At 45.1% G+C, this 70921-nt stretch overlaps 4 protein-coding genes across 4 annotated transcripts in view; 2 read left to right on the top strand and 2 right to left on the bottom strand.

Annotated features, from left to right (window-relative positions):
* The window catches only part of LPXN (leupaxin), a 17134-nt gene extending 12309 nt beyond the window's left edge, over positions 1-4825 (bottom strand). Inside the window, exons 1-2 of the mRNA XM_066634604.1 lie at positions 4704-4825; positions 201-370 (exon numbers count right to left, since the gene is read on the bottom strand). Of these exons, the coding sequence (XP_066490701.1) occupies positions 201-370; positions 4704-4716 (183 nt within the window). The 5' untranslated portion in view covers positions 4717-4825. The remainder of the gene's footprint in view (positions 1-200; positions 371-4703) is intronic.
* An 11903-nt stretch (positions 4826-16728) lies between these two features.
* On the top strand, positions 16729-37225 carry ZFP91 (ZFP91 zinc finger protein, atypical E3 ubiquitin ligase). Its single transcript, XM_066611356.1, has 11 exons — positions 16729-17750; positions 18786-18811; positions 23946-24155; positions 24611-24647; positions 26188-26271; positions 26910-27038; positions 29283-29333; positions 30246-30324; positions 31331-31445; positions 32904-33003; positions 33168-37225. Exons 1-11 carry the CDS (start codon positions 17377-17379, stop codon positions 33673-33675), a joined length of 1713 nt encoding a protein of 570 aa, XP_066467453.1. The 5' UTR covers positions 16729-17376; the 3' UTR covers positions 33676-37225.
* An 8572-nt stretch (positions 37226-45797) lies between these two features.
* CNTF (ciliary neurotrophic factor) lies at positions 45798-50511 on the top strand. The gene is made up of 2 exons (XM_066610127.1): positions 45798-45911; positions 49682-50511. Exons 1-2 carry the CDS (start codon positions 45798-45800, stop codon positions 50177-50179), a joined length of 612 nt encoding a protein of 203 aa, XP_066466224.1. The 3' UTR covers positions 50180-50511.
* An 8395-nt stretch (positions 50512-58906) lies between these two features.
* LOC136659526 (macrophage-expressed gene 1 protein-like) lies at positions 58907-61680 on the bottom strand. The gene has a single exon (XM_066636706.1). It carries the CDS (start codon positions 61605-61607, stop codon positions 59439-59441), a length of 2169 nt encoding a protein of 722 aa, XP_066492803.1. The 5' UTR covers positions 61608-61680; the 3' UTR covers positions 58907-59438.
* Positions 61681-70921: the final 9241 nt, after the last annotated feature.

Below are 70921 nucleotides of genomic sequence, written 5' to 3'. Positions count from 1 at the left end.
TAACACAAATTTTACAATACTTTTATCCAAATTATTTCGTCATGAAAAATGCCAGCAGTTGTTATTAGACATCGGGGAGGACATGCCGAAGACCATCCTCTTTTGTGTAGGAAACAGACTTTCAAGTAATTCATCTGGAGAAGCCTCAGCTTTCCGCAGTCTGCAATGCGCTAAGGAGGTAAATAGCTTAAGGAGAATACCTTTGGAGCACTTGGGGTAACTACTTTCTTGTTCTGGGTGCTGCTGGTCTCTGCTGCTACTGCTGCTGGTTTTTCCTTGTCACGTTCCAGAAGAAAGCAAACCTTTTGGGGTTCTGGGTCACTCAGGCTCAAGCTTGCCGAGGTTTGTTCCAGTTCTGCCAACAAAGCGTCTGAACAAGACCATTATGTTTGGAATCCTTCCTTTGTTTTCTCCACATCCTTTGGTATCTCCTGTCTGACTAGGACTGTTTTAACAAAAGGCTCACATCGCATTTTATCACTCACTAGCAAACGACCAAGCACTGCAGTTGTCTCATCAGTGGGATGGGCCTTGAAACACATCTTCATAACTTTGGCTTCTTCCCATTGGCCATCTTAGAGTCTTCTGCCTCTAGCTTTGTAAGTCTATATATGAAACCCCCCCCCCCCCACACACACACATTAAAAAAAAAAGTGCTTCTAATTTCTTGGCACCTTTTTTCTCACAAAATTCACTGACCAGATTTTTAAAAAGTGAGAAACCACAATGAAAAGGCTATTCCTGCACACCTCCCCATGTAGAAAGAGGGTCGTATCCTGTCAACTCTCTTACCATAGCATGTGCCACTGTACTCAGTAAGAAACCACATAAGGTCAGCAAATGTGATTATGTGCTTGCAAATCTTGAACAGTACAGTAAGGGGATATGTCTAAATTGCTAAATGCAGCCTGTAATCCTCCGTTAGTCAGTCCTGTTTCCATGAAGCAATTAAAGTCTTCTCTCATCAGCTAATCACAGCTATCTTCAAAACTCTTTGCAGCTGTTTCCTGTGCTAAATGGTCAAATTATTTGCTGACTTTGGACCCTCTAATTCTGGATACAATTCATCTAGTACTAGTGCTAGTTACTAAGCAGCAACTGTTACCCTACAGATGCCTGATCATGTCTGATCTCCAAAGCTAAGCAGGGGCAGGCCTGGTTAATACTTGGATGGGAGACTGCCCAGGAATACCAAATGCTATAGGCTTCTACCATAGTCGTTCGAGACTGAAGGTTGCCAACCAGTGCTTGGTTGTTGGGGGGAAAATCAGCACTGGGCCCTCATTGCACACTTACCTACCCCTGACAATGCATTGGTCACTGCCACCCTCAGGGGTTTCAGCCAGGTCACCCCAGAAAATGAATTATCCAATTCTCTAGCCAAAAGAGTGAATTCTGGTTATGTCTGTAAAATTTTGGACAGGTGAAATCCACCCTACCTTTTGCAAGTAAGAGTCTATGGCTTTTTTTTCATTTCCTGATCATGTCTTCTATATGACTGAATCCAAAACAACTGTTCTCTATTACTGTTGGTATGGCCTCTTCATCTTTAGATATTTCTCAAGCCTTCTAGATCAGTGCTGCTTAGAACACAAGTGCCAGCCCCACCCTCTTTCACTAGAGACACCAGCCTTGCTGGCTGCAACTCTGTTAATTCTTTGGATCTCTCACAGCTTTCAGTACCATTGCCAATGGCATCTTTCTGGACCACCTTTATGAGCAAAGAATGGGGGAGGGGGGAAAGACACACACTTTGTAGCTTTGCTCTCTTCAGTGGGCAGGCTCCAGAAAGTGATGCAGGTGGGGGATATTCTCTCTCTCTCTCTGGGAAATATCCTATGGAGTGCCACAAAGTTCATTGCTCTCCCCTGTGCTTCCTAATATCTATACATTGATGGCATGGAAAGCAGTGGCGTCACTAGGGTTCGCGTCACCTGGTGCAGGAGGCCAGCGCATCACCCCTGCAGTGGGCGGGGCAAAACTATAGGTGGTGGGCGTGGTGATCTACCATCGCCCTGCCCCCACTGGCTTTTTTGGCTGTACCTTTTGATAGAATAAAGATATTTCAACGTTGTTTGTTTCATCACATTCTGCATGAAATTACACATTGATTGATATATAACATGATGGTATTATTCCTCCAAACTCTGATTTTAGTGATTTTGGTCACTAGTGGTGTCACCTCCCCCCAGGGTGTCAACTTACTAACACCTTATTGTAGCAGTTCTCAAACTTTTAGCACTGGGACCCACTTCTTAGAATGACAATCTGTCCAGGACCCATCATAAAGCAAATTAAAATAAATAATTATAAATAAATTAAAGTAAAATCAATAAATAAGGGAAAGCCAGCCCTGTTCCACCAAGTGAATTTTCTCTGTAGCTTGCCTGCAATAACACCCCCCCCCCCAAAAAAAAAAGAATCAGTAAGATTTTCACCCTTACCCAGTACCCAGTTCAATTTAAGTTCTTCTATTTCAAGCATATCACTATCAGGACCCACCTGGCTTTGCAAGTCTGAGAGCCCAATCCTATGCCTGTCTACTCAAAAGTAAGTCCCATTATAGTCAGTGGGGCTTACTCCCAGGAAAGTGTGGATAGGACTGCAGCCTAAAACAGAAAAAAAATTTCACCTTACCCTGTCAAGCCTGTTTTATTCTTTTTATGGGAGGGGGCTGCCTTCTGGAGCATTTGCTGAGCTCCAGTTGCATCAAATCAGGACCATTCTGGTGGCCTCACATTTCCCTTTGCCTGACCTGCCCAGGAGCCAAGGCACATTTGCTTACTCATGAGTAAACGTGACCATGTGGCTTAGTTTTGCTTTCCATAGGGCTCGATAAATTTGCCAGCTTGGAGGGAGGGACCTCCTTCTTGGGTGTTTTTTAGGGGCTACTTTCATTGGATCAGGACCATCCTGGTGTTGTTGGATTCCTCTCAGCCTGCCCTTTCAGATGGACTAAGGCATGTGCACCTACTTGCGAGTAAACAAGCAATACCCCTTGGTTTCTCTTTCCATTGGGCTCCATGTATTTTTTGTTTTCCGGGTTTTTTTGCCAATAACTTTTGATAGAAAGGAGATATTTCACTCCTGTTTTTTGCATTGCATTCTGCTCGAAATTCCGCATCCAATGGTATATAACATAATGGTATTACTCCTAACCACTATGATTTTAGTGCATCACCCTCCCAGTGCACGTCACCCCCTCTTGTGTGCCACCCGGTGTGGCCCGCACCCGCCGCACCTCCCTAGCGATGCCACTGATGGGAAATCACCCTATTGGGCAGTAGTGGCATGGGGCTTTCTTTGGTACTGGCAGGGAATGGGTGGCCATGTTCCCCCATAACCTTCAGTATAGCTCAAGTGAAGTTCTCTCTGGTGTCGCAGGTATTTGCTGCTACCATTCTGTCCTGACCAAGGACAAGAAGAGGTAAAGGGAACTCTCTAGGCTGGACTGGGTGCTGGCTGTTCCTTCCAACTTAAATCATCATTGATCAACATGGTTTAGTCCCCTGATAACTGGGCAAAGAGGTACATTTTCATGTGGTGCTCCTCTTATACTTAGCAAGGAGAGAATAACTATCCCTCTTCACCCCAGCACAGTCTCTTTTCTAGTGGCTGTTTGCTGGTGTTTCTTCTGCATCTTTTTAGATTGTGAGCCCTTTTGGGACATTCACTTACAGGTGTGCCCCACTTAACAACAGGGATACGTTCTCTAATCCCTGTTGTTAACACAATTAGGTAGTTAAACAAACATTCAACCCAATCTAGTGCCTCTGTTGTGTAAACAGACACTCCCTGCCAGACACTTGCTAGCTGTGCAGGCTTCTGGAGGCCAATTGCCTGTTCTTTGCATTAAGAGCCTCTTTGCTGTGTAAACAGACACTCTGCTGCAGGCTATGGGAGACCCAATTGCCTCATTAAGAGCTTCTTTGTTGTGCTTTGACCACCGTTGTATATGCGGTTTATCATTAAGCGGGAGGTCATTAAGTGACACATGCCTGTATTTGATTTTCTCTGATTTTTTTTCTTTCCACTGAATGAATTTTTTGTTAAAAGAGATATATTAACCCACTTCTGCCCAGTCCACAGGGGTATACATTTGATCCCTGTTGCATATATGCAATGTTGGGCAGAAATAGCTTAATATTAATAATATTATTAATAATATGTGTTTGTATCCAGTGTGCAGTCATTAGTTCTCACATCTACAGTCTTTGGAAGTTAGCTCCTCTTGCTCTTCATTACGTTGCCTGTATACTTGTAAAGCTTTCCTTTTTTCAAGCTCACGAGGCTAAACTTCTTCCATTTCTGCTCATAAGGTCAGTTCTTTCTTCTTCCAGTTGATTTGCCCATGCTTAAGTTCACCTTTCTTGAAATGAGGTCAGCCCATTACCCCCTAAGAAAACCTTTATGTTGTTTACAGCTGCACAAATGGCTGAATGTCAGCATTTGCTGCTTTTTCCTGTTATGCAGAAATCAGCACTTACTGCGTTCTTGCTCGTTGTGAAGTTGTCAAAGGTGCTCTCAAAGTTGTATCACCCACCCTCAAATGGCTGCTTGGCCTCTTCACCTGCTCACATCTTTCCTGGTCCCACTCCTCCCTGCAACCCCCAAGGCAAAGGACAAAAGAGAGTGACACGTCCCTGCATCACTGACTTTAAACAATTTCCTTGCTATTTTATTACAGTGAAAAGGTCACTTACCTAAATCATCCATTGCTTACTTGCATAGGGTCTTCACCACCACTGGCTTAAAGATTTCTGAAAGAAGCCGAAGGGGAATTTAACAAGATGGGGATTGAGTGAGACAGTGGTTTGTGCTGACTTTTTCAGTTCCTCTCTCTATCTGTACTTCCTCTCTTCAGTGGCTGAAGGTTTCTTTCCTCCTGCAAGTCACATTATAGGCGGCTAGAAAATTTAGTCCAAATGTTCAACAGGAAGAGATGACAGCCTGGATGCCTCATAAATGTGGTAATCTGATGTGACTGCCATGCCACCTTCTGTGTAGGGTGCAGCATACTCTGATATTTCAAGTGGTAGAATTATACTGATAGATGGTAAAACAATGTATGAATCTCTAGTCTGCAATGATGGGAAGAAATTAATCACTGAGGTTACCTCTTGATAGATGCTGAAAACAAGAAGGCAGCATTTATTTATCTTTATTTATATTCCATCTTTCTTTTATCATGGAACCCAGATTATTTGCATGGCATTTCCAGGGGATCATTCATCCAGGCACTGACTAGATATGCTTAACTTCAGCAAGGTGGTCACATCATGAATCCTGAGACCATGCTCTGGGACCAATATTCTTACAGTACAGTTCTATAAGTGTTTGCTCAGAAGTGTCCTACTATGTTAAGTGGTAACATAGAAACATTCCCCTCCCAAACCTCCAAATAGCCCTTCCACCACAGCATGTAGCACAGACTGTTTTGACGTGGCTGCTTGCTATGTCAGGGGAAAGGATAAGATTGAGCTGTGAGTGGCATACGATATGGTGAATGCCCTTGGATGCAACACAATGGCATCCCCACCATTATAGCCCCAGTTCTGCTGATGGACTTGCCATGGTAACACTAGGCCAATATACTATGGCAGTGCAACATATTATGCCAAGGGGGGGAGCTAAATGGGTAGGCTGCTGCAGTAGGGGTCCTGTATCACATGCATGCTCAGTGATTGGCCAATGCAGTTCTCCCTGTGATTGGTATGCCTGTTTATGGTGCTACTAAATTTCCCAAGTGATGGGTTTTGCATGGCTTCTGTTGTGACTGACTAGTTAGAGAGCAACTTTTTGGGGCTGCCAACATTGGTTCAAGACCTACTTTGACCTCTTCTTTTGCCACTGCCATGGCTTTTTCTGGCTGGCCATGCAAAAATTGAGTGGGCAGTTGGTGGTCAGCATCAAGCTATTACCCCATGGTTGGTGGGCTGTGATATGGTAATCTGTGGATGCTGGTGGATTTCATGACCACAGAGTCTGACTACTTTCCCATTCCATTCCAAGTTGTCATCATTCCCAGTTACCATATCTACCTTTAGTCTGGCACACTACAGAAGACTTACTGCAGTGTGTGTGGGGGAGGAAATGTACAGGTGTACATAGGGAACATTGTGAATGCTGTGTTGTTTTAGACAAGGAACAAAGTATGATCAAATGAAAAAGAATGCTGGTCTAGAGAGAGTACTCTTGACTTTTACCCAAGTGTTACACCATATAATCTAGAGCCAGCAGCAGAGACCACTGTACTAACCCTGTGGGAGCAGGCCATGTCACATCATGTTTTAGTTGCTCTGGCCAGTGCAAGGCCCAGGACTCACCACCAGCTGCTGCTGTCTCTGACAAGAGCTTCACATCTCTACAGACACTCATCTCAGTGGGAACTACTATTGCCATAAGTTCCTTATTTGAAGTGACCTTCATTTTTGTAAGGAAAAGTGTCTTATTTTGCAACATCAGATCTGTAGAACATCACTGATGTGCCTTGTTTCAACATGAGTTCTAGCAACAAGAGCAGATGCTGGCGGCGAGTCCTGGGCCTCATTCTGGACGCAATATATTGGGTGCAATAGATTGTTGTGTTAAAGATTGGATTGTGGTATGGTGCTATTTAGTTTGGGAAGCACTACATCTAGATTACGCCCCCCTCACACCTGCTATTTAATATGGAACATCTTACACATATCAGAGCCAATGACATGTTCACAGTTAACATGTAGTCTGGCTCACTGTCATAATAAGGGTCTCTACTTTGGAACAACTGGTGATAGAACTGAATAGAGGGAAAACATCCCTGGACTTGATCCTGTTCTGCCCCGGACGTGGGGCAAGATGAGACTGTTGTTCCGTCAGTCAGGAACAGTGGCCACAGTGCTGCTGCATTCACCATATATGTATGTAAAAAGTTGCTCCAAAAGTCCAGCACAGCCACATTTAATTTCAAAAGAGGAAACTTCTCAAACCTGAGATATGTTTGAAGGAAGTTGAAAAGGTGAGGCAAGAGGGTCAAATCTTTACAGGAGGTTTGAAACTTATTTTAAACCACAATAACAGGAGCTCAGCTGTAATATATACCACTGTATATACAGTATATGTACCTGCAGGAAGTTGCTCTCTCAAGTGCAAGAAAATGCCAGCATGAGACATAAGCAGCCAAGTGAGTTATAAAAGGCAAGAAGCCTTGAGGAAGAAAAGGAAGTCTGGCCCAACTGAGGGGGGGGGGGGAAGCCACAAAAGGAGCAGAAATTTTGACAAAATAATGTAACTTGACCGTCAGGCAAATGAATAAAAGAACGAGAGGGTTATCTCATTCTTTTATTTAGCAGCATAGCATAAGTTCTTCCAAGTCCACTGGTGGGAAGCATTATTAATGCTGAAATTGTTAAACAAATGGAAGGATATCAGCACAATCCTGGGCATGACCATTCTTAAGTAAGCCCCATTGAGTTCAAGTTACTTACTCCCAGGTAAATATGTATAGGATTGCAGGCTCTCTTCCTGAGGAAGAATCCACATGGCTTTTGCAGTGAGAAATTCTGCCTCACCAAATGTTTGGAGTTCTTCAAGAGTCTATCTACACACTTGGGAGACTAACAGCCCAATCCTGAGCTGCCTGGGCACGTGACTGCAGTGGTGCCAAAAATGGCTGCCGCCACATCCTGCATGCCCAAGGCAACAATGGGTGGACTTTTGTCCCCTTCCCTGGGTAAAGGGAGTAGCCCCATAATGGTCGGGGTTGACCCTTTTGGTCAGTGATGAGGTAAAAGCCTTCATGTCAGGCGGCAAGACCAACACAGAGGCTCAAGATCTGGTGGAGCATCGCTCAACCAGTCCCACCTCCCTCCCTCCCAGCTCCTTCCCCCGGCACGTCTCCCCCCGCCCTCTCCCCACCTCCATCCTCCCCATCACACCTCCTCCCCACCCTTCGCCCACCTTCCCCCTCTCTGGAACGCCTCTTCCCCACCTCCCCCCATGCCCCCACTTTCCTCTCCACTGCTCGGTGGTCCGTGCAACCACCAAGCAGCGGAGGTTGGATGCCTGCTCAGTGCTAGCCCAGTGTCGGCCAGCCCTGGGCTAGCAAGGGTACTTGCCCGGCATTAAGGCTCACAAACGTGCCTTATGGCATGTTTGCGACAGTGCATGCCAGCGGTAAGTTGGTGCAGAGCTCAGAATTGGGCTCTAAGTATATATATATATTTGTCCGATCACAGATCACTTATCTATCCACACCCTGGCTGATACTCTCCAGTTCAACAGGACTTACTTCTGAGTAGACATGCATAAGATTGTGGTCTGTTTTCATCATCATCACCATCATCATCATCTAGTATATTATATTTTGCCACTCCAGGTGACTTTAGAAGAACTGGGGTTAGTCTGGGATAGGATGAACCTTGGTAAATCTTGTGTACAATATTTTCAAAAATTTTCAGGATTGGAAGAGCAGCTGGGCACATATGACTGGTGGCAAGAGCAGTTGCAGGCCTGGCAATGGGGGCACATATCCTTGCTTTTACAGAAAACGCTGCCCCTCTGTGAGTGGTGGCGGCAATGGCAGCAGTACTTGAAGCACCTCTGTGCTTCCTTGTACTTGACTCCTTCTGGTCACCTTTCCCTCCCAATGCATGAGGAATTATGTCGCATCTGTCAAGGCATGGCATTTTCTGTAAAAGAAAAAATACATGTCACTACTTCTGCTACTTCTACTCACTACCCACCCAGATAAGCCCTCCCCTTTGGTAGCTCATGAAAAGAGACAGTGAAAATGGGAGGAGGCAAGTTCAGACCAACAGTAATCGGAACAGGTGATATTCACAAACTATCTGGCATTAAAAGAGAAATACAGAGAAGTGGCCCTGTTTGCAGGGTTGTGGAGGACAGATGAAAGAAGACATGGACTCAGCCAGTCATGGAACAGAAATCCCATGTGAAAGTAGGAATAAAAGATTGAGAAACAGATTGAGAAAAGATTGAGAATAATGTGATCATCATCTAAAATGAGAATAATAATCTCATCATCATGCCTTTATATCAAGCCATGGTGGTGCAGCTGCATTTATTCAGGATACTGTGGATAGTTCCATTTGCCCTATCTCAGAAAGGGTATCATAAAACTGGAAAAACTCAGAAAGGGGCAACCAAAATGATCAAAAGATTGGTGCAACTTCCTTACAAAAGAAAGGTTAAAGAGTTTGGGGCTTTTTTTTTTTTTTTTAAAGGTGGCTAAGAGCAAGGGAGGGGCAACCACATGAGTATTTATAAAAGTATGCATAGTGTGATGTCAGTGGCGAGAGAGAATGTTTCCCTCCATGACACTAAAACTAGATTTCAACCAATGAAATTGATTGGCAGCTGATTCAGGACAGAAAGGAAAGTCCTTAATTCATTTATGGAACTTACTGTCACTGAACTGAATAATTTTTAAAGGGGCTTAAAAATCATGGAGTTCAGATCTATCCATAGACATCTGTGATAATGGTAGGACCTCTGTCTGTGGAAGAAGAATGCTCCTGAATGCCAGCTGCTGGAGGGGGGGAGGGCAAGAGAGCAGGTCTGTTGTTGGCTTTATGCCCTGCTTGCGGGCTTCTTATGTATAAGGTTGCATTAGCAACTGACAGCCCTACTTGCCTGCATCCATAGGAGGAAGGTGACCTACTTCGTCCTACTCTCTTCTCAGATTAAGGTCTCTGGTAAATCTTGTGGTTGACAAGTTGTGTAATCTTCTGCTCTGAGCAGATACAACAGCCTGCGTTATTAAGATTGACCACTAGATGTCAGAGCTTCTCTATGAAAGAGATGAAGAAGCATGGCATAAAAACAGTACGCAGTTGTATACGTCAGATTTTAATTCAGCAGCTCACCATTTGCATGCTAGTTTACACATAGTCAACATACAGTGCAGTCCTATGCATATCTATTCAGAAGTACAAGTGGGGCCTCGATATCCATAGGGGATCTATTCTCAGCCCCCCTACAGATACTGAAAATCACAGATAAGCAAATCCGCGATTTTCAGCCCTGTAAGCCCTCTGAAGGGAACCAGAGCTGTACTCTGGTCCCCTCCGGCAGGCTTTCTGAAGCCTACATTTGCCATGCACATCCACCTGCAGCCTCTGCGAGCTTCAGAATGGTTCCTAGAGTCAGAAAAAAAAAGCAACTTTCAGTTTCCCAAGAGTTTCTGAGGCCCGGGGAACCCTCTATTGGGCTAAAATGTAATTAATATTTTTTAACATTTGATTATGTTTGGCTTGCCATCTTTGGAATAATATAGGAAGTTGTAACAGCTATGTTATTATGTCCACAGGGCTTAGCTACAGATGGTGTTATTACCAGCCTGGCTTTAAATTGCCCCATGTCTCACTTTTTACTGCTTGGCACTTTATAATTTTTGTAATTTTTGAAGCAAGAAATTGTTCTCAAGTTGCATACATATGGAAAACATATTAAAACTGATCAATTTTTGTCTTTTATTTCTCTGGGAAACAGGACTTCCTTGAGAGCGCATACAACTTGAGCAGGGGACATTCCCACCCCTCCCAGACATTTCTAGGACAGAGTTTGGTTCTAGAAACATTGTGGACGAGTCTGCCAAAGAAACATCAGTGAAGCAAAATCTATCTACTATTGTTGCAGTAAGACCTGATTACCAACATGCACTGCGGCCGAGTAAGGTTGCATTTTTATTATATAAATCTAATATATATGTTATATTATAAACCACTGATGTCATCACTGGACTTCCAGGAATGCGGAGCTCCCAGCTATGCAGAGCTTGGCATGGCTGGGTTTTGAGCTTTGCACTCACACAGACCACACAGCACCCACAATTGTGCAGCTTTAAAACAGGGAGGCAATGGCAAACAGGAAGTCTAGTGCAACTGGCTAGTGATCTATATATGCAAAAGCAGGCTTGCCATAATTTACAGGAAAGGTAAAGGAAACATTTATGTTAAATAAATAAATACATTTTGTTATTTGGAATTCTTTTTGACTACAGTTTCAACCTTGTTTACGGATTTTTTATACACGGATTTGACTCAACACAAATGGCCACTGCAAATGAGAAGGAATGTGCTGATCTTTGGAGAAGGGGAAAAAATCCATCCCTTTAAAATCACAGTTTTAAAAAACTGCTTTTTTTACTGTTGTAGATAGTCATGCGAGCAATTATTCCATTCTTCAGCTGAGCCAGGCAAAGGCATGGAGTCCTTTGCATTTCTAATTGCTGACTGCCTCTCTGCAAGAGTAGAAAAGCTGTTTTTAAACCACAATTGTAAAGGGACACAATTTTTATTTTCTTAAACTGCTTTTATTTAACACATTTTATGGTATCAGCAGGGAGTCCCAGAATCAAACCCTTGCAGATGTTGAGGCAACACCTTATTCCATTAGGAGCAATGTAAGGGCAAGAAACCTGAAATGAGTCTTTAAATCTATTTTTCCATAGTTTTTTTATCCATTGATTTTTTTTTAATCCACTAGGGCAGGGGTGTGCAAACCCCGGCCTGGGGGCCACTTGCGGCCCTCGGAGGCTCCCAATCAGGCCCTCGGGGAGCACCCAGTCTCCATTGAGCCTCTGGCCCTCCAGAGACTTGCTGGAGTCCATGCTGACTCAATGCAACTGCTCTCAGCACGAAGACAACTGTTCGACCTCTCATCTGAGCTGTGGGACGAGGGCTCCCTCCACTACTTGCTGTTTCATGTCTGTGATGCAGCAGTGGTAGTGAAGGAAAGGCTGGCCTTGCTTTTTGCAAGGCCTTTTATAGGCCTTGAGCTCTTCCAAAACCTTCATTCATGCATATAAGTTCCATCTCTAATATATTCATTTATGTAAATTTATTCAAATTTTAAATTGTAAATTAATTCTTTCTTTCCCAGCCCCTGACACAGTGTCAGAGAGATGATGTGGCCCTCCTGCCAAAATGTTTGGACACCCCTGCACTAGGGGTTCTGGAACAGAACCCCAGTGGATAACAAGGGACAATCTGTAATTATTCCCCATTGGTACTATATAACATTCTCAACAGAAGCCATATTGGGAGCCTTGGCATATTTGAAGGAGAGCCCTGGCACACTTGAAGGAGGAGGCACACTTGCTTCTGGAGGAAAAATCCATTACGGGGTACAAGCCATGTGTATGCGCAACCTCCTGATTTTAGAAATGGGTTATGTCAGAAGGCCAGATGCAAGGGAGGGCACCAGGATGAGGTCTCTTGTTATCTGGTGTGCTCCCTGGGGCATTTGGTGGGCCGCTGTGAGATACAGGAAGCTGGACTAGATGGGCCTATGGCCTGATCCAGTGGGGCTGTTCTTATGTTCTGATGTTGAAGGGTGCCACAGGCTTGGTATTCAATAAATGCATTTTGTTTATTCGTTTGTGTTGTATCCTTGTTTGACAGGAGGACCCTAGAACCTAAGGATATGTAGCCAAAAAAGGTTGAGAATGGCTGCTATATACCATGTCAACCACATCTTCAAAACAAGTGTTCTGACTCCACCCTTTTTGTGATAAACCGTTTCTTTACTGGAACAGGCCCAGGGGTAAATATCCCAATTAGTTCAATGGGACTTACAATTTTGGTAGATCTCACCAGGGATGGGAACTAGAGTCAAGTGACTTGAGTCCAAGTCACTGAAGTCTATCGAGTCACCTGCATCGAAGACTCTGGCACTGACTCGAGTCTGAGACCACTGACTTGGCACTCAGTCCCCATGCATACAAACTCCAGTCTGTGACTGGATGTACTTGCTTATTTCTTTGTGGCATGAAAGACCTTGTGGAGCCATAATTCAGACAGGCTGAGCAGCAGGGAAGTTCCAGGCAGGAGGCAGGAAAGGGGTAATGTTTTGGTTTTGCATTGAGCAAGATGGAAGGTGATAGCGGACTCTCTTGTCCATCTCTGAAGGAACTGATGATCATTGGATCAAGGATGGGTGGTCTGACATTTTTCTTTAGATGAGGTAGGGCAGAAGAAGGACCCCAAAGGGGTTCTTGCCTTGGAATTGGCTGGTAGGAGGGGAAGGGAAGAAAGGAGGTGGGGAAGCCGGGGGGGCGGGGGGATCATTTGGATCACACTTTCCAAACTCATGGCTCCTATGTGCTCAGTTGTTACTTGGGAGGAGGAAGCCTCATTGAATAACCAAATGGGACTACTTCTGAGTAGAACTGCAAAGGATCGTATCATATTGGTAAGCTTCTCAGCTGCTGTGAGTGATCTTCCTTCCTCTTCTGTCCCTGCTCTCATGCAGTCTGTCCCACTCCTTCCTGCCTTGTTTACAGATGGGATGGGACATCAGGGGAGGAGAACTGACACACACACACTCCCCTGCAGCAGGTCCATTTTTTTTCTGCAGAGCTGTGGCTGGCTTTTTAAAGGGAAAGACTCATGACTTGAGTCTTTTTGAGTTGCAAAAATGTTCTGGGCGATGCAGAAAGTCCACCCATTAGGACTCATTTTCAAGTTGAGTCGACTCATGACTCAATGAGTCAAGCTATGCTGGACTTACCCATTCCTGGATCTCAATATCTTAGAATTGGCATTTCAACCTTTTTTTCCTGCAAAACAGTTTATAGCCCAGAACAGGTATCAGCAGGTAGAATTGATGTTTTTTGTTCATTATATCACACAAATTAGTCCAATGAGTTGGGGATCCTGTCCCTTTTCCTGAAAACTGTTTATTCCTTGGATTGGGTTTCAGAATGTGTAGTTTTGGGTCATTCAGGTTTCATTTCATCACTCCCAGGTAATGTGCTGTATGAGAGTCTTGCTTTGTTTGGCGCCTGAAGATCAGTCATTCAAAGCTGTTTTTACTGGAACAGGCACAGGGGCATAGTTTCCTATGAGACTTCATGGCTCAATCCATCACTCTGAACAATTACAATATAATCTTAAAATTAAAAATAGGTTTAGGCTGAGAAATGGAGTTAAACCAATTTCAATTCTATATGGGCATCATTTTCAACATACTTACCATGAGATTTTCATGCATCTCTAAAATATGCCACTATGTTTTGCATGATATTGAGTTAGAAAATGTCTGTTCTCCGTGTTCCAGATGGTTTGGACCTGGAAGGAGTCAGTAAAAGCACACTTTTGAAAAGTTTCAGGTCTAAAATATTGTTCTTCAATGCTTTGTTTTGCATGTTTCAATTTGTTGGCATCCTTCAGTCTCGGAAGACTATGGTGTCACGCTCTGAATGGTGGTTCTGGAACAGTGTCCTCTCCAGTGCGCGAAGCCTGGGTAAAGTAGGTATGGAGGATAGGCTGTTACCCATGCAGCAAATCCCCCCTCTCCACGTCTCTGAAATGGTCCAATGGAAAGACAGAGGCCAATATGGTTGGTTCCAGTGGTGTCACAGGAGTTGCCAGAACGTGACTGTGTTCAGCCATCAACTGCCTTAGGGACTCCGGCTCCAGATTTTGCCTCGAGGTTGACTCCTGAAGCCTTTTCCATAACTGGATGTAGCCACAAGGCAGTGGAGGTTTGGGATCAGAGTTTTCCTTCTCTCAGATGAGCTGCCTTCCCAGGCTGACGAGTCCCATCTACCCGGTGGCTGTTTAGTCGCCTCTTATGACAAGTACAGCCAAACTGAGGGCCTATTCTTATCCCCAGCCCCCAGGGGTATGTTTCAATAGCCCATTCCATTTTTACACTGTTTCCAGTTCCAAGGACTTGTATCCTCCACTACCCCAATATTTGTTTACCATATATAGTTTCTTTCTTGGGAGAGAAAAGTTATGTTACAGTGCTTTTCTGCTTTTTACAGGTTACAATGTTTTGTTGCCATGCTTTTAAAGAACTGTAACAAAAATAATTATGTTAAGTCATAACCCCTGCAACTTTAAACCCAGGCATCAGGAAGAAATTCAGCAGACATTGTTCTCCCATCACTACATCTCCCCGTCTCCACTTATCATGAAACATTTTAGAAGCCCTAACAGGAAAAAAAATCCATCTGTAGCATTTTCTGAGTATTTTTGTGTCCAAAATGATTGTTTCATAACAAGGCCATCCGCAATGAGCTTCAAACCATGTCTTCTTTATTTGAATTTATACATTCATTTGCTCTCTTATCCACACAGGGAGGAGTCTACAGAATACAATAGTACTGCATTTCTCAAACTGCGGGTTGGGACCCACTAGGTGGGCCGTAAGCTAATTTCACATATCACATATCACCTACATAAGAACATAAGAACAGCACCACTGGATGAACTAGATGAAGAACAGTCCTACTCAGCTCAGCTCAGCTGCCATTGAAAATACAGAGTTGAATATACAGAGTACAGAGCTGCTGAGCTGCGTGGGCTCCTGGTGGAAGAGAAGCCTGGTGCTTTGCCCTGAAAAGCTGGGAAGATGGGACTCTGGAAAGGGGGAAGGTCTGTGTGGTTGGAGAAGGATCCAAGACTGTGTTCTGCTTTGACTTTTGTTTAAAACTGAGAAACAGCATAGCATCTCTGTTTCTTCATGCTTTCATTCACCCTCCTTCAGGAGTCTATCCTACTTGCTCATCAATTTAAAAAGCTTTACCAAGTATCTGTAGGACATCAGTGGAATGGAATGGTCTATAGCAGCATTTCTCAAACTGTGGGGTGGAACCTACTAAGTGGGTTGTGAGCCAATTTAAATTTTTTTCCGGCCCCCAACACTGTGCCAGGTATTTGATGCGGCCCTCTGGCCAAAAAGTTTGGAGACCCCAGGTCTATAGCAGCGTTTCTCAAACTGTGGGGTGGAACCTACTAAGTGGGTTGTGAGCCAATTTAAGAGGGTCACATTGCTTAGCTGCCACTGAAAAAACAGAGCTAAAAATAGAGGGTACAGAGCTGCTGGGCAGGGAGGGCTCCCAGTGGGAGCGAGGTATGGTGTTTTGCCCTGAATAGATGGGAAGATGGGACAATGGAAAGTCCATGTTCTGTTTTGACTTCCAAGTTGGAATGTTTGAATTCAGAGCTATGCAAAATAACATAAGAACAGCCCTGCTGGATCAGACCATAGACCCATCTAGTCCAGCTTCCTGTATCTCACAGTGGCCCACCAGATGCCTCAGGAAGCACACAAGACAGCAAGAGACCTGCATCCTGGTGCCCTCCCTTGCATCTGGCATTCTGACATGGCCCATTTCTAAAATCAGGAGGCTGCACATAAGCATCATGGCTTGTAACCATAATGGATTTTTCCTCCAGAAACTTGAGTAATGGATTTTTCCTCCAGAAACTTGTCTAATCCACTTTTAAAGGCATTTAGGCCAGATGCCATCACCACATGCTGTGGCAAGGAGTTCCACAGACCAACCACACACCGAGTAAAGAAATATTTTCGTGTGTGCTGTGTAACAGGACCTTTGGCTGATTGTGGCTTAGGTTTGAAGCCTAAATTGATGATGTCACTTCTAACCATGACATCACTTCCAGTGGGTCTTGACAGACTGTCATTGTACAAAGTGGTCCCAGTGCTAAAAGGTTTGAGAACCACTGCAAGAGTGGAAGTGGAACACTTTTCAGGAAACCTTCAAAGCTCCATTCCCTTTGCTGCCTTTTGCCCATGGCAGGGAATGTTTAAAAAACTACACCCCCCATAATGCCACAAGAGCGGCGCACGCGCACCCTCGACCACGAGAGCGGAAGTGCGTGCGTCCTCCACAAGTCCTGCCTCCCCACCTCGGACGCCATTTTGTCACCGACTTTCACCCGCTGCACGACGGCGCTTTTTTTCTTAAAGGAGAAGCGACCGTGTTTTTGTTTGGCGTGGGTTTCTTTTACGTGACTGCCTCCCCACGCGTGGGACTCCAACTAGCGCGGGCGACGTGAGGGCACGAAGAGGCCGTCCTCGGAAGGCTCCGGCTCTCGGTCTGTTCACTTTTGGAAGCGGAGGCTCGCGGACACCAGAGCGGCCCACACTGAGGCGAGTCCGGGGGGCGAGAGGACCAACAGCTGTCGTTGCGGAGCGCCGTTTCCAAACTGGTGACGGACCGTTGGAACGCGGGACGGCGCGAGACCCCCTCAACTTGGCTCGCGAGGCGTGACTGTTAAACGGTCCAGTTCCACGAGGCGCGCGCCACGGCCAGGACTCAGTCAGCGCGCGCCCGTGCGCGCTCTCGACCGATCCGGCCTTTTGATTGGCCGGCCCGGCCTGCCGCTCCGATTGGCCCGCTGAGGAGACGGGTGGGCGGGGCGCGTCCTGCAGCTTCGCCTCCGATTGGCCAGAGCGGGGGGATCTTGCGTCCGGCTTGAACTGCGAACCCGTCGCTCATTGGCGCTGGACCCACGCGACGGGAGGAGGGAATCTGCCGCGCAGAGGCGGGGTGAGCGCAGCGCTGCTGTCAGGCGCTGGAGGAGAGCCGCCGCTGGGTCTCCCCCGCCCGCTGCTCTGATGCCGGGGGCGTCCGAGCAGCCGGAGACCCAGGAGGAAGAGCCGCAGCCGCCGCCGCAGGAGCAGCCGGCCAGGGAGGAGGAGCGGACTCCGCCTCCCAGCGGCCGCCGGCGTCCCCCGCCTCCTCTCGCAGCCGCCGCCGAGCGAGGGGAGGAGTCTGGCGGCAGCCGCGTTCTCCGGGGGGGCCGCGAGCGGGGCCGGGCCGCAGCAGCTGCCGCGGTCGCCGCCTCCCGCCGGCGGAAGGCCGAATACCCGCGCCGGCACCGCAACAGCCCCGGCGCCCGGCGGAGCCAGGAGCGCGAGGAGCCGCCGCCCGCCGCCGAGGCTGAACAGCCGCCTGGCACCGCCTGCAAGAAGGGGACCCCGCGCGGCGCGTGAGTCTTTTCCTTTCTGCTCGCTCGGGCCGGGGCGGGGCTGGGCTCGTAAGACCTTCCCCCGAAGTGGCACCGTCTCTATTCCCACGTTCGACAGGCGGATGCTCGTGAAGGCGGTGATGTGCCTGGTCCGCTGTTTGACTGGCGTTCAGGTGCAGCACTTCCTGGCCTCGATAGAGGTTTATCTGCTGCTTTGCTGCCCCTTGCCAGGCCTCGCCGCCTGTGGGGTTCTGACCAGCCTCTCCAGTGTTGTTTTCCTTCCACATGCATTTCCTTGGCCTGCACCACAGGCAGACCCCATATCTGCAGGTTCTGTGTCTGCAGATCACACCACATCACCACACCACACTTAGAAGTCACTCCTAAAACTTGAGTGAGGCTGGCTTCTGAGTACGATCCATAGGATTGCCACTTGGATCCAGATGTTAGTTTGCTGCATAACCTGGCAGGGTTGTCACTTAAGCTACAAGGAGAGTGAAGGAGATGAACCATTTCCCTTATGTTGCTGTATTGCTCATCCTACGTGTATTTCAGCCTGAAAGTGGGCTAAGCCTAGAAGTCACGTAGGATGCTGGCAAGTTTGTGGAACACAACCAATTTGCATGTTCATTGGATTTGTGTTATCAGTTAAAGCTTAGTATGCAGTCCTATGCGTGTCTGTTCAGAAACTAGCCCCACTGAGTTAAAGGGGGGCTTGCTGTCAGGTAAGTCTGTATAGTATTGTAGCTTTTGGGAGATCCCAGTTTCATGGAATGGAGTATCAAGGCCCTGATTGCCACAATCCTGGTTTCTCCACTGAGACAGGTTGACTAGCAGCCTGCATTTTTGTCTGTATGTGAAAAATGGAAACATACTATTGACATCTAGGGTGCTTACACTTTTTTTTAAGGCACACCTAAGTATCAACCTTTGTGATTAGAACTGTGTGTCCTATGGTGTGCCTTTTCAAAAAAATTATATTTTGCTGAAGCAATTATCATGTTTAGAATGAGTCTTGCAACAGAAAATTTACTACATGTATGTTCTTTATTTTAGGTATGTGGATAAAACGGCTGTGAAAGGTAAGATTTGAATGCCCCTAATAACAAAAGAATTGCTTCGCTAGGCCATATAAAATGTTTTTTAGTCCCACACTCTACAGATAGCTCATGACCCAATGAGAAGGTCACAGGCATGATGACAATGGCTGTCATTTGTCTTCAGCCTTTGGCAGACAGAAAAGTACTGCTTCTGGGCATGGAGTCACTTTTAGTTCTAATGGTGTAATTGTAACTGGTGAAATCATCTTCTGTGACCGTGTCAAATCTTTTAGAAAGCCATGTTGGTCTGTATAATATTTTAAACAATGAGTTCTATAATGTAATCCAACATTTTGCAAAATGCTTCCTTCTGTTTGTCTTAAATCAATTCCAGTTTTGTCAGGTAGTGAGTGTCATTTGACTGTGTAACTATTTGTCTATTTAAAACTTCATGTAATTTGACATAACTCTTGAGACATAACTCTCTTATGTCTATGAAGCAGGAAACTGGCACTGGTTGTGTCTGTGCTTCCCAGTGGCTGGAATAGCTGTCAGTCACAGGACAAAGAGTACTGTAGCGAAATGGTGAAGGAAGTGAGTTATGGAAGGTATTACTGTAAACAGAGGCCGTTGCTTTCCACTTGCTTAATTAAAAAGTCCATTACTTTAAAAAGTCATCTTAACCCAATTAGCATGGTTGGCAAACTTGATCATTAATAAAATGGCACATTATATATGTAGTCTTCAAAACTGCTTTCTGCAGGGCTGGCCTGCTCATGAGGCAGGCTGGTGATGCCATCCTGTGAACATATTGCCTTGATAGATGGGATTCTGCTTCTTTCTCAGGCGAGCCAGTCTGCCCCTCATCTTTCCTGTCTCTCACCTGAGCCCTCATTGTCTGCTGCTGCCAGTACACTTTACTAATTCACTTCTCTTTTTCTTTTTTCTTTTTAAAAAAAGCCTTCTTGACAGCTTGGGCAGAACAAGAGAGTATATATGTAAGATAGTAGGGTGGAGTGGTCAAGACAGTATAGACAAGTGGTCTCTCAAACTGGGACCCACTTTTTAGAATGACAGTCTGTTGGGACCCACCAACAGCGATATCATTAATCTGGAAGTGACGTCATGGCTGGAAGTGATATCAGTTTAGTTTTAACTAAACTAAAAGTCAAAGCAGAATGTGGACTTGGATCCTTCTCTAATCACACAGTCGTCACCCCTCCCTTTCCATTGTCCCATCTTCTCATCTCTTCAGGGCAAAACACCATACCTGTCTTCCACTGGGAGCCTGCCCTGCCCAGCAGCTCTATTTTTAGCTCTGTATTTTCAGTGGTGCCTAAGCTATGTGGCCCTCCTATATTGACTCAAAACCCACTTAGTGGGTTCCGACCCACAGTTTGGAAAATGCTGCTATTGACCAGGGGTGTCCAAACTTTTTGGCAGGAGGGCCACGTCATCTCTCTGACACTGCGTTGGGGACTGGGAAAAAGAGAATTAATTTACATTTAAAATTTGAATAAATTTACATAAGTATAATAGAGTTGGAACTTATATGAATTAATGAAGGTCTCACAATAGCTCAAGGCCTATAAAAGGCCTTGCACAAAGCAAGCCTGGCCTTTCCTTCATTACCGCTGCTGCTTCCCAAATGTGAAACAACAAGCAGCAGAGAGAACCCTTGGCCTGCAGCTCATGTGAGAGGTCAAACAGTCAGTCTTTGCACTGAGAGCAGTTGTGTCAGATCTGCATGGGCTCCATCAAGTCTCCAGTGAGCCCGAGTGCAGCAAATGGTCTCCAGGCCAGGTTTTGAGCACCCTTGCTGGAGACAATTCCACCCCACTCTGATGTCATACAGTTACTTGGTAAGGCTGTTTAAATTGATGAACAAATAGGAAAGACTGAAGGAGGGTGAATGAAAGCATGCAGAGACAGATGTTATGCTGTTTTTCAGTTTTATATACTTGTTTTAAACAAGTATACATTCAAGAGTTTGGGATGAATTCAGTGATGTCTTTAAAAGATTGAAGCATAACAAGTTTCAAAGTAGGAATAAGTGTGAGGGGGAAAATACTCTATATTTTGTTTCGTTTTAGTGGGGTGCAGTGGGGGGATTATGAGCTTCTGCAATTCACAATTTACTGCCATTGTGCTGCGTGCTGCACCCTTTTGTAAGCACCACCTGCATAGTAATGATGGTAAGAGGTCATTGTGTCAAGCTTGGATTCATTTTGTACCCAGTTTTCACTACAGCTCTCTTTAATCTATTTGGTGTCTTTGAAAAGAAGTGAAGACTCTAGAACTTATTTTCTTCAGTGTAGGAAGCACTGTTTATGGAGCTTGCACTTGTTCCATTTAGAGCCACCGTGCCACTATGAAGTACCCTGAGTGTTTCTTCCTTGTGATCCTAAACCTTGGAAAGGGGTTCATATTCAGGCATCCTTCCTTTGACTGTGCCAAGATCAGGTCACTTGGTCCAGCAATTTGCTTGATGAAATTGACTTCTTCAACTTGGAGTACAGTTCGTTCACAGACCCATACTGTTGATGAAACGAAAGTATTGCTTATCAGTATTTCACCACCACTACTATGGAGTCACCATATCTGGGGATCAAACCAACAGAAGAAAGTCTCATTAAGAAGAACTGTGGCAATACCATGGTCTCAAGAATATTTTTAGTGTACTTGAAAGGTCTTCACAGAGAGGAGTCATTTGAGTTGGCTACATAAGCAACAGTGAGCCATATGAAATATCTTCCATTGTCATTGACTACCTGTTCCACAGTGGTCTCTAGGAGCTGACTCTGGCCGTGGATTATGGGTGCAGTCCTTTCCAATTTTCCAGTTCTGGTGCAGTTGTGCCAGTGGGGTATGCGCTGCATCCTGTGGTGGAGAGGCAGTCACTGGAGCTCCTCAAGGTATGGAAACATGTGTTGCCTTACCATAGGGCTGCATTGTGGGTACACTGGAGCTGGAAAGTTGAATAGGATTGGACCCTGAGTCACTAGCTGTCATGTTTGTTCTTGCCAAAGCTGGTGGTCTTACTGAAGATGGCAGCAGTACTGCCAGAAACTGTTCAAGTCCTATAATCTTTCTGGTCACTCTGAGTAAATGGAAAGGATTGAGTAAATGATATAGTGATTCTCCCTGAGGGTGAGTAAAATCCAAATGAATTTGATCCTGGGGGACCTCTGTGACCCAGATGGGGACATGTACAAATCTTTGATCCAATCTGGGGTCTTGCTGCACTGACCTTGAGTGTAGGAGATTGATGGTGCACCTTGGCATTCTGGCAGAAATTTCAGGATTGATTTCTCTGCACTTGGTCAGAGCTAGGAGTACAGATACCTAGAAGTGCACAGTAATGAGAGAACCTCAACCCTTGGGAATGGAGCCAACATTCCAGATTCTTATCTGGGACCTCAGTGCAGAGATTCAAGACTTCCTGAAACACCCATGCATAGGTCATCAGTCTTTTTCCACATCTGTTGTCAAGGGGGCTACTCTACATATTTTCTGTAGTCATGTGAGTACTGATCAAGATTCAGTTAGTTTAGCCAGTATGATACTTGTTGCTACCAGATGGTCTTGCATCTGCAGTTTGCAAACATTTTCAAACTCCTTACCACTGTTCCTGCTAAGGAGCAAAGTCATGCACCTCTCAGCTGAGCTCTGCACAGCATGGAGCTTGGCAACCGAGGTGTTCGGTGATAACATCATCACAGAACATCTGGAGGCAGCATCACAATGCCAAGCAGCTGTGAAAACAGTCTGTGCACTGGCATGGATCCCTAAGAGGGAACACAACTCCTCATCCAGTCCCCATTGAGTCATCTTCTGCGTTCCACGAGTCATCTGTGCTCATGCTGAGTCTGTTACTGTATACCATACTGCTCTAACATCTATAGCTAAAAAGGCAGGACTGGGGTGCAGACATCCTCCTTACCACTAGAAGGGACTTCATCATTGGGGTTTATTATTATTATTTAGATAATGTAAATATCTATATCATGTATGTATATGTGTAGAATGTATGTGTCATTGAAATTGTAAATTTTTTAGATCGTGAACCCTTTGGGGACAAGGGATCATTTATTTTACTATGTAAACTGCTTTGTGAACTTTTTTTGAAAAGTGGTATATAAGTATTAATAGATAATATTTATAGCTATATAAATATATTTATATAAGAATACCACTTTTAAACAAAAATAGTTCACAAAGCAGTTTACATAGTAAAATAAATGGTTCCCTGTCTCCAAAGGGCTCACAATCTAAAAACAACAGTCAAGAGAGACACCTGCAACAGCCCCTGGAGAAGACACCATTCTGGGGTGAAGACAGACAGTTGCTTTTTCTCCTGCTAAATTTAAGAGGATGCCATTTAAAAGGTGTGTCTTTCCTCAGTTAGCAGGGAGCAATTATCAGGGGTCCTGGATATGTTTTGTGCTGTGATACTAGATTAGAGTGTGTTCATCTATGGTTGCATCTGCATCTCCTGTAGTTCTTCAGAATGGTTTTGACTTGGGCATTAAACCTAACACCTTTTGTAGACAAGTGGCCGCTCAAGACTTCATTTTATTTCTCACAGGTTCTTACTGTGTTTCCACTCCATATCTGTTATTTTCTCAGGGTTACTGGTAACCTTTCTCCTTGGTGGTCCATAACACCCCACCTGAGTATGTTGATGAGACACCACGCGAATCATTCAAATATTTCTGTTCTTCCTTACTGTCAAAACTTTACTACTTGTGGCCGCATCTTGTCTTGCAGAGTCTTGGTACTTGGTCCCCCATGCATATTTTCACCTAGCACTATAAGGCCAATGTGTCTCTTTCTGCTGAGGTGGCCTTTGGCAGAAAGGTACTTTCCATTCTTCAGCTGTAAATCTGCACTGCTGGAGGGTGATCAAATAGAGAACTTCCTTACCTGTGAGCTTCCCTTAGTTCAAGAGATGGTTTGGTTTGGGTCTGAAGGTTTTCATGGCTATGATATCAGTGACTGACCTCCGGGCAGAAGTCAGAGGTGTTCCTAGCCAAACCTTTCTTTGAAAGAATTTGAGTGGATGGAGGAATGTCTGCATATCAGTCAGATGAACAAGTAGAAGGAGAATTCACAGATAAGCAAGTTCTCAGTGTTCTTGTTCTGCGTAAGCAATGAAAAATGTTTGGCATTACAGATCCTAAAGAAGAGACGGAAGAGGAAGAAGTCTCCAGTATTATTGCCACTGCAACTCCAGTCAGTACAGCCCGACCAAGTCGCGGCTGGCGTAGCAACCGAGCATCTGTTCGCCAGTGTGATGCAGAGAATTCACGGAGCTCTAGATCCAAGACTGGGTCTCTGCAGCTCATCTGCAAGTCAGAACCAAATACAGATCATCTAGAATTTGGTATGTGTTTTGAGTTGCTGTTAAAAGAAAACACTGGAATTTAGTACATCAATTGTACACTTTCATTAATGAGGTGGTGATTTCCAAGTCATGAATCATGTACCTTGAGCATCATTATTTAGTTGACTTTGACAGAGAAAGGTGGTTTACTTTAGTCCTATACAACAGAGATGGGGTACATATATAACATAATGGTTTAAATGCAAACTGTGTATTAAAATGGCATAAGATCCATTCAGTTGGGTTATTTACCTGTGTGCCTCAGGCAAACCAGTCTGTCTTTCTGTTGTGTAAAACTGGAAATAGCACTTCTTTATGTTAGCATACTGTGGAGATTCAGTATGTTACAATGTTTTCATGTAACACTGTGCTGTGGCAGGAACTGTTGAAAACTTGTTTGCTGTCTGGACTTCACTGAGTATCTAAGTATCTTTATTTTTGTTTTACTTCTGTAGAGGTCACTGAAGACCATCCATCTCCAACTGGAATCAGGTAAGAAGCTTTAATTGGAGTAGTTTTTTTTTTCCTTGGTGTGTTATTAGAGGACTGATATGAACGTGGGAAACCCTGGCTCAAAGAGGATGGCTGGGAATCTAAAATGTCATTCCAAGGTACCTTTACCTGGAGGAAATGAAGAATACAAATATAACAAATGTTGGCTAAGATAATGCTTCAGTTGGGGCAGTGAATGATTCAGGAGCTAAATCTTCTGTACAAAAGGTCCTTGACTTCATTATAAAAAGATCCTTAAACTCTTTCAAATTTAGCAATTTTTCTTGTCAAGATCTAAGACTGTAGTGTTATTACCCCAAAATGTGACTGTGGTCACTTTGTCAACAGAAAGGTCTGTCTTCCCTGTCTTGCAGCTTCTGATGCTGTTTGCTTCTCTGACCCTTGGGAGTGACTGGGGCAGAAGGGTGCAGGGAGTTGTAGTGAGGAAGAGAAGGTAGGGTAGTTCCCTTCCATGAGCTTCTCAGGATCCATAGTGTGGTCATATAAAAGTTGTGGTGATGGTCACTTTTTAATGTCAGAAATGAGTCCATTAGAACCAGCAAAATTGTAAGAAATCTTCCTGGTATATATGGCAAGCTAAAGCTGCACTCTGGTATATTTGAAGTAGTTGCTGCAATTTGTCCGTGAGGGAAACTTGGGATTATTCTAAATCCTCCCCACAGTTATAGAACTTCCATTTCTGAATGGCCTCCTCACTTGTCTTTAAAAAGAAATTGGACTTTTCTGTTTAGAGACCTTCTTTTCCTAAAAATTGCATCTTAGGTACTAATGTTTTAGCTGCTACATAGTGATGTTGTGAATTTTTTGTCTGTATTATATTTTATCTTGTTAGCTACTCTGAGAGGTTTTTGAAAGGTAGGATAGAAATGTATTAAATAAAATAACACTAGCAAGGACTAGAGGTTTGGGCTTGAACTGGTGCTGTAATTGTCATCTTGGTTATATAAAGGAATTTCTTGAGCAGGTGAGGGGACAAGCTAGAGAGAAATCTTTTCTGTGTATATTGTAAAGTGCAATGTTTATCAAAAGATAAGCCATCTAAAAGGTTGTAAGAGGTAAAATAGATTTTTAGACCATGTTGTTTCTAATTATATTACGTAGGGATTAATGTATTGCACTCCTATAATTAGAGTCCTTAAACTGCTACTGATATAGTTTCCTGCTAAGTGAACAGGTAGCATGCTATCTCAATCACACATTCTAGAAGTGGTTGCTTTGTCCTTCATAGCAAATCTAACTTTTCCATACTGCTGTTTATTTATAGAATTTATACCCTGCTTTTCTATCTTGCTAAGGGCACTCAAGGTGGTTTACAAATTAAACAATAATAAAGGTTTCAGATATATAGATGGACATGCACAATTAAAATATTATCTAGTATATACACAGAATAATATCATAGGATTCAGAAGTGTATGATGTTTATACTGATCTTCTCTGTTTGAAAAAAATGTTTCATGCATGAATAAGCAGCTCCATGACCAACACTTTGCTTTCTTTTTTCCCCACCTGTCAACAGTGATGAAGAAGTGCTCATCAGTGAGGAAGAAATTCCCTTCAAAGATGATCCAAGAGACGAAACCTATAAGCCCCACTTAGACAGGTAGACAATTTTTCAGGCAGAGGAATTGTATGATCTCAGTTTGATCAGTTGGCAGCTTAACAGGAGCAGTTGGAACACAAACTTAACTTTTTTTCTTTTAAGTTTTCATTAAAATGAGCAACTGCTTACTGAACAGGAGGAATTCCAAATTTTATTAACAGGGATGGGGGCCATGAAGGGCTGAAATCTTCTTTAAAATCTTGTTGAAGACTCATCTAAAACAGGGGTGTCAAACATAAGGCCTGGGGGCCGGATGTGGACCCTGGATGCTTTTTATCCGGCCCTCAGGCTCTTAGCTGCTGAGTAGTGATGAGGTGCTACTGCTGAAAAGCAGCCTACATGAAAATTGGGCACCCCATATCCTGAAATACGTTCAAGATTTGGTATTGTCATTTGCAGTTAATGAGTTTTTTGTGAGAACAAAGTGCTGATTTCTGGCCATCAGCAGCTTAATGATGTCACTTTCTGTTTAATGACATCACATCTGGCCCTTAGCAGGTGCCCTGAATGCTAACTTGGGCCCTCTGTATAAAACGAGTTTTACACCCCTGATCTAAAAGCTGCCAGATGCAATTGAGCTACAGAACTCATTAGGAGGGTAAAGGTTTTCTTAAGTGAGTGCATGTGTGTATCTGTAGGGAAGCTCCAAAGCAAAGGAAAAAACCGGGGAAGGGAAAAGAAGAAAGAGAGAAACAGAAAGAGATTAAAGTAGAAGTGGAAGTCAAAGAAGAAAGTGAGTTTCGAGAAGATGAGGAACCCCCCAGAAAGTGAGTAAGATTCTTTATGAATATCCCTTTTCTCCTCTGTATGGACAAGACTCCAGATAAAGCTAACAGCAGTGCTGATTTCTTCGATTGAATGTGGGAGTAGAATTCTTGTTGCAATATAACCAGCTTTTTGAAGTTTGCAATTAAATGCTTCCTGAGAGACCTAGCTGACAGCCCAATCCTATGCATGTCTACTCAGAAGTAAGTCCCATTAGAGTCAGTGGGGCTTACTCCCAGGAAAGTGTGGATGGGATTGGGCAGTCAGTCTCCTATTCATATCTGTAATGGAATAAATGTAGTAGAAAGTAATTTTTCTTAGTCTTGCTTATGAATGCCTAACATTGTAGGAGCTTAGTAGCATCAAGCTTCTTTCCCATAGCATTACACTTAGCAAAGGTAATTATTGTTTCTGTTTATTGTTTTGGAAAATATATGATGTGCACATTAGTATGTGGACCACTGGAAGTAAATAACCAGGTTTTGAGCTGTATATGCCACATTTTCTAAGAAGGTGGGCCCAGCCCATTTTTCTTTCTGGCTTCTTGATTCTGTGTAACTTTGTTTCCCCCCTGATAATTTTTTTTTCAAATCTTAGTTTACCTAGAGACCCTGAAAGTTGCAGTCTAGAAGTTATTGCGATACTAGATCCTGTGCTGTGTCGATGAACGAAACAGAATACAAATTCCAGATTTTGAAGAAACCTAATTTTTCTGCATTCTTCCCCTGAAACAATCTTGTAAGGCAGTGTTTACCTTACAGTGTTTTTCCTCCACATACCATTTCACTTGCTTCACCTATTCAGAATACCACCAGAAGTAATTGGCAATGACATCATCGCTAGTTACTTCTGAGTTGGGAGACCAGATTTGACACAACGAGCACCAGTAAGAGGCTCAGGGTGGAAGGGAGTGCTTCTTGGAGTGTGGAAAAGCATGCTTTGGAGCTCTGTCCACCAATTTGAGCATCCTACCGCTCTTTGTTGTGTCACATTCCTGGTCTCACTGCTGGGTGGCAGGTGTCCAGGGGTCCTGCAAGTACCACCAGACACCACCTCAAGTATCACTGGTGGTACACATACCACTGGTTGAGAAACACGGTTGTAAGGAATTATAACTGTGAGGGGTGGGGAAATGATGTGGGAGTATCATGTTTTTATAATTCTTCAAAATCTGGAATTTGTATTCTGTTTCATTTATCAACAAAGCATGGGATTCAGTATGCTGGTGGCCCCAATGGGTCAACTTGAAGCTGCACTAGCTAAATAGCTGGCGTAGAACTGAAGAGAGCCATGTCATGCTCCATGTCAGCCTCTGCTGCCGTCCTCATCCCCCTTCCCAGCCTGAACCACTCCTTGAAATGCCTCCTCACCACTTGGCAGGGACAATTGCCAATGCATGCTTCTCTTCTGTGTCCCGTTGGCCTCTGCCAGCTCTGCTCATTGCTCGCAAGCAGCAAAGTACCTTGCAGCACTTTCGCAACAGCTGTTGCTAGGGCTGCCTCTCTTTTTACATAAACTCACTTGCATGCTTGTCAGTGAAGGGTTCCCTTCCCCATCCCTTGCTCTGCAAGCACTCCTGTGCTTCCAACACAAGGTCCATTTGGGGGATGGCAAGCATCCCGCCTTCCTCATGTGGAGAATTTGGGGGAGAAAATGAAGAGTGATTTCTATCCTGCATGCTGGATTTTTTTGTGTGGAAACTACCCATCCTTTTCTCCTATATTTTCCATGAAGGAAATGGTACTTTTCTCTGTTCCCCTCAGGCTTTTGCAGTATGAAGCAGAAGCAGCAAGGTACTACTTGTGCCTTGTACAAATGACCAGTTGGTACAAGGGCAAATACTCCTCTTTTCTCTGCATGAACTGTAAGACCAGGACAGAAAAGAATTGGTAGCAAATACAAAAAATGACTCAGCAAGCTAGCGAAGTCAACACTTCTCATTCTGTGAAACATCCTGCAATGAAAATATATTCTTGCCAGGAAAATAATTTGTGCTACTAGTTGGTCTCTAAAAGTCCTGTGGTCTATTTGCAGGATTCTGATGTGTTGAAGTGAGTTATGTATGGGTCTGAGTAAGGGAAGAGCATTTACTGACCTCAATCACATTGTGCAGGAATGAGTTGTACCTCTGTTGAGGCTTCTGTATACTGAAGTGGTGGTCTTTTTCTTAAGCAACTCACCACCTAGAATATAGTTCCTGTTTGCAAAGTTACAATTGAGCTATCCTCTTGTATCTCTTGTCCAAGGAGAGGAAGAAGGAGAAAAGATGACAAGAGCCCACGACTTCCCAAAAGGAGGTGAGTTCCTTTCTTTCCCCCCAGTCTTAATAAAGTATAAACCCAGTTAACTGAACTCTGATTATGCCAAGTTATTGTTTAGACAGATCCCATCCTCTTAGGTTTGCATATAGGAAATGGAAGGAGATTTTCAGATAACAGGGTTGCATCTGTGTGTGTGTGTGTAGTTCTCTGTAGTTCTTTGCTGTTGCGCTCTTCAGATAGTGTTAAGATAGTCAGGGTGTGTGTACATTCACATTCCCTCTTTCAAAAGAGATCTAATTGAGTTTTCTGTCCTTGATTTACTGTTTTCTGTCCTTGATAATCCAAATAGATGGATTATTTGTAGGAGTGATTATGATAGACCTAATTTGCTTCCCTTCTTTGGGCTATCATTCTCTATATTGCATTGGCATTTGTGATTTAAGTTCATCAGAATTAAGATTCTATAAAGATATGGACTCCTTTTTGTTTTCCACTAGAATCCATATAGAATGTTAATCAAGAAGTCTGTGTAGTGTCTAAGTGTCAAGCTTAAAACACCTGAAAGGACAAAAATCAGAAACTTCAAACAAAACATTGCAGTCACCACTTTAAACGGGGCAGAAAGATGGCCTATAAATTTTAATAAACTGTGAACCATTCCTTTCAAAGGTGATAACAAAATACCTTCAATATATTTCTAAATTTCAGATACTTAATATTCCAAAGAGCTGCTTCTGGGGCTGGCAGACAATTTAAATAACTGATCTTAAAAGTACTAGCAATAGATACTAGCAGACAAAGGCAGCTTCTTATAATGTCCATCTCTTATGAATAAAACTAGTCCTTGCCAATGTAACCATAAGAAAAATGTGGTACTACATTTGTTCTGTTAGTCAGTTACCTACCTTCTCTCCTACTGATTTCTCTTCTTTGTTTTTTTCCTCTTAGGAAGAAGCCCCCAATACAATATGTACGCTGTGAGATGGAAGGTTGTGGCACAGTTCTTGCACATCCTCGCTATCTACAGGTGAGAATAATTGCTATCGCTTTGGAGAGTGTTACATTGCTGATGTCGTAGTACAGGTTTCTTTGTATTCACTTGATTTTTTTCTCACAAAATGCATGAGGAAACTTTCCTTCTTGTATAACATAAAGACACTATTTCTGCAGATAACGGATAAGTCCAAAGGGTTTGTTTGGCTTGTATCTACCTTTGTGGCCGGAGTCCTCAAAGCAACTTGCAGTGTTCATAAAATGCAACAGGAGCAGGTTGTAATGATGTCTTTGCTTCCCTTCCTTCCTCCCTCTTCTGGTTCCCTTTTGAAGGATAGTCGTTGCCTCATAATGACTGTATTCTTCTATAGTTGATGCTGCCATAGTTTGGCAGTGTAGTTTTACAAGACATCTTTTGAAGACCAGTTCCTGCTCTGGGGCTTACAGTATACCATGAGCTGGGACATGTAGTGGTGCCTCAGCACCTCTTAGAAAAGGGAATTTAAAACAGGGAGGGAGCAAGTGAATTGAACCTGTTCCAAACTGCTAAACTTTCTTAGGGCCCAGGATAAAGGGTTAAATCACCCTGTCTCTCCTCTGCAATTTTTCTGCTCTAAATTATTTCCTTGCAAACCTGCTTTGTTGGTTTTTTTCAAAGCATTGAAACATTGTTGCGTGCATTAGCCCCTCTGAATAGTTCCAAAAAGGCATTGCTAATTGGTGAAAGATTTGTTTGAGTCTACTTGAAATTATTGGTAGTTGATATAAGCTAGCATCCATGAAAATTGTAAAAATTGAGAAATTTCAGTAGACCCCTGTGTCTCTATCTTGTCACTAAGTCCCAGTCATTCTTCAGTCCAAGGCCTGCATAATGAATTTTGCTTTTATCTGAAGCTGGTAGTAAATTGTAAGTATCCTATTCCCTTTGTATGGAAGCATAAGATTTACTAGCATTTTCTATAAGCTAGGTTTGACTTCTGTCATTTTATTTAATAGGTTTATTATTACCAGTAAATCTTTTAAGCTCTTCTTGTTTTCAGCATCACATCAAATATCAGCATTTACTGAAAAAGAAATATGTATGTCCTCATCCTTCTTGTGGACGACTATTCCGGCTCCAGAAGCAACTTCTGCGGCACGCCAAACATCATACAGGTAATATGGGCTGAGGACCAAAATCTCCACTCGGGTAGGGTGTGTGTGTGTGTGAGAGAGAGAGAGAGAGAGAGTGTGTGTGTGTGTACAAAAAATGAATGAGAGTTTTCTTGGACACAAGACTCTTTAATCCAAATATGAAGAAGCATAGTGAATTGAATTGATTTATATTGTAGCAATTGCCCTACATTTGAGCAAAATGGAATAAAGCCTCTAAGAATATAATAGTACAGTTTGTGTGCTTGGGTCATATTGCCCATTAGTTCACCGTTTCCCTAAAATTTCCTGTTCCAGTCTCCTGGATGACATACAATGACAAGACTAGGCCTCAATTATTGGTATCAGCAGTCCATAAAACCAGTCACCATGGTGACCAAGAATTTCATTCTGGTGCAAAGGATTGATTGGTTTGCAATCTCTAGTCATGGTATTTTCCTTGGGTTTTGTTTTGGACGACTGATTCTAGCAGTTTGCCAGACCAGATTCTATTGTTGCTGCCACATAGTACCAGGCATTTTGAAGTGTCTTTACTCAGTCTGCATCAATTCTTCTGCTCAACTCGGTTCACTGCATGCCTTCCCATGTCTGCTGCTTCCTGCCCCTTCCCCAGTCCCCCCTCCCTTAGCAAGTGTCCTCTGTAGCAGAATGTCCTTGTAGCCAACTCTTTTCTCACTCCAGAAAGAATTAAAAGAAAAAAATCTTTTGCTTTTTGCCTCCGCATTATTGTCTTAAAGTGAGAAAAGGGTGGGGAGGAATAAGATTTTGGGCGCAATCCTAACCCACTTTCCAGCACCCATAAGGGCAATGCAACTCTGAGGTAAAGGAACAAACATTGCCTAACCTTGAGGAGGCCTCCGTGACTGCCTCCCAACTGATGGAAGAAAGGCAGATTACAGAAATTCCCCTATCTATAAACATGCAAGGTTCCAGGGATCTATTCATAAGTACTGTGATGCCTGTCTCTGTTGCTGTAGTTGTCAGTTTCACTTGGGGAGGCTGTCAGTGCTATTAGTTTGACCGTGGGAAGCAGCCATTCACACTTGGGTCCCTGTTAGTGTTTTCCTATTCACTCTGAATGTTGTCAGCTTCACTGCAGAGACACTTGGAATGCTCCTGAGCAGCTTCCGTAAACATTAGCTTCAAACTAGAAGTTGGGGCTCAAAGTGGTTTTTGTAAGTTGGGGAGCTTCTATATAAATACAACAATACATGCTTTTTGCAGGAATGGCTTGGGAGTGAGTGTGGGAGGGTTCACATTGCCTACTTCTCTATTGATTTGTGTATGTAGTTGAAAAATATTTATCAGCTATCTTTGAAAAGCTACCTTGCTGTTATTGGAAAGATATTTGATATTTTCAGTAGTACTGGAGTAGGGATCACAAGGCAGTGTTCAAATGTACGAACATGGATGTGATTTACAAGCAAGTTTTGATCTAAAATACAATCTGTTGCTTTACAGATCAAAGGGATTATATCTGTGAATATTGTGCCCGTGCTTTCAAGAGTTCCCACAACCTGGCAGTTCACCGAATGATCCACACAGGCGAAAAGCCATTACAGTGAGTAGTGTCACGTCATGCTGCTGTATTGTCATGTGGGGTGAGGCAAACTGAGTTGTATTCTTTGACGGCTTCTCTGTATTCTGGTTGTATTTCTTCTGTAAATCACAAATGTCCTGATCACTACCACTTTTCTCTCTCTGCCCTGCTGAATTTTTCTCCAGATGCGAGATCTGTGGATTCACCTGCCGGCAGAAGGCATCGTTGAACTGGCATATGAAAAAACATGATGCAGACACCTTTTACCAGTTCTCATGCAATATTTGTGGAAAGAAATTTGAGAAAAAGGACAGCATTGTAGCACATAAGGCCAAGAGCCACCCAGAGGTGCTTATTGCTGAAGCACTGGCAGCTAATGCAGGCGCCCTCATCACCAGCACTGACATCCTGGGCACCAGTCCAGAGTCCATTGTCCCACCTACTGATGGCCAGGGTCTTCCCCTTCTTCCAGATCCCCTTGGAAACACCACTCCTGGAGAATGTCTGCTGCTGAACCCTGATGGGATGCCTAAGGCATATTGCAGTGGGGGTGACCGGGTCAATCTGATGGCAGATGGAAAGATCTTTGGCAGTGGTAGTAGTGAGACTGCGGAAGGGTTGGTCATGAACACAGAGATCCTTGGAGCCACCACTGAAGTTCTAATTGAAGATTCTGATTCTACAGGACCTTAGTGGGAAAGGAGCAGATGGGTGTTGGGACAACTTGAACTTGTATTTAAAGAATAAATGAAAAAAAACTTATTCAACATAGAGAAGCTAAACAAATTAAAATTACTAGTCAAATAACTAAAGGGCCTGCTCCCCCTCTGCCCTGCCTCACCCCCCTTCCAGAGTGGATCCCTGCACATTCTTTCACAGTCCCTTGGAGAGGAATGTTGCCTTTACACAGAGACTTACAAAGCAAAGGAATTCTTGCAATGCAGAGAAGGGAAGCAGCCAGAGCCTATCCCTCTCCTTGCCTTCCCAAAGTAAGCAAACTTCCTGCTTCTTGACCGTACTGCAAGTTTGATGGTGTGTTCTCCTCTGGACCAGTATCTCAGTCTCAGAACCTACCTTTACTTCTCCAGCTATATAATACTGTTCTATGCATTATTGAATTTTGGCCCTTTTCTGACTCTTTTTCCTTCTTGGGCTTGGGAGTATAGTTTGGCACTTTAGGACTCCTCAGCAGATGAGCTGTAAGACAGCTTATAGTTCTCCCGTTCTCCCATCCTTCCCCTCTGCATCTGTAAGGAAAAATTAGGGATACTGGCACTCTGGTGCTCACTGTTGAAGTGGGGTTCCATCCTTGTGCATAATTGCTCTGGCTGCAACAGTCCTGTGTAGGAGAGGCAGTAAGAATGGGGCTAGGCTGGCGGGGGGGAAAAATTGCACTTTGAACATGTCTTCGTTTTTAAGTTGTGATAACAAATTCCTTATTTATTGTGTTGGGTTATTTTTTTAAAGATCTGTTTTAGTTGCTGTCTAGTGAGGATTTTTTTTCCAGAACTGAAATCTTTGGAAGGGGCATAAAATGGGAGCAGCCTCTTGGCAAACCATCCTTAGGAACAGTCCCTCAGCCTAAATGAAGAAAGTGCTCATATTGCAAAGTCGATCTTCATGCCCTTTTGATGAACAGTGGGGAGCCTGTTTGGTATTTTTGTTGTTTGAAAGGGAAGGATTTCTTCGTGGAGGAGTAGTGGCTGCTTTCATAGCTTTGACTTGCTGCAGTCATTCATTCCTCCCGTGGCTTCCTAACCTTTTGCTCACTTACGTTGCATTGTTAGCTTTCTGTTTCTGTATAGCTTTGATGGACTAATGCCATTAAGAGCAAGCAAACTTTTCTTGAGAAGGTTTCATTAACTGCTAAATAGCTTGATGACCTTCTAGCACACACTGTGTCTGAGATTCAGTCTTTGAAATATATTTAGAGGCAAAACTGACATGGGGTGGTGGCAACTGCAGCTCTCTTTGACCCTGCATCCAGTGTTCTCACTTAACTGGACATCTTTTAACTTCTGTGATCCTTGGTGGCTTGAGTATCACCAAAGCATGGAATGTATTTAGTATTTTGTGGGGAACATAGAACAGCAACGATGACATGTCAAAAGATTTACTTAGGGCATAATTAGCATGAGCTCTTGACTGTTGTCTGAGAACTTGTGGTGGCACAACACCTTTGCGAACATAGCGTGTATTTTTTAGTGACCTAGTATGTTCGCATGACCAAGGACTTAGCCAAAAAATTCTTTTGAGCATGATTATTATTAAACAGTTTTATGTTGCCAACTTGTATTAGAATGGTGCTTATACTTAAGGACAAAAGTTTCGTAGTCTAGGGCTCTGCCTCACATAATTCTAAACCCTTGGTCAAGGGTTTGACCCTTGCCTCACATAATTCTAAACCCTTGGTTGCAGCACTAGCTAGCATTATCAGCACACATTCCTAGCCACACCTTTTTCTAGTGCTGTTTATCTAGAGAGAAGTCTAAATGCTGCCCCTTTTAGTTTGGAAGCAAAACATCAACAAGGTATATTACATGAAGCACCGAAATAACCTGTTGTAGCTTATCAGTGATTCTGGCCCACCACCTCTCCCTGTTTTGCAGCCTGATTAGGTCTGTTAACAACCTACCAGTCTGTAACCTAGAGTGGAACCTGAAGAGCACCAGCTCTTGGTGCTTTGCCCAGGGGTGTGACTGCTTCCAGGTTCTGCCCTAGTTATGTAGGAGGCATATGCTGTGGCCACTGCACTCACCCCATTCCTTCTGTAGGGGCTGGGAGCCTCCAGAGAATGAATAGAGTGTTTGAAGTGGTCGCAGTGCGCGTGCTCCATCCTCCAAGAATAACCTGGAAGTGATGTCACTTCCCCAGACACCATAGCAGTCAGTTACGCCTCTGCTAAGACTTGCTTATTGTGCAAGTCCAACATGGGCTGTGATAATGTCAATGACTAGAAAGTTGTCTGTAGTTGAAAGTTGTTTTTTTTATACACTGTTTAAAAGACTACCCTTGATCTTGGCTGTAGTCCACTGCTCTGCCATGAAAACCGAACCTTAATACAGAATATATTTTTCCCAGCATTGTTGGGGTTTGTCATTTTTCCAGAAAAGAGATGCTGGATGTAGATAGGAGGCAATCAACTTAAAGTTCACTCCCATGCTTGAGTTGCCCATCAACCTCTTGGCTGCTTTTCCTAGACAGTTCTGTTGACCTTTTTTTGTTTCATTAGGGTGTGTGTGCCCGTGTGTTTTGTTAAACTTGTCTTGTGTGTTGGCAACAACCCCTTGCACTCTTGGGTAGTGGATAAGACTTGGGTGGTGGATAAATTCCACTCTGGATTGATGAACGCAGAATGTCTTGACACAGAACGTTCCTGCTGCGTCCCTGTCATGTTGTTCCCATTGTAGGCATGCAGTTTGCTTCAATCAATTCTAGTAGTTGCAATAAACATTTGTATTTTCATCTAGTAAGTTTTTTTTTCCCATGGGAAGGAAGCATGGTGCTGAAAGCTTCTCTTTCCCTCCTTAATATAGGATGGTTTACAGTAACTAATTTGAAACTGACCCACTCCAGATGCACTTCTACAGTCTTGTCTTATCTAAACTCATTTTGGCTTTGTAAGCATTTTATCTCCTTCCTCCTAATGTTAAGGGTGGTAGGCATTCCCCTTTCATGAGCTGGCATAATCTTATATCCTAGTCAGATGAAATGGGATTTTATTTTCAGCATATTATCTGAACAACAATAGGATGCAATTGGTGAGAACAGGAAGCTTTGGCTTTTTGCAAAGACTAGCATAGGTAGTGCAGGAGAAATGGTGCATCTTGAAACAATTTCTAAACAATGGCACAACGCTGCAACCTTTGCAGAGGAGGGAGAAGAAAGATGGGAAGATTGTTAAATCCTTGGAGAAGCTTTCCAAGGTGGTAGTGAAGAACTGGGGCAAACTGCACTAGCATTGTAAATCTTACCAGATGGGGGAAAGATTTGCAATACTTAGCAGAACTACCTGAAGTAGTAGCCACTGGGTGGCAACAGAGCTGTGTTGCATTGTGGCACACCCCTATTTTTTAGTGTTGTGAAGGGAAGCTTGAGTTGACAAGTCTTTGATTGCTTAAAAGCCTTGTTGCATTAAAAAAAATTTTCCACAAAGTGATGATGGAGATTTAGGGTGGGGCACCAGGGGGAGGGGCAGTGATAAATCCATGTTGATAAAGGGTTGTGTATACAAAAAGTAAATAAAATAATAAAAAGGGATACTCTGTTTTTTTTATCTGTTGTCTCTTTTAAACACAGTTGGGTATCATAGAAACAAAATAAATCTACCCATGTATTTTGAATTGTTGCCTGCTAATTATGGAGAATGCACAAGTGTGAAGGAAGCCAGTTACTACATCTCCACTATTGGCTGTAGGACAAAAATGTAAACCCCTTTCTATGCATCCACAGTGGTGCAGGAGAACCTTCTGTCCAATGCCGTCCCTACTCATGAGGAATGTGTGTGAACAAAGTACCGTAACTATGGTGAGGCCACTTACAGAATGATGATCTGTGCTTGCTCCGTCAGGAGATAGTTCATCAGCTCAATGGGAGAGGACCCATGAGATTAACCTATCCAATAAGTTTGCACTTTCAAATGATCAGTGTTTCACATGTGTAGTCCTATCCTTTTAGTAACACTAAGGTTAATCTATTGTTCCCCCATTGCAGATGGGGACATTAGGCTGAAAGGGATTGGCTTAATTTAAAGCCATGTGTGAGTTCATAGCTGAGATGAGATTCAAAAGGAGTGTTCTGATTTGTAGTTTAGCCTTAGCCATAATGCTATACACCACCATGGTTGCTGCCCATAGAGAAGTTGCATCATTACACTGGAAAGATAACCAGAGCAGTAGCTATATTAGTCCATTGTAGCTGTTCAGGCTGTGTTCAAGACAACTGTCTTTATTGGTCATTAAGTAGTTTAACCTACAGAAACTCTAGTCACAATAAACCTGGAGTCTCTTTAGACTGGAAAAGCTAGCTAACATTGTGAGTGCTTTGGCCACAACAACATTTTGCTTCTGTCATTGAATTGATGGAGAAGTGTTCTTCAGAATGAAGGTGAATTTAAGGGGGAAGTGTGTATTTAAAATGCCTTTCCGCCTCCAGAGTGAGAGGTGCTCAATGTGGCTCATAATATATTAAACATAAAATACAGTACAAATAAAATAAATAATAAACCAGTATAAAACACCAGATTTAAAAATGTAATTAAGCAGAGACACTTCAGATTTTGTGTGTATTTTCAAAGGGTGTTCTCTGAATAGAGACAGAAGTCTATGGGTAGCTCCCCTTTGATAACAAACTAAAGAACCACTGAATTGGCACCCGTATTGGGTGATGAAAGAGGAGTTGAGGCAGAGCAGAATTTTCTGAATGCTGAATCCAGCATTCTGGATTCAGTGTAGCTAACAGCATTGCACATCTGGAATATTGTTACATCAGGTTACTACTACTACGACTAATAATAATAATTATACCACCTTTCTGGTTATCAGATTACTCTTCTGACTTTATTCAAGGTGGTTAAATGCCTAATAGTTAAGCAACCAGATAAGAATATTTCATTTGCTTATTTAGAAAGCATGTATCCCACCCATCCTTGAAGTGTTTCCCTGTATACATAGAAGTACAGGTTGAGTATCCCTTACCCAGACTGTTTGGATTTTGGATTTGTCTGGATTTTGGAATAATTGCATAAATATAATGAGAAGTGCTCTTTTCACTGTGACCTATATGGGCATCTGCTGGCCTATTGACATTTTTCAACAATGTCTGTACATTTATACACCACAGAGCAGAGGACGGAACTTACAACCTGTACCTGCATTGCATGTGTTCACACTACAGAAAACAAATGTCTGGATTTCAGGTGTCTGGATAAGGGGTAATCTACCTGTAACAGATTTCATGGAAGATCAGATTGTCTGGGGTACACTTAGTTTAGCTAGACGTTTCTCTTTAAACATTGAATTGTCATTCAGGAAGATACTGTGCAATTAGGCTGCTATTATCCCTAGAAATTGGAAACTGCACCTCTGCCTTTCCTAAGTGTGAAGGCAATGGAGCAGATGTATGAGGATGAAGTCCACAGCCTCATATCTCCAGGGGAGAAGAACTTGTGTAAAGATTCACTCCAGTTGCCTGGGATATATAAAAGTACTGCACACAGAAATGTTTCCCATCTTCCCTCCCTCATCTGATGGTCTACACACAAAGAGTGCTGCAGTCTTCTGCCGCTCTATCTTGCTGTCCAAGATCACCATATTACAAGGTTGATTAACACAAGGATTATAGCCAGTTATTTCACTAGAAAAGGCATGTTCTCTGGGAAGGAAGGGCTGGCATTCTTACTGCTGGGATGCGCCTCCTTCTGGAGGGTAGGATCAGAACCTGAATGAACGGATACTCCTCCCACGTTGGGGGCGTCCCCTCCTGTTTCCCAGTTCCGGTCCTACCTTCTAGGAATGAGGACGGACCTTTTTTTCGTGATTTTTTTATTTTTTCTTTCTGCCTTCTTCCTTGGAGCATGGGGCTTGAACCCCCCCCCACCTCCCAGGCTCTGCACAGCAGCTAGAGCCTGTCTGCTGATGGGACTCAACACTGCCTTCTCCCTCACTGCAAGTGGGCAGGAACAGCGGGTTGAGGCAGTGTGGGAGGCTTCGGACCCCCTTCCCGGCCAGCCAGCAGGAGCACCGGAGCCACACAGTGGGCACCATCTTGGGCCTTCCCCCCCTTCCCCGCAGGAGGGACTCAGGCCAGTGGCAGCCCAGCAGTGGAGCACTCCACAGGCTCCAGCAACGCTGCGCCCTGCAGGGGGCTCACCGGGGCAGCAAAGCCCATCGGTAGCCGTTCCCCCAAGCGGCAGTGGAGCGGGCAAGGAGACGGCAGGCGGCGGGGTTCCCCCCTCATCCGGCACAGCCCCCTGCAGACCTCCAGTCATGGCAGCAGCAGCGGACCCCATAACCGTTTTGGGACAGGGAGCCATTAGTTACTTGATTTTTCTCTGTAAACCGCTTTGTGAACTTTTGTTGAAAAGCGGTATATAAATACTGATGATAATAATAATAAGCCCCAGACAGTGCAGCCACCCCTTCTCTGCAGCAGTGGGTGAGCGTGGGAGGGAGCAGGAACGCCAACGGGGAGTGCACCCGGCGGGCAGCGCTACCGCACCCCTCACAGTGGGGTCACCGGGAGGGTAGGCACCCCTCCAGGTGGGCAGCGGCAAAGGCCCCCCCCTCTGGGCAGCACCTCCCACACGGGCTACCTGCCCTACCCTGCAGGACAGGCCCACTAGGCAAGGGGGAGGAAGCATGGCAGGGGGGAAGGTTGAGCGCCCCAGCAGGCTGAGCTGACCCCTCCCTCACCTTTTCCAGTTTTGCAGCTTTGCAAGGCCCCCCCCCCCCCATGGAGGACTGGAACCTGCAGTGCCTGGGGCTGCAGCCCCAAGAAGAACAGGAGGAGTACCAGGACTCACCTGGCACCGCAGTTACCCCTGGGGGACATGGGCCTACCATAAGCCAGTATGGGCCAGTCCGGGGGGGATGTCTGCGCTGTCCCAGGCCCAAATTGAGGCTATGGTGTGACGGATCCTGGGGAAAGCCAGCAGCCCCAAGCCCACAGGGGGCAAGAGGAAGCGTAAACGGCCCCCCCATCCTCATCCAGCTCCGATTCCAGCAGCCCCGAGAGGGAGCCCCGCCACGCAAGCGGCATAAGGGCAAGGGTGCAAAGGGCGAGTCAGACAAGCCCAACCGCTGCAAGCGGACCAAGGAACCCAGCAGGGCAACTTCCTCAGACCCCTGGGAGTCAGTCACCCCTGACCTGTCTGAGGACTCCAGGGAGGAGGGGGAGCTCACTGGTAAGGATGAAGGGCCTCCAGAGGAAAGCGGGGGCAAGCTTTTCCCTTTGGACCTGTACCCACGCCTGTTGGCCAAGGCAGCAGGCATCTTGGACTTAGGTGACGAAGGGGAAACCAAGGCAAGTGAGGCTTCAGAGCCGTGCAGGCCCAGCTCCAAGATCCTCCGTCCCCAGAAGGCCACCACGAAGGCTGTGGTCCCCTTCCCAGACCCCTTCAGGCAGGCCCTAGAGGCTGAATGGGGGGCACCCACCAGGTCCAGGCATACCCCACGCTCTGTGGATAAACGCTATTGTCTGCCAGCTGATGTTATGGAGCAGCTGAAGGTCCCGGGCGTGGACTCCCCAGTTGCAGCACTATCTTCCGCAGCCATGCTGCCCTCAGAGGGGGAGGGGGGCCCCAGGGACCCTTGCGACTGACAGGTGGAGAGCGCCCTCAACAGGGACATTGAGGCCTCTGCCTTAGCCATTAGGGCATCAGCTGCCACCTCCATTATGACAAGAGCGCTTATGGCCTGGGTGGAGGACCTGATGGCCTCAGACAAGCTCCTGTCTAGGCCCACACTCAAGAAGTTGTCGCTAGCAGCAGCCTTCTCAGCAGATGCATCCCTGGAGGCCATGCAGTTCAGCGCTAGAGCATTGGCTGCAAATGTAGTGGCTAGGAGGAACATCTGGCTCCGACACTGGGATGCAGACCAGGGTTCCCAGGCACGTCTGGTAGCCTTCCCCTTCACGGGGTCCAAACTGTTTGGTCACGCCCTTGACCCCTTGCTGGTAGAAGGCAGGGATAAGCATAAGGTGCTTCCCTCAGCACACAAGGAGGCAGGCAAGTCAACAAGGCCAGGCCAGTCCTTTCGCCGACAACGCCCCGCATTCAGACCTAGAGTCTCCTTCAGGGACTCTGCCTCCCACAAAGCCCGATGGGCCAAGTGGAGATTTTTCCCTAAGTCTTCACCCCCCCCCCCCCGCGGGAGGAGATTCTCCTTCCTCTTCCCACAGGGCTGCCAAGCCCACCCACTCTGCATGACGCCGGACCACAGATGGAGGGCCCCCAGATTGGAGGATGCCTCCAGCACTTTGCGGCGTATTGGAGCAAGATCACCACAGATGCCTGGCTGCTGGAGATAGTGACCAGGGGCTACTCTTTGGATTTCAAGACCAAGCCCAGGAACCGCTTCTGGAGGGTGCCGCAGTACAAGGTACAGGAGAAGCACCAGCGCATGCACGCGGCAATTTGCCACCTGCTGGACATCGGAGCAGTCGAGCCAGTCCCACCGGCACAGAGGGGCAAGGGAGACTACTCCACCTTCTTCCTGGTCCCAAAGAAGAATGGTAGCACAAGATCAATCCTCAAGTGCCTGAACCAGTTCCTCTGGAAGTGCTGTTTCAAGATGGAGACCTCGGGACAACATCCTGATCCGAGCCCCTCTAAGGCTTGTGCCCTAAGGGACATCCAGATCACTGTAGACACTCTCAAGAAAGCGGGGTTCATGATCAACAGGAAGAAGAGCTGCCCGCAACCGAGCCACCAGTTGGTGCACCTGGGCCTGCTCCTGGACACTACCAAGTACAGGGTCTCTCTGTCCCCAGAGAGGCACGAGAAGATGTGGCAACTTCTGGAGACACTGCTCGCGACACAGCAACAGGATGCATTGACGCTAGCCAGACTGTTGGGCATGATGGTGTCTTCCCAGGACATTATACCATGCCTGGCACGCTTCCATGCCAGGGTGCTCCAGAGATTCCTCCTGCGCTTTCAGCAAGAGATAGAGAACAACGTCCACTACAAGACCTCCACTCCTCCCAAGGTCAGGAAGGAGTTGGCGTGGTGGAGGAGCCACTCCAAACTGGCAGAGGGTTCCCCACTCTGCAACCCGGAGTGGACAGTGATCACCACGGACACCAGCCTTCTGGGGTGGGGAACCCACACAAGGGGGCGGTCGCCCAGGGAGCCTGGTCCAGGGAGGAGTCCCGCATGCACATCAACCTGCTGGAACTCAGCGCCATCCGTCTGGCGCTGGGCAAATTCGCCCACCTGATCCAAGGCCAGCAAGTTCTAGTGCGAATGGACAAAGTAACCGCCAAGGCTTACATGAACAAACAAGGAGCCCTCCACAAAGAAGCAGCAGCCATCATCACTTGGGCCGAAGCCCATCTCATAGCCACACAAGCGGAGCAAGTGGCCGAAGCGGACAATGCCGCAGTGGATTGGCTAAGCAGGTGGCGGATCCTGGAGACAGAGTGGCAGCTAAACCCACGGGTCTTCAGCCTGGTGAGAGAGAGATTCGGGACTCCACTCCTGGACCTCTTTGCCATGAGAGAGAACACGCAAATCCAAACGTTCTTCGCAAGGGTCCCATAAGAGGGGGCGGAGGCAATAGACAATCTAAGCAGCCCCTGGCCTCAGGCTCTTCTGTATGCCTTTCCACCAGTTCTGCTACTCCAGCATCTCCTCAACAGAATCAAGCAGTTCCGGACCGAAGTCATTCTAATCGCCTGCAAGTGGCCCAGACATCCGTGGTTCCAGAGCTCCTACGCCTGTCAACACAGAACCATTGGACATTCCCGCTACAGTAGGACCTTCTGCTCCAGGCACATTCTCAGCCACACCTCTTCAATCTGACAGCATAGAGGTTGAGCGGAGCATGATAGTCAGGCTGGGGTGTTCTGACAGGGTCACGGTCACCTTGCTGGCCTCACATAAGTCCTCCACCAGGAAGGTGTACCAGTTCACCTGGCGCACCTTTATTAGGTGGACGGAGGCTAGGGGGGGTCAGGGCAGTCAAGGCTGGGTTAAAGCACGTCTTGGCCTTCCTGCAGGAGGGCCTGGACAAGGGTCTATCCACCAACACACTCAAGAGACAGTTGGCGGCCCTCGGCAGCATGCTGGGAGCGGGCTCAGGGGAATCCCTGTCATCCCATCCTCACGTCCGCAGGTTCCTGAGGGAGGTGGCACTGCTGAACCCCCGACGGTCCACAGGTTCCCTAGCTGGGACCTGAACAAGGTTCTGGAGGCCCGCACTCAGGCACCCTTCGAGCCTCTGACCTCAGTCCCCATTAGGAAACTCACGTTCAAGGTTCTCTTCCTAGTGGCGATTACCTCAGCCAGGAGGATCTTGGAGCTTGGGGCCTTGTCCATCAACCCCAAGCTGTGCATTTTCCATAAGGACGAGGTGGTACTCTGCCTGGATCCGACCTTTGTCCCAAAGGTCAAGTCCCTATTTCACGGGGCTCAGGAACTGATTCTCCCATCCTTCTGCCCCAAGCCGGTGCACCCCAGGGAGAAGGCATGGCACGCTCTGGATGTGCGTAGGGCCTTACGATATTACACCAGGCGCACTAGAGACCTTAGGAAGTCGGAGTCCCGGAAGTTTGTAACCTACAAGGGCTCCAACCAAGGCCACAAGGCCTCAGCCAGCTCGCTAGCATGCTGGTTAAAAGCGTGCATATGGCTGGCCTACCAGGCCAGAGGGGAAGTTCCCCCAGAAGGGATCATGGCTCACTCCCTCAGGAGTGCTGCCACCTCGGTGGCATTCGACAGGTACGCATCCCATATTGAAATCTGTAGGGCAGTGACGTGGTCTTCGGTCCACACCTTCGCCAAGCACTACTGGATAACCACAGCCACATCAGGCGCCACTATGGGGCGTAAGGTGTTGCAACAGGTGGTGAGGCTGTGAGCGACCACTCGCTGGCCCACCCTTCTGGTTGGCTCTGGTATATTCCAGCAGTAAGAATGCCAGCCCTCCCCTCTCAGAGAAAGTAGGAATTTCTTACCTGAGAATTCCATTTCTGGGAAAGGAAGGCTGGCATTCTCCCCACCGCTTCTCCAGCTCGGGGGGTACACTGCTACCTCAGGCCTCTCCACGGGAGGGGAGAAAAACCCCAGTGGGGTTTTTTTGCGTGGTTGTTGGGGTGGTTGGTTGTTATTTGTTTGTAGTTACTCCTACAGTTGGCTAGGTATCGCCACAGTCAACCCTCGCGGTGGACATGCCACCAATCAAGGGCCAGGCCACTGCTGATGAGCAGGGGGCATCAGGTCTTTTCCTGCTCTTCGAGTCTGGACTGGGGGAACAGGAGGGGACACCCCCAACATGGGAGGAGTATCTGTTCATTGAGGTTCCGATCCTACCTTCCAGGAGGAGAGGTATCCCAGCAGTAAGAATTCCAGCCTTCCTTTCCCAGAACTGGAATTCTCAGTAGGTAAGAAATTCCTACTTTACATCCTTGTGCAAGAACAGAACAAAACCTCTCCAAAATCTGCTGAAAAAAACACCAGGGAAACCTCATTAGAAGAATATGGAAGCTCTATCTGCTCACTTTGCCAGTCAGAGGGTAATGATCTGGCAATAGTGCTGTAATTTCACCCACAAGTTCAGCATTGATCAATAAGAGAATTCGGTCAGAGGACATCAATGGAGCGAATGATTTCATAATAAAAATCCAGCAAAAGTTGATCATTGGTGTGACTGGTTGCTTTTGTGCATTCATAGTAGATTGTTGGGCTTTGTGGTATTGGATTTACAGGGATTAGCATGTTGCTGACCTGGCTATTAGTGAATTTAAAAGAAGAGGTATAAAATAAAGCAGAGAAGGGGAGGATGCTAGCACACTACAGAGGGGAGAGGATTAATGTAGATCACTTCATGACTGCTCAGCTTGAAAACAGAACTTGGAGACTTGGTGAACACTGCCTTTGTTGATTTCAGAGGGTTAAACTCCACTGCCAGGAATTTGCAGTCTCTCCCTAGGCCTGCAGGGGGGTGGAAGAGGGGGAGAGCTAGGCACACAAGTGGAGAATTCTCTCTTGATCTGGAATGTGTACGCTAAGCAAGGGAGTCTTGTGGATACGCAGTCTTGTGTGAGCAGCAGTGCCTCAGGGACTGCTGTCACCTCTGGGACAGCTAAGTCGGGTAATGGCTTCAGCAAAGTGGCCTGCTGGGACCTCCCACCATCGTGATCTCTGTTGCCGCTCCATTCATCTCCTGAGGAAGATGCGCTCAGATGTCAGTAGCCTCCTGGAGTCCTATGTAAGTCATCTTAAACTCTGACGTTTGAACACCTTTGTTTACTATCTTAAAGCTGTTACTGTGCAATCATGTTTGTCTACTCAGATCGTTTATGCAATTGGCTCTTACTTCCAAGTAAATGCATTTAGTAAGTTAATAACTTGCTCTACTTAAAATCCAGCAATGCCTTCACTTGCTCCTCTTTTGAAGGAAGTGAAGTATTTGACTTACACTTTTCCAGAATTCAGAAGTTTTCACATACTATAAAAGACAAGATGTAACCAGCTGTGAAACAACAAAAGGTGAAAAGAGCATTTCCTTGGGGGAAGAATAATGAACTTTGTGCAATTCCTTCTCTCTCAAGTTAGAGACCTGTCTAACTGAAGCTTATTAACACAGCCAGGCTGGGGTGACTTTCATTTATGATTCTACCAAGTAATCCAATTATGGAAAGATTCACTAATTAGAAATCAGTTGGTCCTATCTGGCCACCACTGGCCTTTTTATGTCAGTTTGAAAGGTAAGACTAAGAAGTTTAACTGAGTGTTTAAGTTCAGGCCTTTGAGAGGGCATCTCCTTTTCATCTGAAGGCTGCAGCCTCACGTCACTTCCTTTGAAAACTGCTTAATAACAAGGAAAAATGGATTGTATAACTGGAACTCAAAATTGTGTGTGCACACTCCCTGCCCATAGGCAGAACCATCCAACCACAACTTTAAGAATGGGATAGTGCACAGCGAAAAATGCCAATAATGTGCCCCTGTGTCCTGAAAACCTAGGAAAAAAATCAAGAAATCAGAGTGGTTTCCACCTCATAACCTGGTATTGATCAGTCAACCCATGCATGGGTAGGGAAGGAGAATCCCATTCACCAATTTTTCTGGACAAATGTTCTATCAAGGTAAGGAGTAGATTACCACTTTTAGGCCAAGACAGAGTGGGGGGGGGGGTTTCACATGATGGTGTTGGTGTTAGTGGACCTGGTGGGATGTGGGTAGGGAAACAGGAATTCAAACTGTCACTATAGTACCATCTTTGCGGGGATGACTAATGTAACTTTCCCTACTTGGAAGACCTTTGAAATCCATATCAGAACTGGTTGAATGCATTGTGTCCTCATATATAGACCCTACAGTGGCGTTGCTAGGGGGTTACGCAAACCGCACTGGGTGACACACAAAGGGCGGTTAACACCACTAGTGACCAAAATCACGCTTCCTAGAAATAATACCTTCATGTTTTGTACCATTCAATGCATAATTTACAGCAGAATGCAATGAAAAAACCAGAGTGAAATATCTCAATTTTATCAAAAGTTATGGCCAAAAAAACTAGAAAATAAAAGTGCAACTGTCTTATGTAACAAAAGTACATTTCCTTAATTAAAAACAGACCAATGAGATTGATTGTTTGAACAGTCAATGTTACTGTGACACACCATGAATCAATAAGGTGTAAGTAAGGTGATACCCCCCCATTTGGGGGTGTGTGACACTACTAGTGACCCAAACCACTAAAATCAGTTTGTAGGAATAATACCACCATGTTATCTATCAATCAACGTGTAATTTCATGCAGAATGTAATGAAACAAACCACCTTGAAATATCTGTGTTCTATCAAAAGGTATAGCCAAACAACCAGTGCGAGTGGGGCAATAGTACATCTCCATGCCCACCACCTGAGTTGTTGCCCCACCAACTGCATGGGAGGAGGTCCATCATGGGGGTGATGCTCTGGCCTCCCGCACTGGGTGACACAAACCCTAGTGATGATACTGGAATCCTATATAGCAGCAAAGTAGTCTAGTCTAGTTAGGTAGGAGCAGTATAGTCTCCTACCTAAATGTCTTACCAAATGGCCTTGTCCAGTCAGATAGCACAAATAGTGCACCATTTGCTCCAAAACTTCTAACAAAACTGGCATAGAACAAACCACCAAGATTGTATGGCGCATACAAAGAATGACTCCTGAAGGCAATCCAATTAGGAGTTCTGAATTAGGAGTCATTCTGAATTAGGAGTCTCATTGTTCAGTAATATCTTGGTAGTTTCCCTGTTCCAGAAAAAGAGGCTTAGAAAAGGATATTTACTAATGATTGCAAGAGATAAGAAAGCAAAATGTCAGATTTTACCATTTTTTCCCATGCTGTTGGATAGGATTGGGCCCTAAGAAATCATAGAAGAATTCAATTTGTATATCAAAAAAGTTGTTACTCCCAACTATCAACTGGTTCCCTAGAGAGAGTTCTCTGCCTGCCCCTTTCTTGTACTGGGAACTACAGTATATTCCAAGCTCATGGTAATCACACCACCAAGATTCTCCCCTTGAAGAATACTTGGTTGGCAACACTTGGTACAAAAAACTTGTGGTGTCTCATAACAATGCTCTCTTCTCTCAAGGCATTTAAGGTTGCTCCCTTTGGCTGACCACTTTCATTGCAGCATGAGCCTTTGAAGATTTTCTACAGTCCTCAGATGCCAGCGTATTAACTTCATCTCCTGACCCTGCTTTCCAATTTGGAATGACAACAGCATTCAGTCTATTGTCTCCACCTGTCTGACTTGACATGAGCTAAATTAAGGGTGTCAGACATAAGGCCAGTGGGCAGGATAGGGCCCTTGGAAGCTCTTTATCTGACCTGGTGATAATTGGGCTCTCCCAGCACCACCATCAACTGCTCTCAGCTGCTGAGCTGCAAAGTGACAGTGCTGAAAGGGTGGTACTGGAAGAGACTTACTATTGCGACTCTTTCAGCAGTATCTGCCAAGGTACTGGGAAGGAAAGATGGAAGAGGGCCTCAAAAGATGAAAAATGGTACAGAGAAAGAGGTGGACCAAGAGGGCTGAGAAAGGAAGAAGAAGCTGCAGAGATGCTGGGAAAATCCAATTACACAGGCCTACAAAACTGAGGATCAGAAAAGTTTTTCCCAAACTTTATGGTGGTTTAATAAGAATTTAGGGTGCCAATTCCAAAAATGGCATCCATTTTGCCCTATCACATCTAGTTTTGGAGATACAGTATAGCCTCATTAGCGAATAGTTCAAACAGCTTCCTCATGAGGAAGCCATGGTGTAGAACCATTCACTAAACAGGCTATGCCGTGTCTTCAAAACTAGACGTGATAGGGTTAAATGGATGCCATTTTTTGAATCGGCACCCCAAATATACCCAGGAATTGGTGTAACGTTTAAAGAAGCAAAATGTGTGTTAGCCTGTGTTATCACACAGGTCACCTTTCCAGTAGTGCTGCTTCTACCAAGGCATCACTTGGCAGAACACCTCTCAGATGCTCAGCTGAAAAGTGACATTCTGGTTCTTAAGGGCCAGTACATCTCTTTTTTTCCTTAGGGGCAGGGCCTCTGAAAGGGGGGTTCAGGGGGACCATTGCACCTGGGCCTGGGATCAAAAAGGGGGCCCAGGAGCTCCAAAGGGACCCAAAAAGGGGGCTTTGGAGGCCTTCAAATTCATATTTGAAGGGAGAAGTGAGAAGGGAGAAGTGAAGGAACCCACAAGAAAATTTGTACCCCTGATAAAATTCCTCTCGGTGGCTCTGCTTAGGGCAAAACAATTGAATCAATTGATTTGTTACCCAACTTCAGTTGTTGTGAGTGTAATTCCTTTTGGAATTAGTGGTGGAATTAATATACAATTAATGGTGCTTCGCTCTTAGTGACAGTGATAGCTTTTGTTGACAGAAGGAACTGATGTGGGTTGTGAGTGCATTCAAGAAAAAACATTTACTATTTCTGAAAACTGTTCCCCCCCCCCTTCCAATCTGTATGCTTCCAGGCTCAGAAGCAAGGACTGGACAAAAACATCAACCTTGACTCAGTGGATGGTGTGCCAACAGCTAGCATTGAACAACACTGGAGTGAGATATCAGATGCTGAACGGCTAGCAGACAACCTGAAAGCCTATCGGGCATTTGAGTTCTTGCTGAATGAGATCTTGGAAGCACAAAAGTCCGACTTGACACCAACTGATGGCGCTTTCCATGAATCTATCCACTCAGTCATACTTCAAGTCTCTGCTCTGTCTTACCAACTAGAACAACTAATGGTAACACTGGGACACAGTGTGCCAGCCAGAGAATTGGAAGGTACCAGAGAGATTAGTAAAAGGGCATCATTTGAGCAAAAAGTGAGGGGCATGAAGGTACTGCAGGAGCTTGCTCACTGGGCTGTCAGGTCTGTCCGGGATTTACACCTTATGTCCAGGCCTGTTAAAACAGAGGAAGGTGCAATCCCAAATGTGAGTTACTGCATGGCTCAGGCCCAGAAAAAGTGAGGCTACCCTTCTCTGTTGGATTCTTTCCTGCTTCACCCTCAACTGTGGAGTTCTAGAATGATACCGTGCAATCAGAAAGAGCCCTTTGATGTGATTGAAATGCTTTCCTGATGTTAGTATTTATTTCCTTTTTGAAGAGTCCTCAAATTTCAAGTCATTTGACTATACTGACTTGGGCTTGTTCACACAACCATCGTTTTCATGTGGTAACTTCAATGATCACATGGTGGCGTAATTTATTAAGATTTTTTCCCCCAGATTGTCCTAAGCACTCGGAGTAGGTTACAGTATATCAGCATTGCAACAATCTTCTCAGAATTTGTTTGGGAACTCACTGGACAAGGTTCATGACTATGCAAGGATTTCCATCTAGTTCCATCACTGTTTGCTGCAACACAGTGGTTTGAAGTTTTCATCAATATAGTGTGCTAGCATCCAAGTTACAAGACTGTAGTAGCCATTGGTGGGAGAGATGTTTGACCTATGTAAATTAACAAAATGAATACCTTGTCAGCAAGCTATCTGACCATCTCTGGTTTTGCTCAGGCAAATGTAACTAAAATTAAATCTATCAACTGGGTCAAGGGCTATAGTAGGGGAGGTCTACTTAAGTCCTGGGACATTGTGCTCTTCATAGACATTCTTTTTAAGTCTAGACCAGGATGAATTTTCATGGCCAACTGAGAAGACCAAGCTGCCCTGAAGTTTCACCTCTTGAAAAGGACTGTGGTAATATCCTGGTGTTTCATGAATGGGAGGAGTTGGGTCAGACTTTCAATTCTGTTATTACCAGTTAAATAAATCCACATTCTGGGAATACTGAGTTTCAACATGGGTGAAGTGAAATGCCTGTGGAATCTTTATTTAAAAAAAAAAAAAAAAGCTGGGGAAATTTGTGAAAATGTCATGCTCAAAGTTCAAAAGAGCCACATCAAGAAGTCATGTCATCTTCAGAACCAAGTTCTAAATATGGCTACCTTTGCAGTATATTATCTGACCAGTAAAAACAGGGTACAGAAGAGGATGAGGCTTTTCATTACTGAAATTGAATGATGGAAGATAGTATATCTTGTATATCAGGAAATTCTCTGCATCTACTTTGCTTACACAGGGAAAGCACTTTTCTATAAGTTTTATTTCTGTCAGAAAAGGTTTCACTAGCTTAAGAGTTCTGGACTCATTAAAGATGAATTAAATTTAACCGCTGTTGGAAAGGCTGTGTACAAAGGAAGTTTCAAATTCTGGAAGTGTCTACATTTCCAGACTAGCCACTAACCCAGCGATTTTCAACCTTTTTCATCTTGCAGCACACTGTGACTAGGAACTAAAACTGTCAACACACGCCATCAGTTCTTGGACCATTGACAAGGGACACCATGCTGCTGGTAGGGGACTAACATCGCCCAACGGCCCTACTAATAAATGACCCTCCCCCAAACTCCCGTGGCACACCTGCAGAACATCTGTGGCACACAAATCAGAGTTTTGTTTTTACTTTCAAAAATTTCATCTGTTTTTATTAACTTAAGACACTGAGCAATTTCAGATTGGCCACCATTCTTGAGAAATGAGTGAAGAGGCACCATTTAAGTACTCCTTGTATTTATCAGGGGGAAAGCAACAGTCTCCATTCAACCCAGCAGAGTATCCTCCCATAGGCTGGTGTCTCCTTTGTGTCTTTTAAAAATTATTTTAGAACAGGGGTGTCCAAAGTTTTTGGCAGGAGGGCCGCATCATCTCTCTGACACTGCGTTGGGGGCCGGGGAAAGAGAGAATTAATTTACATTTAAAATTTGAATAAATTTACATGAGTTTTCATAAATGAATATATTAAAGATGAACTTATATGAATGAATGAAGGTCTTGCAATAGCACAAAGCAAGGCTGGCCTTTCCTTTGCTGCCACTACTGCATCACAGACATGAAGCAGCAAGCAGTGGAGGAAGCCCTCATCCCACAGCTCACGCAAAAAGGTTAAACAGTTGCCTTCACGCTGAGAGCAGTTGTGTCGGGCCAGTGTGGGCTGCAACAAATCTCTGGAGGGCCAGAGGCTCATTGGAGACTGGGGCCTCCCTGAGGGTCGCATTGAGAGGCCTCGAGGGCCGCTTGTGGCCCCAGGGCCGGGGTTTGGGCACCCCTGTTTTAGAATATGAGCCTTTTAGGGACAAGGAACCAGTTCTTATTACATTTGCAATGTAAACTGCTTTGTGAACTTGTTGGAAAGCAGTACAGTCTTGGGGGATATGTGCTGTGTATCTTGGTCACCAGTGCTATCCACATCCTGTTAGCATTGTGTTGATTGCAGCCTGTAGGAAGTGGGTTGGAGGGCTGCAATCAATACAACATTAATTGTGACAGGAGGGCTGCAAACAGAGACAGATAAGTCATTTGCATGATGGGGGAATTTGTAAACCGTGGATGAGTGAAACTGTTGATGGGGGGCTACTATATATTAATAGACTTGATAATGCTATGCATATTTACTCAGAAGTAAGTTTTGCTGAATTCAATGGGGTTTGTTTCTATGTAAGTAGATATAGGATTGCAACAGAGCAATCAATTAACTAATGATGGGGAAAATAGTTCTTTCTTTAGGTCAGGTGCAAATCTTTAATCCAAAGGGTCAATTTGGTTCACATTTTTGTCCATGTATACAGCTATCTAAAATTAGCTGAAAGGAAAATAGGATGTGTGTGAGTGTGAAGATAAGCCTTTTTTTTCTTCTTCTTTGCCTTGATTACTATGGAAAATTTTGGGGGAATATTTAGGGTAAATGAGAGCACAATCCTATGCTTGTGTTACTATGTTCCTTTGTCTTCAGTGGAACTTATTCTCAGGAAAGTGTGCATAGGATTGCAGCCTGAATTAGCTTGCTGAGGGAATTAACCCACTCATTTCAACATATGCAGAGTTCGAAGGTCAGAAAACTTTTGGACTTCAAAAACTAGCTGAGACTTTCTAATCAATCCAAATGAGCAACTCAAAGTCCAGGCTTTAATGTGTCATCACTTGAGGGTTAGCATTTCAGTTGGAAGAAGGCATTTCAGCTAGATGACCTTGAGCAAATCTTGGAAGAACAGAATGGACAAAGCTGCTTTGTACCGAGGCAGGTCATTGGTCGATGTAGCCCAAGACTGCCTGCTCTGACAGGCAACAGTTCTCCAGGGGTCTCTTCTGTCATCTGCTATCTAATCTTTTTACCGAGAGATGTCAAAAATTGAACCAAAGAAGATAATCTGTTGCAAAGCATGTGGTTTACTACTGGGGTGTTAAGGTTTTGCTTAGTGCACTAAAGAAACTGGAAGAGAACATGATTTTGCAAGCCACCTCTCTCTAAAGTGAAGAGGGTCTGTGTATGTAGAGGATGTGAAAGGCCTTGTGCAGGTTTCTGTGCCAAAGGAATCCAAATTCTACAGTTGGATTTGGCATAAATTTATTTCCAACTTAACATATGTGTGTGTGTGTGTGTCCTCCAAGGTGTAGTTTGGCAAGAAATAGCATGGTGTCAGAATGAAAGAGGTAAGAAATGCAAAAGGTGATAGGAGGTATGTGGGAAGGGGAACATAGCTAGGGCTGTGGCAATCTTTTGCACACTTAATTTGGGAGGAAATCCCATTGAACTTGGTGGGCCATCCTTCTCAGTAAATATGCATAAGATTGGACTGTAAAGGGTAGCAGGGGAAACCAAGTGACATTGTAATCCTTTCTCTGAACATTGAAGTCTGCTGCAGACACTGCCCATATTTAATATACTGTATATCTTTTCCATAGTAATCAACATAAAATTCCCAAGTTTTGACTCCAGAGATATTTAGTAACATTCTGCACATGTGGAGGAAAGGCCTCCTCATCTGGTTGTGGTGGAGGGCAGAAGAGCTGTTTCTGCTCTGCCTACGTTCTTTTCACACAGACCTTGAACATCTGAGCAAATACCATTCTTGGAGAGGCAAGACCAGTCATAATTCCAGACATAGGGCTACAGAGTTCTATAAAGCTAGAGATGTCTTAATTTGTTGACTCACAGCCCAATCCTATGCTTGTCTACTCAGAAGTAAGTCCCATTAGAGTCAGTGGGGCTTACTCCTTGGAAAGTGTGAATAGGATTGGGCTGTCAATTCTGTAAAACCAAAAGAATCTTTCCTTAGAATGGGACAATTATGTGGAAACCTTCTACAGTCCTATATTTTAGTTCATATCTTTGAAAGCATCTTCTGATGTCTCTTACCAACTACGTTTTATAATATAATATTGCCTAAAGAAAGGTAAAAGGTAACAAGGCAGATGGCTGACTTTGATCTATTGTGCTGCTTCTAACTTGAGTGTTTATATTTATCTCATGTTTAAAAAATATGAAATATTTCTTCTAGCAAGTTTTTGACACCTTTGGAAATGTGTGAAATATAATGACTCTGGGTGTTCCCTTATTTTTTAAATATTGTGAGCTAAACACTTACTGAAGAAATGAACTTTAACCATTGATCCTCTAACTTGGAAACATTGTGAAAACATCCGCAGCACCTTCAGGATTATGACCTTTCATCGCAAGAAGGTCTGTTTCCTTGCATTTGGGAGAGGGGCACATAATGTTATTAAGAAGATTTATTGCACAAGAGTGTATGGCAGTTGATTTTTATTAAATAAAATGGTTTTTATTTTTAACAAAAGAGGGTGCTTGTTCCATTTGTTACAGTGTATTTGCAGTAATGATTCAAATAGTAGAATATTATGGCGTGGAATATTTCAAGTTGAATCAAGAGCTCTGCGGGTGGGGCGATAAGGACTTCAGATCTTGTAGCTAACAGCAGGGTGCAATGAAATGAAAACTTGCAAGTTAAGTCTTTTCTGCATAGTCGCAGTTTAGTGATACAGTTATTAGAACCAACCAAAATGATACAAAATCTTAAAGAGCCAGCTTTTGAGTTCATTAGAACCCTTCCTTGAACTGAATGTTAAGACAAGCTGGAAAACAAGTTGGGGAGGAGGAAGAGAAGGTAAGATCTGTTGAAATAGTCCCCTCTGTGCCAAATGGGCATAAATCCTCCTGACTGTCTTACCATGATAAACACAAAATTTGCCTTCAATGGTGACTGTCTTCAAATGCCTCAGCAGCCCCTTCAGGATGCTGAAGCATCCCAGTAGCCTCTAAGGTGCTAGAAAAGTCCAACAACGGGGAGAATAGGAGAGATTCACCACATATGTAGCTTAGCACCTAGTGAGGATCAATGTGATCTCAAGTAGCACCCAGATGAAACTTCTGGGATGAAAAAATCAATGGCTGTACCCCTTTTAAGAAAAAATAAGCTACTATGCTGTCTTAAAATAGCCAGCATACCTGCCCTTTGTACAGTATTACCTCAAAGGGATGTTGCACCTGTTGCCCTTTTCAAAGCAACCACAAAGTGAGAGAGAGCATGGCTGATCCGAAGCAGGTAGAAGTGAATTGTTGGTTGGCAACCTTCCGTCTCGACCATTACAAATTGCCAAAACTCCTATAGTTAATTGCCCAAGCTGATAAAAAGGAAACAAGTCCACAGAGCTACCAAAAGCTGGAGGACAGACTTGGGTGCTGAAGCCCGTCAGGACGGCTTGATCTGTTTCTGGGCTCAGAAACATCTAAACAGCAGAACCTTGTTCTTGGTCCTCAGGATGGAGAGTTCAAAGATGGGCAGAATTCAGAGTTTATATTAGTATGTCTTCTGGACTAATAATGTCCTAGATCAGTGGTTCTCACACATTTAGCACCAGGACCCCCTTTTTAGAATGAGAATATGTCAGGACCAACCGGAAGTGATGTCATCAAGCAGGAAAATTTTTAACAATTCTAGGTTACAGTCCTACTCGCACTTACCCAGGAGTAAGTCCCATTTACTATAATTGATAAAAATGTACATAGTAGCTTGTTAAAAGTACAGATCTGTAACATTTCCCCAAATGCAGTCACATACCATGGTAGCATCAAGTCTAATATACTAAAAATAAAATATTGAAATGAATTGGGACCCACCTGAAATTTGCTTGTGACCTACCTAGTGGGTTCTGACCCACAGTTTGAGAAACACTGTCCTGGATTAATCCAATAAGCGTGCAGTTACATTTCTAGGTTCTTAACCTTCCTTCCCGTGTGTGCTGCAATCCTTTGCATGTTTATTTGGAAACAGGTCCCATTGAGTTCAATGGCTCCCAATTAAGTGTGTATAGGATTGCAGCCTAAATTGCTGCTTAACAATACTGGTACAAGCCAACATGCTTAGCAACCCATATTGCTAAGCAAGCATCTCATCTGCTTTGTCTGACTGCACCAACTAAAGCAGCCAAGCTGATCGTGTGCTGACCCAAGTGTCCAAATGCTGGAGGCGGGGGCGGGGGGGATTTCCCCAATTTCACAGGACCACAGAGTCTCAGGTTCTGATCAGAAGGGACAGTTTCCACCTGTTTGCGACATGGAAAATTGGCTGGCAGATGTTTCAACTTTGGGTTTGCTGGTTAAGATAGCGCAGTCAGTTCCCTTTTTTCTGCAAACATCTCCTGCCAGAGTTGAACAGAAGCGAGTGTGGAACAGAGTGGATTTTAAATCCTTTTGTGCTAACTACTGGGTGTGTTTTAATTTGCCATAGTCCAAAGTGGTGGCTTCAAAATCAGGGATTTCTGTTGCTAAAATTGCAATCATGGTGACCTTCCCCACAGATTTGTAGTGAGGACAAATAAGATTTGATTTTCTAATGGTATGAAAAGTACTTGTAGAAATAATTCCTCTTGTCTCCTGAGAGATGAGTGTTGAAAAGAATGAAATGTGAGCTGGAGGGCTGGTGATTACAATCTTGCCCTAAACTTACTCAGTGGCCTTCAGCAAGACTTGCCCTCAGCTCCCAATCTGTAATACCATACATGGATAATACGTAGGTAGTATGGAAGCTAGGAGCCAAAGATAGTGGTAGTCCATTTCATAGCCACAGCTTGGGGTTTTCGCATCCTGTTCTGTCAAAAGCTGCAAATGGATGAAGTGTTGCATTTCAGAGGTGACTTGAGTGCCTGGATTCATGAGTAACATGAATCTAAAGGGAAAAAGCGTGTCTGTGCCTTTTAGCAAATGCGATGGACTGCAAAAGGCCAGGTGCTAATTATTTGTCCTCTTCAGTCGTGTAACTTCTCTTGAATTCCTGCAGGCAGCATTCATTGTAGCACAGGATTGTGGGAGCTATACAAGCCTCATCTTGCTGCTCTCTATGCACAAAAAGGGACTTTGGAGTACATGTGAAATCTCCCCCCCCCCCCTGCATTATTGGCTTATGAAAACCAATGAGATAACATTGGCCTGTTTACCAAACAAGGTGGTTGGAAGGATTATTAAGATAATGTGTCTCGGGTCAATGCTAAGTACGGTACAGTATTATAATTGCACAAGCAGTGTTTATGACACTGAGTTGCATATACAGAGGCCAGCCTGGTGTTGTGGTTTAGTGTCATATTAGGATTACAGAGACCCAGATTCTAATCTCTCTTCCCCTACTCCACCATAAAGCCCTCTAAGTGACCTTGGGCTAATCTCTCTCTCTCTCTCTCTCTCTCTCTCTCTCTCCTCAGAGTGAAGGGAGTAAAATCATCTACACTGCCCTTGGTGGAAGGGATATACCATACATGTGATAGTTCTCTGCCCCAAGGAGCCGACAATATAAATGTTACAATGGGGAAAGGGGGAGGGAACTGCAGTTTTGCCTGTGATGTAGTAGCTGCTTGTACTTCACAGTAAACTCAGCCAACAAACAACTTTGTTTTGAATTAATTCCTATCTCAACATGTGCCCATCCCTGACTTTGTCTCCTGGTGAAGAATGCGAACAGCTGCTTCCTGTGGGAAAAAGCGGCTGCAAAAAAACCTGAGTCAATCCTTGCTGACAGGCTTGTCTATTACTGTTGTGTAGTCTCCTCCCTGTCATAAAATGAGGTTGTAGCTGATACACTGTTGCCTGATCAGAAAAAGCAAGGCTTTGTTCTAAGTAGTCCAATAACATATCTCTACAGTGTGTACAAATATGAATTGGGTTCATCTTTTGAATACATTCCTGCTTAGAAAGGTGCTAGGAAAAATGTAGCAGTTAGCGTTTGGACTTTGATCAAGGACTCCTGGATTCAAAACTCTGCTGGCCCTTGAAAGTCAGCGGCTGTTATTATTAGGGTCCAATCCTGTCCAACTTTCCAATGCTGATGCAGCCCCAAAGTAAGGGAACAAACCTTACCTTGAAGAAGTCTCCATGACTGCCCCATCACTGCAGGATGCAGCATACATTGGCATGGCTGCATCAGTGCTGGAAAGTTGGATAGAACTGGGCCCTTAGGCATGTCATTTTCTCTTGGCCTAATCTACCAAACAGAGTTGGAAGAAAAACACATTTGCTCACCTAAATTCCTTAGAGGCAGGTAGGATGCAAATGGAATAAATACCAAAGGGCAAGTCTGGTATCATTTTCTCTGCATCAATGCAAACAGAGAGGCAGGGGGAGGGAGAATTCAATAATGGCACATATCGGAAACCTATTGAGCACATTCCGATGGAAACTCCCAAGGCAAGATTAAGCTAGATGTTCCAAGGGGGACCTTGCAAAACTCCAGTCAGCTATGCTAATTCAGTACTCTTTCCCCTGTCCCCAGCAGCAACATGGTAATGCAATGATTAAGAGTGGTCACACAAAGGATAAAAGTATTTTTAAAAAATTTATTAGAGCGGGGGGGGGGGGACATTGGATGGCTACTGAAGCAATACTTATGCCCAGTGCAAGCGGTTAGAAAAGACAATGACATTTTTAAAAGCTCATATGCATTAACTCTTAAGCTGCTGCTGTCATAGACCTGATCTGCCTCTGAATTATACACCAAGCCCCCACTTTGCTTTTTTCCTCATCCCCTCCCCTCACATCTTGCCCTTGCAGTTGCAAAATGACTGCTAAGAACTTGCTTTTGAAGTTTGAGTTATTTTCCCTGCACCCCAGCATAAGCTTAACACACACACACACACCCCTACTCACTGTAGCTACTAGTTCTTTATTTCCCCACACCCTGTTTACATGTACTCACATAAACATTGTCCTCTTGCAGGTGGTTATCGCTATTCTGGCCAAAACGATTTGCACAAACCCTGATATCAGGACAAGGACATTTCACAGTTAATGCTTGCTTTGTCCCTCAGCCCTTCTCCCTGTACTCAGAATCAGGCCCCCACTTAAAAGTCTGTATCTTTGTCATATGGGGTCCAAGTTGAAAAGAATTCAGGCAGCATTGACTTCTGGAGATGTTTCTGTGCCTCCATAGCTCCCCTGATCTGCTAGGAGAGGCCCAGCTTGCACCTCCTGGTATCCTCTGTTCCTGCGTTGCCGGATTCTATAGATTATGAGCACAATGCAAAGTGTCAAGGCAATGACCACTCCCATTGAGATTCCAGCAATGGCACCTCCTGATGGTCCTGAAGGAAACTGTTCTTGGAAAAGGAGGGCCAGCTCCTTTCCATCTGAGGCATTGGCCAGCCTCCAGTATCCACCCTGGTGGACTTTCACCCAGGCCTGGCTGTCATCAGAACTCACCAGGATGGTTTCTGGAAGATTGGCTATGGGGGATGGTGTGCGCAAAAAGGGTGGGAGCTTGACAGGGGCTAACTGCTGGCCAAAAATTGCCCCAGCTTGCAAGCAATACAGGATTTGACAGCCATCACTCAGGAACGCCTTATGTTGACTGTATCCAACTGGGCATTTCATGGGGTATTTGGTAGGGGAGTCCTGGTAGAAAAAGTCTTGTAGGACCCCAGGGCTCTGTCCTTTCAGCAACCCAGCCAAAGGGTTCCCAGACTGGCAGCTGAAGAAGCCACCAAAGGGCACTGCAAAGCAGGAGCCCATCTCATAGTCACTGCTGACACACACTTTCAGGTCAGCAAAGAGTTCCAGGGGGAAGAAGTAAGCAGGACAACCATAAGTCCTGGACACTGGGTTCTCACTTCCAGGACTGTACAGTCCTCCAAAAAGAAAGCCTGTGTTCTGAGGCACTGGGCCAGTAGCAGCACACCAGTAGGCATCGAACCGCACCGTGCTGGGGTAGTAGCGGATGCCACACACAGTCTTGCAGCACTTCAGGAAAAGCCAGCAGGAGTGGCATTGCTTATGGCACTCGGTCTGCGGCTTGTTGGACGTACGTTCCTCACCATGTAGTAGGACAGCAGAAAAGTTGTCTGGGCAAGAATAGCTTCCCGTCAGTGGGTTCTGAGTACGGTAGGCCTGGCAAAGCTCCTCTGTGGCCCCCCCTGATACCCCACGGCACTCCTGGAAGACTCCGCCGAAGGTGAAATTAGTATTGGGCTTCTGACAGGACCCATCATCTACATTGGCCTGGAAGTTGAAGTTACTCGACTCGGGCTTGACACAGCCTGGGTGGGTGTTGATAGCATAGTAGAGGCGGATGGCTTTTTTCACTGCCGCGGCCACTCGCTTGACTGTAGGTTCTGGAAGTTCTGGCAAGGCCTGGGGAGTGATGAAAAATGGAAGTGGCAACCCAGACTTGCCTATAGCCACTAAGCGGTTGGGGATGCCCTCTTGCCACTTTTGGAGGGTGATGCCAGGGTAGAAGGGCACACTGCCCCAGCCCTCAAGCTTGGAATCCACAGTGTTCTGCAGGTAGCTTGTAGTCATCTCATCCAGCACTTGAGAAGAGCCCCCAATTCCCACATTGATCTTGTTGAAAAAGGAGAATGATGCTGAGGCCGTGACTGCTGCTTTCTCAGACTGATTCTCCATCAAAAACTGCCGCTTCAGCTGGTCTTCCTGTAGGAGGCTGGCACCAGCCTCCAAACTTGTGAGGACATGCGTACCATAGTCGAGAACAAGCATTTCTGCGAGGTACTCGGCCATCCGGCTCTGGTTGTTCTCCAGATGGTTGCCGATGCTCACCAGTTGATGGCGGAAGTCTTCATGGAAGGTGAAGGATGGCTGAGCCTTCACAGAATAGATGTTGTAACGTGCTTGCACCCGTGTAGTGATTGTCTCATCAAAGATGTTGTGCACCTTGATCTCCTGGGAGCTATAGGAGAACTTGCCATTCAGCATGGAAAGGAAGGAAGCCTCAGCATTGACAGACTGGGCAAAGGCATCTGTATAGCTTAACCAGTCCTCAATAAGCTCTGAGTGTATCTCCACCGTACTCTTCTTGTGGGGCACCACAAAGACATCATTGGGGATGATGTATTCGCCGTCTTCTGTGGTCCGGCACTGGGAGTAGTTGCGGTTCATCACCAATCCCATCTCCATGTTGCGCAGGTTGTCCCAGCCACCCCCAGGCAGCACTTCCAACACTTTCTCATTAAGGGCACTCTTGCAGGCCTTGAAGCCTAGATCCTGAGCACCAGAGTCTTCAGCCCTCAGGGATACAAAGAGCAGCCAAAGCCAAAGGGCCATGGTGAAGGAAAGGCAAGGCTGCTTCCTTACACAGTCTCCACCGCCTCTTTCTCTCTCTGCCTCAAACGCACACTCAGCTTGGTTTCCACCCTGGGTCTGTTAGTTCCTACAGGAAGGCTCTGATTTTTTTACAGGAGGAGTTGACAATGAAAGAAAGAAAGAAAAAAGAGGAACAACAGTTGTCCAATCCGTGTGGGTGTGAGGTATATCCCTGATGGGTGTGCCCCTTGCTCAGGAGACTGTGAGATGAGTCACAGGAGTCATCTGACTTTCTTCTGCATTGCCAAGCAAAAGAGAAACAGAAACCTGTCTCCAAAAGTCCCTTCTGCAGCACCTCCCCCCTTGCAGGCTAGTTGAATAGATATTGTTCCCTCCCAAGGACCTTGAGATGGAAATTCCAAAGTTTGGAAACTAAGTAAAAGCATTTCTGGCCAGGGCACTGTTGCCATCCCAACCTGATCTGAAAGAAAAGGAGCAGGGAAATTCCTGCCTTCTAGCCTCAAGAGATGCCAAGAGACTCTCATATTTTGCAAAACCTTCAAGGCAAACTTGCCTCTCTCTAGCCACAATCTGCAAATCATGTTCTCAGCTTGAGCTTACCTCTGAACCTCCGTTACTGAGCTAGGATATGGACAAAGCAAGTAGCAAGTATCAGCCACCCGTCTTGTTGTAGGTAATGTCTGCTGTAGGTAAGATGAAAGGGTTGGCCTCTAGGATTTCAGTTGCCTTGGATTTTCAGTTGACATAACAGCCACCAAAGACATGCCTGGACGGGATTGAAAGACTAGCAACTCAGCAAGAGAGATGCTCAATTGGTCCATGGTCAGCGTTTGTCAGACAGGGGAATGAGGGCCCCTGCAAGCAGATACATGACCATATCTTGTCAGCAGCTATCTGAAGTAGTTCCCCTGGGGCTGTGGCTAGAACCAAAACCTTCAGAGACTTTTTAGCAGTTCCCTTTTAGATGCACTTGCTCATTTGTTTCACTCTCTGATCTTCCCCATCTGAGCTATGGGGTGGGCAGCAGCTCAGAGATTCCAGCTTTCCCTGCCAACTGGGGGAAGTGGCTGCCTGTATGCCTCTGCCCATAAGCAGCGCCAGGCAGGTAAGAGGGGCAAGTGCCTCCTAGACAAGAAACAGTTTGTCCGTCTCCAATTGCTGAACCTGTCGCTGAATCATACAGTGGAAATTAAAATGTGGTTGCCATCCCAAGCTTGCTTCCTTGAAAGTGAATTCCTTCAAAGCCCACCAGATTTGCTTCACAGAAAATATTTAGAATGGGAGCCTACTTGCAAACTATATATAAACTGTGGCAAAAGAAATGTAAGAAGGTGATACGGGAGGCCAAGACAGACTATGAGGAACACATGGCCAGCAACATTAAAGGGCATAATAAAAGCTTTTTCAAATATGTTAGAAGTAGGAAACCCGCCAGAGAAGCGGTTGGCCCTCTGGATGGTGAGGGAGGGAAAGGGGAGATAAAAGGAGACCTAGAGATGGCACAGAAATTAAATGAGTTCTTTGCATCTGTCTTCAAGGCAGAAGACCTCGGGCAGATACCACTGCCCAAATGGCCCCTCCTGACCAAGGAATTAAGTCAGATAGAGGTTAAAAGAGAAGATGTTTCAGACCTCATTGATAAATTAAAGATCAATAAGTCACCGGGCCCTGATGGCATCCACCCAAGAGTTATTAAGGAACTGAAGAATGAAGTTGCAGATCTCTTGACTAAAATATGCAACTTGTCCCTCAAAATGGCCACGAGGATTGCCAAAATGGCCACAATGGCATTGTTCCTCCAATGCCAGAGGACTGGAGGATAGCAAATGTCACACCGATTTTTAAAAAGGGAAAGAGAGGGGACCCGGGAAATATAGGCTGGTCAGCCTAACATCTATACCAGGTAAGATGGTGGAATGCCTCATCCAAAATAGAATCTCAAAACACATAGATGAACAAGCCTTGCTGAGAGAGAATCAGCATGTCTTCTGTAAGGGTAAGTCTTGCCTCATGAACCTTTTAGAATTCTTTGAAAAGGTCAAAAGGCATGTGAATGCGGGAGAACCCGTGGACATTATATATCTGGACTTTCAGAAGGCATTCAACACGGTCCCTCACCAAAGGCTACTGAAAAAACTACACAGTCAGGGAATTAGAGGACAGGTCCTCTCATGGATTGGGAACTGGTTGAAGACCAGAAAACAGAGAGTGGGTGTCAATGGGCAATTTTCACAATGGAGAGAAGTGAAAAGCGGTGTGCCCCAAGGATCTGTCCTGGGACCGGTGCTTTTCAACCTGTTCATAAATGACCTGGAGACTGGGTTGAGCAGTGAGGTGGCTAAATTTGCAGAGGACACAAAGCTTTTCTGGGTGGTGATTTTGATTCAATCACCACCCAGACCAGAAGTGATTGTGAGGAGCTCCAAAAGGATCTCTCCAAACTGGCAGAATGGGCAGCAAAATGGCAGATGCGTTTCAATATAAGTAAGTGTAAAGTCATGCACATTGGGGCAAAAAATCAAAACTTTAGATATAGGCAAATGGGTTCTGAGCTGCCTGTGACAGATCAGGAGAGAGATCTTGGGGTGGTGGTGGACAGGTCGATGAAAGTGTCGACCCAATGTGCGGTAGCAGTGAAGAAAGCCAATTCTATGCTTGGGATCATTAGAAAAGGTATTGAGAACTAAACAGCTAATATTACAATGCCATTATACAAATCAATGGTAAGGCCACACCTGGAATATTGTGTCCAGTTCTGGTCACCACATCTGAAAAAGGATATAGTGGAAATGGAAAAGGTGCAAAGGAGAGCGATTAAGATGATTACTGGGCTGGGGCACCTTCCTTATGAGGAAAGGCTACGGCGTTTGGGCTTCTTTAGCCTAGAAAAGAGACGCCTGAGGGGGGACATGATTGAGACATACAAAATTATGCATGGGAAGGATAGAGTGGATAGAGAGATGCTCTTTACACTCTCACACAACACCGCAACCAGGGGACATCCACTAAAATTGAGTATTGGGCGGGTTAGGACAAAAGAAAATATTTCTTTACTCGGCGCGTGATTGGTCTGTGGAACTCCTTGCCACAAGTTGTGGTGACGGCATCTGGCCTGGGTGCCTTTAAAAGGGGATTGGACAAGTTTCTGAAGGAAAAATCCATTACGGGTTTCAAGCCATGATGTGTATGTGCAACCTCCTGATTTTAGAAATGGGCTATGTCAGATGCAAGGGAGGCCACCAGGATGCAGGTCTCTTGTTATCTGGTGTGCTCCCTGGGGCATCTGGTGGGCCGCTGTGAGATACAGGAAGCTGGACTAGATGGGCCTATGGTCGGATCTAGTGGGGCTGTTCTTATGTTCTTATGTTCTTATATTATTGTTTCTCTTTCAGAAATCGAACATCTGGGATTCAGCTTGCCTCTCCACCCAGAAATGCATTTTACCCCTTCTTTGCCCCCAGTATTTTTTTTATGGTGCCATCACTGCCTTAGCCAAGGGTTTTCAAACAATGAATTGTGGAAGCCCTCAGGTTCCTCCATAAGAACATCAGTCATAGTTGAGTCATCCATGCAGGAGTAGCCCAAAATATTTGGGCACCTGAGATGGGACACCAGATGCCATCTCTGTCCCCTGCCTCATCTGTCCAACCCTAACCCTAGGAGGTGAGGGGGTGGGAGGCAGAGAGACTCATCAGGGACAGAGAGCCTGCTCAGCTGAAGCCTCCTCCTGCAGGCTTGGAAGCCCCTGATCCCTTCAGCAACCAGGTCAGGTTGGGAAGAGACTGCATAGAGAAGGACTTGCAGGTCTCCTTTGCCAAGAACATGCTGCAGTCTCAGCTGCACCAAGCACAGCCATTAAGTGCATGTACTGAAGAGCCACACCTTCAGCCTGCAATCGAACCAGGACACACGGACCAGGCCTGCATTAGCAGAGCTCTTCCAAGACGGGTATCTGATAAGACTGTTTGTCGGAACAAAGGTCCCTTTGATACCAAAGATTGAAACTGAGGATCAAATGATGTGGTGATTGTATTCCTGTCTAATGAAACTATTCCTTCAATGGCCAAGACAGAAATGCTGTTTCTGTGGGCTACTTTTAGTATAACATACTAATAGCATTTCTATTACTAATTAGTTAAATATTATTGAATTAATCCTTAAAGAACTCTGATCAACCTCCTTTTTCCTGCTGCATTTCATGGACTTACTAATTTGATACTATCATCTGATACGTCTGATGATATGAAACTCTAAAGACTTTTATTCTCTAACTTTCTGTGATGAATTCATGGACTAAAAACATTAATTTGAAACTGGTTATTCCCCAGTGGTGTGAGACAGGATTGGGCAGTAGACTTGCTCAATTGGTGAATTTCAGTAGGTTTCTGCTGCAACCCCCAAGGTGTGGAAAAGTCAGAGTGCTCTTGAAAATCTCCCCTCGCCCAGTTCTGTAAAGGGGTTTCCAACATCAGATTCTGCTCAAAATGTTGCACAAATTTTGCTCAAAAACCAAAACAGTAGTGAGGTTTGAGCAGTCTGGGAAATGTGACAAGCTGTAGTTTGAGGACCCGAGACCAAGCAGGTAGTAATGAGTAATAAACAGACTGAATAAACAAGGCAGATAAGAAACAGGGAGGGGATGGAGATGTGCTAAAGACACAAGAAACAGGTCGAGAGGAAATAAGGTTGTTTCAAAACAGGGTTTGGCAAAGTTGACATGGAGTTTAAAACACTAGCAGAAAACAAAACAAAATCCTTGGACAGAAGCTGCTAGATCTTTTCCTATCTTTAGCTACAATCCAACAGAAGGGGACTGCACCCTTATGAGAGGTGAGCAAGTTCTTCACCAATGTGTGAACAGACTAGAGGCAACAACCCAACAGTAGCTCCATGTGTATGCCCTTAAAAAAAAAAAGTTTGTGGATGTAATCAAGACAGCTGTTTACAGGAGTGAGAGTTGTCTGGGTCCTGCCATCCCACCCTCTTACCTAGCCAGGTGGCCTCCTTTCTCATTCCCCACCTGCTCCATCTCTTTGCTGGTATTTAGCATTGGGCACTGGTACTCTGGGGCTACCCAAGTCTTCTTTTAGGAGTCCAAAGGGCTCTGGAGACCAAAAGGTTTGAGAACTGCTGCTCTAGATACGTTGGACAAGTTTCTGGAGGAAAAATCCATTATGGGGTACAAGCCATGATGTGTATGTGCAACCTCCTGATTTTAGAAATGGGCTATGTCAGAATGCCAGGTGCAAGGGAGGGCACCAGGATGAGGTCTCTTGTTATCTGGTGTGCTCCCTGGGGCATTTGGTGGGCCGCTGTGAGATACAGGACGCTGGACTAGCTGGGCCTATGGCCTGATCCAGTGGGGCTGTTCTTATGCCCATTTGCCTGTGGCAAGGAGTAGCTCATTGCATTCTGCTGAGTTGGTGTTGTCTGTAGAAATTCTCATTGTCCTAGGGCCAAGCTTCCTGGATAGGCAGACTTTGCTCATTAAAAGCACAAATGTCCTGCATGTGGTTTCCATTCTTGCCAGACTAATAACTTAAAGGCACAACCCCCTGTCAGTATGCAATAGCCTTGCTTGTCCAAAATGGATACTTAAATCCAAAAGGGGTTGCTTTGCTAACAAGCCGGATCTTTAGTTTGATTCAGCAGGGCTATCCTTATATTCCTTGACAGATTATTTTACAGTCAATGTCCGTTGTCCACACACAAGCTATGGCTTTCTTCACAGCCACCAGTGAAAACTAGTGCTCCAGGAGCTGGTAACAGCAGCTTCCCTTGCAATTCCTGTGGTCTGTTGTGTTTGCTCACATGACTTAGAATTACTGATGTGTGCCTGGTTTACAGTAATCCACCAGGGGCTGAGTCAGTGCAGCTGAGCCAGGCAAAAACCCAGTACCCATTTCCTCTTGTACATCTGTTATGTAAAAGCCGACAGACAATCATGATGAGGTATCTCCATTGGCTGGCATTTTGTTCTCTCCTTCCAACAATCACAGCACCTGCTGCTGTACCAGAACTGATTGCCTACCTTCTGTTTATGCAGCTGGAAGGGAAAAAGTAGCACCCTGTCTCATGCAGGGTGACCAGATCCAATGGAGGACAGAGTGCCTATAACTTTAACCATTGTAGAAGAAGGAATTTTGGCAGGTGCAGCTTCTTAAACCCTTCCATGTCAAGCTGCACCTGCCAAAATTCCCTCTTCTATACAATGGTTAAAGGTAGAGGCACTCTGTCCTCCATTGGATCTGTGGTCAACCCAGTCTCATGCCTGACCTTTTCAGTTCTGGAACCAAATATGCTAACTGTGCACTAATTTTGTGAGTAGGAATTATGACAGAGCTGCCTTGGCACAGTGTGAAGTCAACATTTTTGTCTGAAAGAGTAGGACCCAAGCATGCAATGGAACCATTTTGGTTGGATTCACACTGGAGTAATTGTAGTGGTCTGAACAGAAATAGAAGTGCATTTTCATGCCCACCAAAGGGAACGCTACTGAACCCCCCCTTCATTGCACCTGCTCACCCAGTGTTGCAGCAGGCTGACCTCATGCTGGGTTGCAAAAGATGCTCACACACCCCACACAGGGCAGAATTTGAGTAGGAATCTGTGAAGGAAAAACGGCAACATTTCTTACAGCAGTTGACCTTCTCAGCATGGGGCACCCACAATCTTGGCTCCAGTCTCATGTTCTAGCACTTTATCACCAGAGGAGGAGTGATGCGGCTGTCATTTTGCATTTTTAAGCGATGCCCACAAGCCCACAGAACAAGCAGGCTATTGTCCAGTACCTTGCTTGCGTTTGGAGCAGATGCATTGTTTGGGTGAAAGTGCCTCCTGTGGCCTGACAGTATCTCGTTTCAGAGCTGAGCATAAGCTTTGTCTAGAGAGCCAGTCTGGAAACAAATGCTTGATGGTGTGCCAGAAGAGGAATAATAAGGGAACTTTTCTTTGCCTTGTGTAACTCACTAAACTCTGCCTGCCACCAGTACCCAGTCTTTCCCACCACAGCCATGGGGTGTACGTGTGTGTTTCTAGAGCTGTCCCTAAGATAGGGCAAACCAGAATGACTGTCCTGGGCCCTGTGCTTTGGGTAGTACGGAGCTTGAGGAGGAGGAGGACTGAGGTAGCAGCAGCGGTACTGCAGAAGCGGTATTGCTGCTGTGATTTCTGCTCATTCTTCTGGAATGATTGGAACAGGATTGGACCTTATGGCCGCCTCCACCTCCTTCCTCCTCCCCTTCTTAAAACCTTCTACTTAAAACCAGAGTAGGCAGGAGTGCTCTGGGGGTGGTAGAATCTTCTGCTCCCAGCACATTCCAAGGCCTGCCTGTTTTGAAGAGGCAGTGGGGCTGTGGAGGAGGGAGGCAGAGAAGTAAGGGGAGGGTTGGGGCATGCATGCCCTTTTGAAGGGGAGGAGATTTGCAGCATTGCTTCATGCACCTCTCTTGCATTATCAAGGCCTGAATTTTTTTTGGTCCCTGCACCTAACTGGAATAGCCCTTTATTTTTCACATAAATAAAATGTTACACCCCCAACTCCTTTTTTCATGTACTAGATAAAAACCATTAAAAATGCCTGGTTAGGCCATGAAGTTGAAAGGACGCAAAGAAATTAGGAGCTCAACCCACGGTTACTAGATCATGATTGTAAACATAATGTGCATAAATGTATAATCCATCTTAATGAGTTTCTCTTCTTTGGGAGTACAACAATGTGAACAAATCAGGAGTAACTAAGTCAAATGCCAGTTTCGGACCATGTTTCTTCTGTGAAGCTGTCTCCCTTTCACAGCTGACCTGACCAAGAAAGTTGCCCCTTTAGACTCATCAGATCAGCTTTCTGACACTTCCACCTCTTTAACAGAGAAAACCAAACCCATGGCCAGCAATGTTCAAAGAATAGAAACACAGGGATTGGGACTCAAGTTAAGTGACTCGGGTCAGAGTCATGAAAACACACATTTTTTGCTGACTTGTGCGGACCTGAGTCACACGTTTCAACAACTTGGGCAAATACTCGAGTCTGGGGCTACGGACTCGGAAAGTGCCATGAATTTGGAATATTCAAGTTGCCCAGACATGGCTTGGGAGTGCTGCTTGTGTACTCTGATGTTGTGCTGCTTCCGTACTGCCTGAAAGACCTGTGTGGTGATCCGGAGCTGGGCATTCAGATATGCGTAAGCAGCAGCAACCAGCAGTAGGGTACATTATGTTCAGTCAGGAGGCAGAGACAAGGGCTCTATGTGGAGGGAAATGGTTAATTATTTTTGGTTAGCAGATTGCAGAAGAAAGTAGGTAGTTGCAGAAGTAACTAACTGGGTGCTGCATGTGTCCAGAACAGGGGGCAGGGAGGTGTGTCTTCTTGTTCCCTGGACTATCCACTGGATGGAGGATGTGTCCTGATTTTGTGTCACTGGGAGAGGGAGGGGGACAGCCCAGACTGCCTATGTGTATGCCTCTGTCCCGTGCCCAGCTCAACCTGTGTGCCATAGGCTAGGCTGCAATAAATGACTTGTATGGACACAGACTGTTTACCATCCATTTAGAATTAAAGTCTACTTGAAAGCTGCCCCACTCCCACAGGCCTCAAGACCCAATGCAAACTGTTACCACAAATACTCAAGTTGTTGCTGTTGTTGTTCTGTCGTTAAGTCGTATCCGACTCTTTGTGACCCCATGGACCACAGCGTGCCAGGCCCCCTGCCTACCACTAACTTCTGGAGTGATGTCCAAATTCATGTTCATTGCCTCTGTGACTCTTTCTGTTGTTAAACCATCTTATCCTCTGCTGTCCTCTTCTCCTTTTGCCTTCAGTTTTTCCAAGCATACATGTACAGTACCCCAAGGGATCTTTGACCATTGTGCACCCAGCTTGGCCGTGGTTCCCCCGCACTTCCCAGGCTGGTACTGTGAAATGCTAAGTAGAATAGAGGGAACTAAATTGACAATTGAGGGGATTCATTGGGCACGTAGGGGAGGAGACAGAGAGAGGAAAGAGGTGCATGATCCAGAGTACTCAGTGTAAGCAATACACAGAGGTCTTGCAGCAAGGTGAGAGTGTGGGTGAATACCAGTTGAGAGGCTCCAGGGATCCCAGATATCCCTAATCACACAAAGGAGAACAATGGGTTTCCTGGCTGGAATTGTCAGTGCTTAAATCAGAATGATGGCTTGGACATCAGGTGAAGACTAAGGTATTGGTTAGAAAACAAAACAGCTATAGTTCTTCAGTGGATGCACCTTGAGATAAGGTGTTTCTCAAGCATACTAAAGCACCCATTCAGTCCCAGCTGTCAAGCATGCAAGGCATC

The sequence above is a fragment of the Tiliqua scincoides genome, chromosome 1 (assembly GCF_035046505.1).
Source record: "Tiliqua scincoides isolate rTilSci1 chromosome 1, rTilSci1.hap2, whole genome shotgun sequence".
NCBI classification, from domain to species: Eukaryota; Metazoa; Chordata; class Lepidosauria; order Squamata; family Scincidae; genus Tiliqua; species Tiliqua scincoides.
Note: the sequence above shows the minus strand (reverse complement) of the source record. Positions and strands in the feature narration are given on the sequence as shown.

Coding starts and splice junctions, on each gene's coding strand:
- ZFP91 (XM_066611356.1), top strand. CDS start 17,377: ATGCCGGGGGCGTCCGAGCAGCCGGAGACCCAGGAGGAAGAGCCGCAG. Junction 27,039..29,282: donor GATGAGGAACCCCCCAGAAA/GTGAGTAAGATT, acceptor CTCTTGTCCAAG/GAGAGGAAGAAGGAGAAAAG. Junction 33,004..33,167: donor ACAGGCGAAAAGCCATTACA/GTGAGTAGTGTC, acceptor ATTTTTCTCCAG/ATGCGAGATCTGTGGATTCA.
- CNTF (XM_066610127.1), top strand. CDS start 45,798: ATGGCTTCAGCAAAGTGGCCTGCTGGGACCTCCCACCATCGTGATCTC. Junction 45,912..49,681: donor GTAGCCTCCTGGAGTCCTAT/GTAAGTCATCTT, acceptor GTATGCTTCCAG/GCTCAGAAGCAAGGACTGGA.
- LOC136659526 (XM_066636706.1), bottom strand. CDS start 61,607: ATGGCCCTTTGGCTTTGGCTGCTCTTTGTATCCCTGAGGGCTGAAGAC.